Raw genomic sequence first — 72089 nt, 5'->3', positions numbered from 1 at the left:
TCATAGTAACCAGCTGGAAAAGGGCTCGTCCTTTGGCTTCTGTTCATGCCATATTTACAGAAGAGGGATCCTCCAGCAACCAAATCTAAAATCATTATACAGTGTGGGATGATACCCCGGATGGGGTAATTTGTAGACTTGCAGCCTTCCATGATGATTCACTGTTGCTGTCTTTCTGCCCAGTCAGAGGCACTAAAGGTGTATATCAGTGATGGAGGTATTGTGCTGGGGAGGGGAGGAATAGGGGGTTGCAGTCCAGTTACACCAAAGCCCAACCAATGAATGGGATCTTTTTCAAAACAGCTTGTCAGCTAGCCCTTCTCTGCCCCAGCTCTCTCACCTCTCAGCTCCCATGACCCTGCACTGCTGGACTTTGTGGACGTTGTGCTGGACCCCCCTGCACTGCTTTTCTGCCTGCCAGCACAACGTAAGCTTTTGCAAAAGTAAGTACAATTATGCCTGTCTTGGCCCTACCTAATTGTATTTCTGTGTGTGTGTGTGTGTGTGTGTGTGTGTGTGTGTGTGTGTGTGTGTGTGTGTGTGGACAGGGTGTCTTTCAGGGCACATCGTTACTAATGGCATGATTGCAAGCTCTAGCAGTATTATGTGCATGGATTGTTATCTTAAAGTCAGTCTGCATGCACAGAGATGGATTATATGGTGCAGTGAGGGAGTCATTGCAAGAAGTGAACATATACAGTGTAAGTAGTTTTCTGATGCAGAGCATATGCTCCACCTGCTGGAAATACATTGTTCTAACACACACCACTTTAATTGTGGGGGTATGATTTATCATCTTCAGTAAAGAAGTAATTGCGTCCCTGTGCATTGCTGTCAGATTATACACTGAATGGAGAGTAAAACATGGAAAATGAGCCTGGAATTATACCTGGGTCACTGGAAGATGTGCTAATTGGGTTATCAGCTGCATGGATAGGGCAATCAGAGTCTGTGAAGCTGATGTTGTTAATCAACCAGTGTAGAGTTCTAGGAATCATCTTGGTCTTGGAGAGCACTAGGATCTTTGCAGATAGTGAGACCTTTTATTGAACCAACATGAGAATTGTCGAAAGCTAGTGTAGCTCACGAGCTTTTGAGATACTTTCATTGGTCAGTGGCATATCCCATAGCTTGGATGACCTTACGCCCTGGCCATTACAAGCCTCCTTCCTAGCTTCTGCTTTCTTTATGTGTTACCTGCGGTTCACTTGCACTCATGCCGCCATCTGGTAATGCGATGTGGTATATCAAATACCACAGAATATCCAACTATTGGTCTGAGAGCTGAAACTTCATTTAAGATGGCTGTGGAATTCATTCACCCAGCACTTTTCGGATTTCTGTAAGATCCATGATCCATGTGGAACTCTGTGGCAGTAGCTGGACAAAATGATGCCCCAAACAAGGGTTGCTTTTGGTGCCTGCCTTCTCTTTCGAGCTTGCATACTCACAGACTCACAGGGGTAATGTGATGCGCCCCAAGTTTGGCAGTCATTTGTGCAACTTACCCCTAACAAGGACTCTGTATAATTCCCTACTGCTGGTATACTCATTTGCTCTGGTCACCTTATATTGAAGACATTGATCTAGCCAGATGTGCACTGAGCATGCCCTGTAGGTTGCAGTCTAGCCATTCTGTGATCTTGAAGAGCTGGACAGGTGCTGTAGTCATGCAGCTTGCTCAGAGATTCCAGCCCCCTGATGAGTGACTTTAAGCTCCAGGAAAGCTTGAGTCATCACCACCCCTAGTTGACCTCCAGTCCTGTGTGAGTACCGTAAGCCCTCCAGTGCAATACTGAGCAGTGGCGCAGTGCAAAGTTGAGCCAAGAAGGTTATGTGCCAGGGTGAGGTGTTGGAACAGTTCAAGAGCTAACATTTGTTAAAGAAATCATCAGTTCCCTTACCTGCTGCCTATTAATTATGTCCTGGTGCCTTGTGTGTGAATAAAGCAAGCGAGCTGGAGCTCAGGAAACACGTGGCACTGTGCGTGGTTACGGCATAGAAGGAAAGAGTTTCCATAAGAGAAAGAAAAGCGCCCAAGGATCAACCCAAGATCTAATTGATCAATCGAACCTCGTGGCCCTCCTGGCAATTAATTACCCGGGCAAGGGGCAAAACTTGCTATACTGTCCATTACTAGTAGGAACTGATTAATCCTGTGGTACTTCAGTTTACTTTCTTGTCTTGGAGAAGGAACTTGTGTTGACAGCAGATGGCAGCATGAACTCAATGGTCTTCTCTCCTGGACAGAAAATAGTTGAGAGATACTTTAAAAATGGGATCTAATGTCTCCTCCCTGGTAGCAGTCAAATGGATTTATACCATTGCTTCAGAAGCTCACACTGGGGTCCTAGTGATTCATGACCTTCACCAGCAACTATTATGGAGCTTGTAATGAACAACAATCAAAAAGAGCATAGAGGTCCTGGCTTGTTTTCTTTTAAATTCCATGCAATGGCTTCTTTTTCTCTGCTCGCCTAAACTCCGACCTACAATTAGACATTTACCATTGGGCTGGGCTCTCTGCCAGCAGTGGCCCCACATCAGCGATGCCGTTGCAGCTGAAGAAGGGAGCTCTTGCGCTCTCAGAAACTCAGGTGCTCCCACATCTTCAGATCACTCTTTGCTTAGCTCAGTGAAAGCTATGCCAGCCTGCAAAGCATCCAGTTTTATCCAGGACTACTAGAACTCTGGTACAATGGGTCCATAGCAGAAGACCTTTTATTAATAAGAGCACAAGCATGAAGTACTTGTGACATGTTAGGAGGTTTGGAATGACTATGTGACAAAGGCACAAGCATTTGAGATAACTAGCACCATGTACATTTGTGCTGAAATGATCAAAGTTAATAAAAGTACTATATTAACTACAGATTATATAAGAATTAGTGCATTAACAGACCACTATGATATACCTGTAGATTAGTTTCATTAAACTGTTTATCGCAGTATCGGAAGCTGGAAAAAAACCAGGATGCTATAAAGGTTATAATATCTTTCATTAGATTAGTAAAAGATGTCACAACCTGTACGATAGACTACCTGGAGTAAAGTCAGGGGCCATGGATGAGAGCATTCATATGTAAAGGCCAATGCACGGCTACATTTCAAATGGTGAGGACCATTTTGGGAAACAGAGTATGAGCCCAAGTACAGGCTACAAGGCCTGACTATTTCACCTATTCTTAGGGATGACTTTAGGCCACACAAGAACACCATCCTAATAGGGGCATTACTGCAAGATTAAAGGGGCACGACTGGGGTGTGTAAGGGGGTACCCTCTACTGCTCAAGCTCACCGGATCTCTGGATGCACAATTCTCCCTCCATCCAACTGAACATAGCACCACCAGGGTTAAAACCAATCCTGCCCATTTTCTGTTCCTGTTATAGTGCCACAGATGCTATTTGACCTTGGGCTTTACCCCTAACCACTACTTAAGATCCTCTGTGCTTATCTCAGACTTTCTTGAATTTTGTTAGTGTTTTGCTTCCATCACATTCCTTAGGAGGCCGTTGCATATCTTCGTGTACCTTTCTATTAAGAAATATTTCCTGATGTTAACCCAGAATCTACTTCATTTCAACCTCATATCTTGACCCCTGAGAGAGTGATTTGTTTAAGTAAAATAAAGGAATTTAGCTTCTGCTGTCATAGACAATAAAGTAAAGAAGCAGTTGAATGTGGAATTTGGTTTTCTTGTCCTTCACTTTTCCAACAGCAGATGGCACCAGATGAATCCAAAGGGAAGTAAAATAGGTAGTGTGGTCTCCTTTTATTAAAGCAGCATCACTCGTTTGGCTTATTTTGCTTTGTTTGAGTAAACGACCTGTATGAATTGCACTACAAATCCTTCTTTAGGAGAGAAGAAAGGGATAAAAGAAGGAACTCATGGGAGGAGGGAGAAGTGCGGCAGTGCTACAAGTTTCTGGGTTATTCCGGCAACACCGGAGCCCAGATCCTGACTTACTCAGGGCCAGAAAGCAGAGGAGATAGCAAAGTTTGAGGCAGAAGAGTTCCTCAGAGTTTCTCGCCCAGGCCCTGAGGAAACCTCCTGTGGGGATGCAGTTTTGGTGCAAGGAAACGGTTGCAGTCGTAGCATATTTGCTTCTGAGGTGTCGTGCATTCTGTTAGTCTGCAGGCTTAGAGCAGCAAAAGGCTTAGGGTAAGGAGGAAATGAAGGGAGGAACAGCTTCCAAATCCTCCCCCTCCAGGGTGCACTGTGCTACCCTCTGCTGCCTGTACCGGGCTCTCCTGTAGAAAGTTTACTTTCAGGGCAGTAACTCAGCAGGCTGCAGACCAGATACAATGATTTTTTTTTAGCAAAGTTATTGCAGAGTTTAATCAATTATTAACCCAATGTTAATGCGGGCCAGCAGGGAGAGATGTCAGGAAGAGGCTGGTTTGAAAACGAGGCGTGTGTGTGCATGTCCGTGCCCGAGACAGGCTTTTGATGGAGATATGTTTGTGTTGGGCATGAAGATCTCAGATTCCACTGACTCCCAGTTCCCCGCCCAGTGTCAGGGTTCAGGCAGAGCTAGTCACTACCCAGACACAGGGGAAGTCATAGAAAGTGCAGGTGATGTGCCCTGCATCCATTCAGCTGTTGATAAGTGCTTTCTGTAGCCAACCCTCAGGACATGTATTAGTAATGAAGCCCTCTGATCCCTGCCAGAGACAAGTGCTGGGGGACTGGATCGGATTTGGATTTCACTGACAAACAAGCTAAGAATGGGATATTGTAGCAGGGCAGAGGCTTGGCCAAGTCACTGGAAACAGAATACCAGGGCAGATAAAGACCACAAGGCCGGCCTCATTTATAGAGACCCTACTTGACCACTTCACATCCCTGCCGAGGATCCTTTATACTAATCTGAATTCTGATGCTGTTTTTGCCTCGGTCGCCTCCCCTGATTTAAGAGGTCCTGGGACATGAGTTCATGACTTTATCAATGCTCCAGGCAACCCTGGGCAAATGGCTCTATGTCTTCAGGATCTCGCTGAAAACAAGATGTTATTGTACATTTGGCTTTCCTGGTCAATACGATAATTTCATATTTCAAAAAAAATAAATGCAATCTGAAGGAAATCAGAAATTACCATGTGCTAGAGCTCAGGCAATGCAGCTCTTGCAGGAACCAATGAGTGCACTTGTGCATTATGGATTTTAAAGTCTTTATCATGAAATCAGCACCTTGCAAGGTTCCAGTCTAGTAAAAGAGACCGTGAGAGAGGATGGAGAAAACTCCCCAAATCATTCAAAATCCTGGCTGCCAGGGGAACCCCACCCGAGGACTCACATGCAGATAGATTAAGATTTTGGAAGAGGGACACAGACCTCAAAGCCACCTCCCCTTAGGACTGGGGTGACTCAATGGATAGGAACAGAGTTTTGTTTAATTAACTGCGAGGGTGGCAGGAACCAGATCAGGCAACCGCAAAACCCTTCTTCAGCAATCAGTTTAAACAATGCCGCAGGTTAAGTTTAGGGTAAATATGAGTGGCTAGGTGACATCTGCAAGTGAACAGGTAAACACTGCACAGCTCAGTCTGAAGTTAATTAAAAAGAAAATCTAATGAGAAAAAGGACTTTTTGTAAAAAAAAAAAAAAAAAAAAAAAAAGGTAGATGAATACACTAATACACTTGTTCATCTTTTTCTTGTGACCTGAAGTTTATGATGTTGGTAACTAGGGAGACAGGTTTTGTTTTTTTTAGCAGTGTTAAATGTCTTTTCCCCTTGGCAGGGTCACAGCCAGGTTTGGGTGGAGGTGAGTGAACAAGGCAAAGTTCCTGATGACAGATTAGCAGCAGCAGCCTCCAGCCTCCTCCTCTCTCACCTTTTTTTCCACCAGCCGTTGTCTCTCTTGTTCCCGCTCTTTTTCTCTGTGCCTGTCTTTGTAGGTGAGAGTGTATCCTCCTCCTCCCCTCAGTCACCCTCACTGCTTCTAGTTTCTCCTTTATTCACTCTCGCGCTCTTGGAGTTTAGTACACTGTATGCAATGCAGCAGGCTATAAAAAGAGCTGTGCACATACTTTTCTCAGGGCATTCTTATTACATTAACAGACTGATTTCACACAGGCCGATACAGTAAAGTCCGCGGGAGAGCGGGCAAACAGCCACTCGCCGGTGCGCACAATTCTGTATTTAAATTAGGCCCGGCGGTAAAAATGGTCAAAAGGAAGCGCTAAGGACACTAGCGCGTCCCTAGCGCCTCCTTTTTGATAGGAGCGGCGGCTGTCAGCGGGTTTGACAGCCGACGCTCAATTTTGCTGGCTTCGGTTTTCAAGCCCACTGACAGCCACGGGCTCAGAAACCGGACGCCGGCAAAATTGAGCGTCCGGTTTTAGGCCCGACAGCCGCGGGCCAAATTCACTTTTTTTTTTTTTAACTTTTTTTACTCTTCGGGACCTCCGACTTAATATCGCTATAATATTAAGTCGGAGGGTGCACAGAAAAGCAGTTTGTACTGCTTTTCTGTGCACTTTCCCGGTGCCGGAAGAAATTAGCGCCGACCTTTGGGTCGGCGCTAATTTCTGAAAGTAAAATGTGCGGCTTGGCTGCATATTTTACTTTCTGAATCGTGCGCAAATACCTAATAGGGCCATCAAAATGCATTTGCATGTTGCGGGCGCTATTAGGTGCCATGGGTTGGACGTGCGTTTTCCTCCCCTTACTGAATAAGGGGCAAGGGAAAACGCACGTCCAAGAGCAGGCTAACAGTGCGCTCCATCGGAGCGTACTGTACTGTATCGGCCTGACAATGAGGTGAAATGAAAACTGCAGTATGTGTGTATTGATACCCGGATGCTACCTCCAGCTGATGCTCCTGTTGGCTGGGTGGTCCTATGAATGGCCATCATGCGGACGTTCACTGTGGCTCTGCACACAGCAACTGCTTTGTGTCTTAAAATCTGCAAAATATGCCTTGCGATTATGCTCCTGCAAACTTCACAGTTCAGAGAAAGGTCTGGCTATGGCGTGCTATAATTTAAATTTACTGCTAATAGAAAGTGCATTTCACAGGCATGTAACAATAAGCTTTAAATTTTAAGACTTTGCTTTCAACCAGCCACACCCTATTAATATAAGATAACCAAGTGCCCTCTCCTGCAGATTTCTCTGTCAGGCCGATGCAATATCTGCACGTAGAAAGCAAGCGCTCAGTGCTGAGCATCCGCTTTCCTAACGCGCACCCAACCACCTCTCCTGGGCACCCAATGTCGCATTTAAATGAGCTGCCGTGCTAAAAAGGACACGCTAGAGAAAATTGTGCGTCCCTAGTGTGTCCTTGACATCAGGCGCATAGGAGACAAGGCTGGGTGCCCAGCGGCTGACCTGATCTAAACTCCCTCCCCCCCCCCCCCCCAAGGTTTGGTTCAATGGGCGAAGTGGTCCGGATCAGACCGGGGAATCCAGTATCTGAATTCGGAATCCAGGGTCCTTACGAAGACTGCAAATCTCCTCCCTCCTGGGCAGGAACCCCTGTTGGAAGCGTTAATATTGGAGAGTAAAAAATGTGCATTGGGTGCACATTTTTGTTTTGCATTGGGGGGAAGAGCTAATAGTGCTCATCAATATGAATTTACATGCGATGAACACTATTAGCTCCGCATGCGATTGGACGTGAGTTTTGGACACGCTAACCTGTTTTCCATCAGGGGTTATCGATGCGCGTCCTATCGCGCGTTGAGCTGTGCTGCAGCGGCCTGTGAGTAAGAAATCCAATAAAAGATTCCTGATATGGATCCGTGAGCGACTTCTTTTATCTTGGGAAGAGGGGGTGGTTGGGAGGAATTCTCTCGGCCATGTGCCTGGTATTTTAGGGAGAATGTGAAAGAGAAGTAATATCTGTTTTCCCAAAACAATCATTTTATGGATTCTATCAAATTCTTGCTGCCTTCACCAGGCATTAAAATGTCAGTAAGGGGAAGAGTTCTCCCAATGGAGCTAGGTAATGTAAGTCTTCTCAGTAGATGTCCCATTTCCTTCTCCTGGAAGAGTTATCAGAGCTCTGTCGGAGATTTTCAAGTATTTTGTTGGGGTCCTGGTAGTGTGCAAGTGGTAGGCCAATGGAAATGCCAAAGATGCCAGGAAAATGCAAAATGCACAAGCCAGCAATGCCTATGGCAGGATGTGAGGGTGGGCAAAGCATGAGGCAGTGCAGGTTCCAAAGCTGAATGATGGGGATGGAAACCAGCAAAATGCAGAATTCAAGTGCAACTTCAGCTTCAGGGGGTTGTCCTGAATGGTCAGTGGATTCTTTTATTTGTGGTCAGTTGGGGGTCATAGTCAACTCTGGGTGAAAATACTCAGTGTTCAGGATGATCAATCCTCTCAGAGACAGCACCTATTCTGATGGGATCGGAACTTGAAAATGTCTGCAACCAGCCTGCAAGATGTGGTTCCACCATTGGTTTGACTTTATTTACACAGGAAACAAATTTACATATTGCATTTCATAGGAGCCATTAGTGTACACAGGCCTTATTATTCTGTGCTGAGCATTTGGTTTAAACTTTACAGTTCTGACAAGAGATCCCTGGGTTCTTTGCTACATCCCTATAAGGGAGGGTAAGGATCTGAAAGCATATTGCTTCTTCTAGCCTTCTTGAGTTTATGGATCCCTTTTCTCCTATACGCTTGGATTCTCCCCTTTCTTGAATAAATTGCTATAGTAGCATAGTATTGGAGGCAGAAAAAGACCAAATGGTCCATCCAATCTGCCCAGCAAGCATCTTATGGTAGTAACTGCCGCTCCGTGCAAGTTACTCCCAAGCCTTATATTAAGGGTAGTAATATTTACAATCAAAACCAAGGAACTGTCAAACCCATAACACAATTACTGCTAGAAACATTTTCACAGTGTGAACAGCCTTCCTGATAATTCATACAACGCTGCTGCTGCTTTGTTTTTACTTCTCTCATTCTGTATGAGGAACCCTGAGCTGCTCACAGTTCCACGCTGTCTCCTGACTGGAAAATTCTTCCTAGATGAGGTCTATAGTCCTCCTAGGAGCCGGCGGTTTCGCCAGGAGCCTGACTTTTCTTCACTCTGCAATGTTCTCTCTCACTCAGCTCCTTCAGGCTCAACTATCTTCAGCACACACTGACTCAGTACCAAATACAATTCATAGTGAATATCAGTGACTAAAAAAGTAATGGGATAGGTGGCGATGTCCTTTCGTGGATTACAAACTGGTTAAAAGACAGGAAACAGAGTAGGATTAAATGGTCAATTTTCTCAGTGGAAAAGGGTAAACAGTGGAGTGCCTCAGGGATCTGTACTAGGGCCCATGCTTTTCAATATATTTATAAATGATCTGGAAAGGAATACGATGAGTGAGGTAATCAAATTTGCAGATGATACAAAATTATTCAGAGTAGTTAAATCTCAAGCGGATTGTGATAAATTGCAGGAGGAACTTGTGAGACTGGAAAATTGGACATCTAAATGGCAGATGAAATTTAATGTGGATAAGTGCAAGGTGATTCATATAGGGAAAAATAACCCTTGCTGAGGTTATATGATGTTAGATTCCATATTAGGAACTACCACCCAGGAAAAAGATCTAAGCATCATAGTGGATAATACATTGAAATCGTCGGTTCAGTGTGCTGCGGCAGTCAAAAAAGCAAACAGAATGTTGGGAATTATTAGAAAGGGAATGGTGAATAAAACAGAAGATGTCATAATGCCTCTGTATCACTCCATGGTGAGACCGCACCTTGAGTACTGTGTACAATTCTGGTCACCGCATCTCAAGAAAGATATAGTTGTGAAGGAGCAGATTCAGAGAAGGGCAACCAAAATGATAAAGGGGATGAGGAAAGACTAAAGAGGTTAGGACTGTTCAGCTTGGAGAAGAGATGGCTGAGGGGGGATATGATAGAAATCTATAAAATCATGAGAGGTCTAGAATGGGTAAATGTGAATCAGTTATTTACTCTTTCGGATAATAGAAGGACTAGGGGGACACTCCATGAAGTTAGCAAGTAGCACATTTAAAACTAATTGGAGAAAATTCTTTTTCACTCAATGCACACTTAAACTCTGGAATATGTTGCCAGAGGATATGGTTAGTGCAATTAGTGTAGCTAGGTTTAAAAAAGGTTTGGATAAGTTCTTGGAAGAGAAGTCCATTACCTGCTATTAATCAAGTTGACTTAGAAAATATTTGCTGCTATTAATTGCATCAGTAGCGTGGGATATACTTAGTTTTTGGGTACTTGCCAGGTTCTTATGGCCTGGATTGGCCACTGTTGTTGGAAACAGGATGCTGGGCTTGCTGGACCCTTGGTCTGACCCAGTATGGCATGTTCTTATGTTCTTATGACTAGAGCACACTCAAACATTAATTTGGGGTACTACCACTCTGGATCTAGCATATAGGAATTCACCATTTTCTGGTATATACCATTTGGCTCAGGAACTGCATGCCAGAGACTTTGGAAAAATGTAGAATATGCAGGCTGAAAATACTGAAGATTTGGTATAAAGATGTAGATATGCTATTATATGTGTATTTTCCCTTTTTCTATCCCTCTATCTTTGAACGCTCTGCTATCCATCCTCCAGATGGCAATGCCCAAGCAGCTCCGTCAGCACTCACCAGCCTTAGGACTTTCCTGGTGGCACTCATTGGCCAGCAGAGGCTGAGCACGCGTCCCTGCCTTACACCCAGACCAGATCAGTCCTCAGCAGCATGTGCTAGAGCACTAGCCCTCTGTTTTACACCTTTTTTGCCCATTTAAAATAGACTGAAAATCACCTTGATGAATGCAGGAATGACAGTGAATGATGGACTATGGTTCAAGAAAGAACTCTTTTATTCCTCTAAATATACATGCACCATGTCATACTCCCAGTACTATGAGTGAAATGAGAGAAAATAGTTGGTAATAAGAAGAAGGACCTTTAGGGCAGCAACATCATTGATGGTAACATTAGCTGGAAAAGCTCAGACAACACAAGGTTGTTGTGTTGAATATATTTAATAGACTCTTCACTATATCATTAAAGCACAACTGAAAATAATTTTTATGCTATTAAAGTATCCCTCAGGTATTTTATATGGCATGGTGCCAAAGGTTGCATGATAATAGACACCGAGCAGTGCTGTACTTTCCCGATAAAACATTCTTTAATATGCCTTGATATTATAGCAAAGACCATTTTAACATGTTTTCCTATTCTTTTTTTCAATTTAAAGTGTTTGTAAATGCCAAATTAGAACAGCATCATAAAAAAAACCTCATAAAATAATCCAGCTTGATCAGCCAGTGCTGCAGCTCTCCTCAATCCATACGTACGTGGCCTCTTGTACTACAGTAGCCTCCTCCTGTTTGGAACCGGATTACACATGCACCAGCCCTTTTCTTGGGGATATAGCAGGAGAGTTCTTTGTGCCAGACAGACAGCACAGAGAGCCATGGTACTGACAGTGAGTCGTACCGAGATGCCCTGTCCCTGTGATAGTCCATTATCATCATGCCTTGTCTGAAGACCCCCAAAGTGCCTTCTGTTTTGGCAAAGAGATGTAGAGTAGAATCGCCACAGTGTAAGTAAGAGATCCCAAGCCTTCTGGGAGAATGCATCCCTTACATCGTCTTGTTGGCTTGCGGGGGTGACAAGGACAGTGTCTGAATTAAAGAAAGCATGGGACAAGCAGAGGGGATCTCTGAGGGAGTGCTAGGAACAGTAGGATTGAGCAGTTGGGGTAGATGGGCAGACTGGATAGGCCATACAGTCTTTTTCTGCCATCGTGTTTATGTCTTTTTATTTTTGTGTTGTGATTTATTTTAACTTATGCTTGTTACCACGCCTTGAACTATGGCTGAGAGCTGGATGTACATTTTTTTAAATCAAATAAATAAAAGCCATTCAACTGTCATCTTATGCTTGAGAAGTGATCGGATGAGGCACTCGACGATACTGTATACAAGAGATTGATGTAAAACGCCATGGATCTGTGCAAGCATTTTTTCAAGCTAGTTCCTTTATCGTGCCACAAGGAAACACCAAATGTGGGGAAAAAAACTGGGAAAAGGGGGATTGTGAAGAGAAGGCTAATGTTTGTTTTGGCTGTCAAAAGTATTGAGAGCTATAGTTAATCACTGCTATCTCCTTTTCAGGGACATCACTTATGTGTCCCATAATCCAAAACATATTCTAAAATGAAAGGCCGATAGGTCACTCACTCTGAAGAATCTTCCTGCTGGACACAGCTAATTGCAAAACACATTCTCTTCTGCTCAGCAGTGTGATCAACCGAGAATGTGCCTGGTGATGTCATGCCCCAATACCCAGGAAACTGGCACCTGCCACCAGGAGATAGAGGCCATCCCAATGATCACGGAGAGGAGGCTGAGTTAGTGACAGAATTACCCCCTTTCTTTTACTTTTGGGTCCTGGAAGAATCTCTTGAGTTAAAAGACAATGCCTAATGGTAGTTTTATAAAAGATTTTTCCCAAATTTACTCTGTTTCAATAAGGATAGCCTTTTACACAGAACCCCAGTTTACTGGTATAACATTTCTGTATTGGGGTAACCTGCATAGAGCAGCAATTAGTACCCTTAACAGAACACATGGGAGTAACCTGCATAGAGCAGCAATTAGTACCCTTAACAGAACACATGGGAGTAACCTGCATAAAGTAGCAATTAGTACCCTTAACAGAACACATGGGAGTAACCTGCATAAAGTAGCAATTAGTACCCGTAACAGAACACATGGGAGTAGCCTGCATAGAGCAGCAATTAGTACCCTTAACAGAACACATGGGAGTAACCTGCATAGAGCAGCAATTAGTACCCTTAACAGAACACATGGGAGTAACCTGCAAAGAGCAGCAATTAGTACCCTTAACAGAACACATGGGAGTAACCTGCATAGAGCAGCAATTAGTACCCTTAACAGAACACATGGGAGTAACCTGCATAAAGTAGCAATTAGTACCCTTAACAGAACACATGGGAGTAACCTGCATAGAGCAGCAATTACTACTATCCTCAACAGAAACATGGGATAACCTGCATGCAGCAGCAGTTAGTACCCTTAACAGAACACATGGGGGTAACCTGCATAGAGCGGCAGTTACTACTATCCTCAACAGAAACATGGGATAACCTGCATGCAGCAGCAGTTAGTACCCTTAACAGAACACATGGGGGTAACCTGCATAGAGCGGCAGTTACTACTATCCTCAACAGAAACATGGGATAACCTGCATGCAGCAGCAGTTAGTACCCTTAACAGAATGCATGGGAGTAACCTGCATGGAGTGGCAGTTACCATCCTTAACAGAATGCATGGGAGTAACCTGCATGGAGCAGCCGTTAGTACCCTTAATACAACATAGGGGGTTAACCTGCATGGAGCGATAGTAACTACCCTTAATAGAATGCATGGTATTAACTTGAATGGAGCAGCAGTTACTACCCTTAACAGAATGAATGGGAGTAAACTGCATGGAGTGGCAGTTACCATCCTTAACAGAATGAATGGGAGTAACCTGCATGGAGTGGCAGTTACCATCCTTAACAGAATGAATGGGAGTAAACTGCATGGAGTGGCAGTTAACCATCCGTAACAGAGCGCATGGGATTACCTGCATGGAACAGCACGGGGTGCCCAGGGTAATGTGGGTGCCAGGTATGATTTGCGCCGGCACCAGGAAAGGGGGGAGGGTGGGCCGCTGGCTGCAAAAGGGGGCTTTTGTGCTTGGCGTGCCAGCCCATTGGCTGGCTTGAAGTTGGTGAGGTTTGAATTTCAAACCTCAGAGGGAGCCGGGAACCTATTGGTTCCCTTGGGCCCAGGTCCTCAGTCGGGGAGGAGCCAAGTGGGGGGGGGGGTTACTGTGTTGTCACAGCTGGAGGGCAGGTTGCCCGAGACAATCGACATTCAGCGTGCTGTTGAATGGGGTGACAATCCGACAGGTGTCAGGTCTGAACTACGGGCGGGACAATTGGGTGCATTTGTCCTGCGTGAAGGTACTTGCTGGTTGGTGGCGGGGGCTTATGTTCACGACTCCTTACTGGGTAGTGCCGGGGTTTGTGGGTGCGAATCTTGCAAATGTTAGTGGCATAAGGTTGGCTGGCCAGGATCTGGGCCTCTTGCTGGTGAGTGGCGGGTGCATAGTGCGGCCTACGTAACTTACTTGTGCTCGGGCACCTGATTGTTATGCAATAAAGCTGCGGCCTCTTGGATCCACAATTGCTGTATGTGTTTTATTGCTATTGATTGTGAGAGGGTGGGTGCTGGTGGAAGACTTGGTCCTGGCTACCCATATTATAAATGGACCATTGGTCTTTTTCTGCCGTCAGTACTATGTTACTTGATCCAAAGCAAAAGCTTCATTAGACACTGAATGAGGAAAAGCATTGAATGCAACCCATAGTACATGAGGAAAGAAGTAACCCTTCAGAATGTGAGGCACAGTATGTAATGATTTATGTACCCATAATCTATCTAGACTAGTGGCCACCGCTGGCCCCTCTGACATCTAATCCTGCTGGTACTCATGTGATGGCCGCCATTATGAAGTGGAATACGAGGCTGAACGCATGACATTTAAAAGGAAATTGGACTTGCGGCTGAATTGAATACAAGCAGATCGAGTTTATACTGTAGTCCCTGAGGAAGGATGTGCTCCGAAACTTGGTCAGGTTGGGATTATTAAGCAGCGGGGAGAACATCGAGCAGCAACGGTGAAGATGAAAAGAGTCAACATCTACGGTCGGAATGGCAGCTAAGAATTAAACAAGAGAGAGAACAAAAAAGGTGTTTGGCGGTGTTGAATAAAGACAATGAAGTAAAATAATAAAAAGCAGTGATTTTGAAAAACAAACACAGACATAGGGATTGCATTAAAAAAATGTTATTGTTGGTGGCACGGTCATACAGAAATACAAGAGGTGGTGGTGCGTTTATGATTATACCCAAATAACTAAGGGGTATCCGGGATGGTCCCTTTAAGAGCATTATATGGAACTACCATTGCTCACTTCAACAAATTTAGAGATTTGAGCAGGGTTGTGTCCACTACAATAAAATTAAATGTAGGACTCTACATGAGTACCAAACCCGCATTTTAGGTGCGGGTTTGGTACTCATGTAGAGTCATGGACTTGGTGATTATTCTTGTTGTGATGATGGCTTTACATTGCCCGTACAGTCAAATGATACCACATCTTGCTCATTTTCACTACCACCAATGCTACAATATGGACTGCATAAAAATAATTATGGCCTCACTTTCAGGCCGATACAGTACAGTGCGCTCCGGCGAAGCGCACTGTTAACCCGCGTTTTCGACGCGCTAGCTTTACTCCTTATTCAGTAAGGGGTAATAGAACGTTGAAAACGCACGTCCAACCCCTCCGAAACTAATAGCGCCTGCAACATGCAAATGCATTTTGATGGTCCTATTAGTTATTCCCGCGCGATTCAGTAAGTAAAATGCACAGTCAAGCCTCCGACTTAATATCATGGCGATATTAAGTCGGAGGTGCCAAAAGTTAAAAATAACCAAAACTTAAAAAAAAATAAATTTTAAATCGGCCCGCAGCTTGAAAACCGGATGCTCAATTTTGCCGGCGTCTGGTTTCCGAATCCATGGCTGTCAGCGGGTTTGAGAACCGACGCCAGCAAAATTGAGCGTCAGCTGTCAAACTCGCTGATAGCCGCCGCTCCTGTACAAAAAGAGGCACTAGGGACGCGCTAGTGTCCCTAGCGCCTCTTTTTACCGCGGGCCCTAATTTGAATAATTTTTTTTTCTGAATCGCACCCTCAGGAGAGTGGCCTGTGCACGCACCGGGAGAGCAGGCGCTCGCCCGCTCTCCCATGATTTTTACTGTATCAGCCTGTAAATAGGCCAAACCTTGCTTATCCCTGTGAAAGCCTGGAGCACCATAGAATCAGATGGCACAACCCGCCATGCAGAAAGAAGTTATAAAGGAAAATGCAGCGAAAACAGCTGAGAAAGAGAAATGCAAGCTGAATGCCACCAGGAGCATCACAGGAAGTACAATCTTGGTGAAGGAACGCTGTTCCGAAGAAGTTTCTTTGCCTTGTTGACGATGGCCTGACAAAGGAAGATATGGGCCATGCTGTGTGCCCTTTAATAAATTTGTTAGTCTGCTACTCTCAGGAAATAAAATGACTTTTCTGCTTTCAACGGCTGTGCTGCTGCTCTGAGATCTTCATGCAATGAATGAGGAAAGAGCTCCTGATGACTAATTATTTATTTTATTTATTTAAGGTTTTTTTATACCGGCATTCATGATAGCGTTCACATCATGTCTGTTTACATGAAAACAGGGGTGTGATGAAAACAACCAAGAACATAAATAAACATGATGAAGAGATGCAGTTACAATTAACAAGGGCTGATGAACTGGGGTGGAGGAAATAAAAGAGAGATAGATGAGGTTAATTATATACAAGACTACAGTATATATACATAGTCCAATATATACAGCTGCTGTGTAGAGTAGTTATTGGTGAGGCGTGTTAGGTGGAGTTCGGGAAAGCTTGCCTGAACAGCCATGTCTTAAGTCTTTTCCTAAAGGTTAGGAGGCATGGCTCGTTTCTGAGATCTGGAGGGATGGTGTTACATAACTGTGGGCCTGCTGTGGGAAAGGCTCGGTCTCTTAAGGTGCTGTGATTAGTGGTTTTGGTAGGAGGAACAAGAAGGCATCCTTTGTAGGCTTCTCTGGTCGGTCTTGTGGATTTGTGTAAACGGATAGGAATTTGTAGGTCAATTGTGGTATGTTGGTGAATAATTTTGTATATTAAGGTGATGGATTTGTAAATTATTCTGAAATGAATTGGTAACCAGTGGAGGTCTTTTAGGACTGGGGAGATGTGGTCTCTATACCTGGTGTTAGTTAGTAGTCGGGCTGCTGCATTTTGAACTATTTGGAGCGGTTTGGTGTAGGAGGAGGGGAGGCCAAGTAAGGTAGAGTTACAGTAGTCTAATTTAGAGAATATGAGAGCTTGGAGGATGGTTCTGAAGTCTTTGGCATGGAAGAGGGGTCTTATCCTTTTTAAAACTTGCAGCTTGTAGAAGCATTCTTTGGTAGTTTTATTGATGTGGGCTTTGAAGTTTAGTTTATTGTCGATTAGCACACCTAGATCCCTCACTTGAGTGGTTTGTAGGTTGGTTGGAGGACAAGTCGAGAGATTGTTGTTCTCAGGAGAAATGAGTAAAAGTTCTGTTTTAGAGGAGTTAAGTACCAGATTTAGGCTGTTGAGGAGGCTTTTGATTTCTTGATGACAGGACTCCCAGAATTCGAGGGTTTTTGAGTATGATTCTTTAATGGGGATCAGGATTTGGATGTTGTCTGCATAAAGAAAGTGTTTTAAGTTGAGGTTGGTGAGGAGTTGGCAGAGAGGTAGGAGGTAAATATTAAAGAGTGTGGGGGATAAAGAGGAGCCTTGAGGGACTCCAATGGCCGAGTCGAAGCGTGATGATTCTTTGTTCTGGATTTTAACCTTATAACCTCTATTGGTGAGAAACGATTTGAACCAGGAGAGCGCCAATCCAGAATTTCCTATCGCCGCTAATTGGTTTATGAGGATAGAGTGAATGACGGTATCAAAGGCTGATGAAAGATCCAGAAGGACCAATAGAAAGGATTGGCCTTTGTCTATGCCAAGAATAAGGAGGTCCGTAAGGGAGGTAAGGAGGGATTCTGTGCCCAGATTTTTGCGGAATCCATGTTGCGAGGCGGATAGATAATGTGGTTATCTTACAGTTAGATAATTCGGATATTGCGCTTGGTCATGTCAGGTGTGCATCAATAATGCAGGGGCAGAGAAAATGATTAATATTCAGGCACAGCTTTACTCGACTGTAGGGAAGAAACCGCACTGAGCAAAATGATCTACTAAAACAAACTATTCCACAACTTTCTGAGGTCAAACTATGATATGGAGAAGCAAAAGAGTAAATCGTTTAATTCAGAGAGTGATGCCTTACTATCTTTGCCACGAAGAAAATAAGGCCCAGGAACACTGTGGAGAAACAAAAAGAAACCTTTTTAGAATCAAAATACCCAAATTATTTTCCATCTAAGCTATTATTAAAGAGAGTGCTTTTAAAGAGGAGTCAAAATATTGCTTATCACTTACTACTTTTCTTCTGCATGGCAATCGCCAGCTTTAGGTGGGCCTTCACATCCATCAGCACCTTGTACTCATAACTCTTCAGTCAGATCCATTAGCCGCGCCTCCACATGGGAGATTAAAGATTGTAACTAGGAGACCTTCGGTGCCTGCCAGAAGCCAAACAATGTTAGGAAGGATGTGTTGCCCTAGATCAGGGGCTTTATCTGCTTCCCGAGCCTGTAACATTTTTATATGCTTGAGGACCAATTTTTTACTCTGCAGGAACTACCTCTGAGGGCAAGGGATGGCAGAGGGGGGGAGGGGGTGTTATCCTATCCTCTATTTTCATTTGATCCATGGCCTTGTTGCTCGGGCTAGCCATTAATGGCAGTTGCCATGGGTATTTTTCTTGGTAATGTGAACTGGCCACTGGGAAATGAGCTGAGACTCCCAACTCATTAAACTTATAACAAGTCACCAAGTGGCCAGCAGACCCTTATGACTTTTGCTCAGTGTCCCTCCGAGACTCTGTTTATGTGTGACTGCACAGTATTATGCTGAGCTGGGTCTGTAGATCGATCTCCAAGCTTTGCAATAACTGCCGTAACTGTGGATGATCTCCGTGTGGAAGGTCTGGAGCTGCTAATTCAATTCTTCACTCTGAAGCGTACATGAGAAAAAATAGAGAGAAAGCAGGATAAGCGCGCAGAGTTTTAAGGAGGTGTGTGATGGAACAGCACTCGAATCCTGAAGATCGGAGGGCATTTCTACAACGCACCGCAGGCCCGAGAGTAAAAGATCACACCGGGACCCCCGCTCTGGACCCCAGGTAATTTAAGGCATTTTGGGGGGGTTCGGGAGGCTGGGGGATTTATTTTAAAGGGTCGGGGTGGGTTTTAGGGATGTTTTAGTGTGCCGGTTTTCCCGCCCTCCCCCGATTTACGATTTACACGACATTTACAAAAACAAAACCACGACGATCCGATTCCCTCCCCCCCCAGCCGAAATCGATCGTTAAAACGATCGATCACACGATTCACATCTCTAATCGTCAGTGGCTAGGACAATGTCCTCCGAGCTGAGTGTCCAGCATGCTGACTTCCTGTAGAGGCCAACACCAAAGATGAGGAACCTGGCAACCTCAGCTGGACCATCACCATCTGTAAAGGACTCCCTGGCACAGCTGCCAGTTCTGTGGGTGCAGTGGATGCTGGAGCACCCCCAATATTGAGCAGACTCCTTCCCTGTGTCCAGACAGGGCTCATTTGTGTTGAGTGTGGCACCCCTAATCATTTTGAAAAGTTAGCTCCTATGCTCCCTGAAACCATATTTTTTGCGTGTCTTTGTGTGTCCATTATCCAATGGCAAGACATAGAAGCATGACGGTTGAAAAAGACCGTATGGCTCATGCAGTCTGCCTATCCCTCCAATTAATTTAGCATTATAATTCTCATCACTTCCTTAGAGATCCCCTGTATTTATCCCATGCTTTCTTGAATTCAGATTCTGTTTCTCCACCACCTCCACAGGGAGGCCGTTCCACACATCTACCACCCTCTCTGATTAGAAATATTTCCTAGGATTACTCCTGAATCTACCCCCTTTCACCCTCATCTCATGACCCCTCATTGTAGAGCCTCCTTTCTGTTGAAAAAGGCTCACCTTCTGTGTATGGAAACTTTTGAGACATTTGAAGGTCTCTACCTCCCCTATCTTGCCTTTCCTCCAATGTGTATATGTTTAGATCTTTAAGTCTATCCCCATATGCTTTAGAACGAAGACCACTGACCATTTTAGCCTCCACCCTCTGGACCAACTCCATCCTGTTTATATCCTTTTGAAGGTGCGGTCTCCAGAATTATACACAATATTGAGGTCTCACCAGGGAACTATACAGGGGCAATATCACCTCCCTTTTTCTGCTGACCATCCCTCTCCCTGTGCACCCAAACATCTTTCTGGCTTTTACTGTCACTTTATCCACCATCTGGCCACCTTAAGATCATCAGATATAATTATCCTCAGATCCCGTTCTTTGTGTTTAGAAGAATTTCATCTCCAACACTGTAGCTTTCCCTTGGGTTTTTGCATCCTAAATGCATTTCTCCCATTTTTTAGCATTAAATCTTAGCTGCCAGACCTTAGACCATTCCTTGAGCTTCGCTAGATCCCCTCCTTATGTTTTCCACCCCTTCCTGGCTGTCCACCCTGTTACAGATTTTGGTATCATTGGCAAAAAGACAAACTTTTCCCAACAAACGTTCCATTATGTCGCTCACAAAAATGTTGAAAAGAACTGGTCCAAGGACCAATCCCTGAGACACACAGTTAGTAACAACCCCCTCCTCAGAGAACACGTCATTTACCACTACTCTGCTGCCTCTCACTCAGCCAGTTTCTAATCCAGCAAGTCACTCTAAGATCCATACCAAGGCGGAACTGTGTCAAAGGCCTTGCTGAAATCCAAGTACATTATGTCTAGCGCTCTCCATTGATCCAACTCTCTGGTCACCCAATCAAAGAAATTGATCAGATTCATCTGACAAGATTTATCTCTGGTAAAACCATGCTGCCTCGGATCTTGCAATCCATTGCAAGACAGCTCATAAGGTACAGTACTCAGTTTGGGAGGAAGTGAGCCAATGATCCCCTGTTTTATTAGGGCTTGCATAGAGATGCAAAGTATGCATTTTCCTTGCAGAATAAAGTAGAGAAAGGTCTGTCCTAGCACTGCCTAATGGCTCGATAGCTAGGGACATGGCCTTCTCTCTACATAGACCCTGGCTCAAGCCCTACTGATGACATGTCCTTAGAAGACACAAGTAAATAATCACTTTAATTGCGGAATGTCCAAGCAGTCTAAAGTGCTGCATTCAGGCCATGGTCTCCCCTAGACGTGGAGGTTCATATCCCACCTAACAATAAAAAAATCTATCTGTGGAGAGGGGGATGGGAGTTTGAATTAGTTATGGAATCTTCTACCCTCTTCTATCCAAGATGGTAAATAAACAATGAGGAAGACTTAGCAAAGGAGTGATATCCTACAAGTGGTCAAACTTCTACACTGGTAGCTGGAATATATCCTTGCAGCATGGACAGGAATGAATGAGCAGTCTGAGTAGGTCAATTGGTCTTTTTCTGCCATCTTACACTATGTTAATATATTTCTGCACCATCCTCCAAAGGATCTGAGTCATGCTTAAGTACTTTAGATTTATGAATATACTACATTTCAGGAAAATAAATCTCACAAGATACAAATTAGAAGAAAATGAATGCATATACTCCAATAAGAAATGGTAGACAAATAAGTGCTGAACTGCACTTGCATTTAAATGCACAGGGCTAACTGTGTCCCCCATCCTCAGACAGCAGGCGTTTTATACTGAATTTTCTATGGCACCTCTTCATGGTTTTTGTTAAGGCTAAGCAGCTCCTCCTTCAGGTTTTCAATTTGTAGGTCCAGGCCAACTTAGGAGAGGGTCAGCTCGTACCTCCGTACGAGCTGACCCTCTCCTAAGTTGGCCTGGACCTACAAATGATATGAATGACCTGTGCAGGTCATTCATATCATCTTCCCTTCTCTGGCGCAGTGCCAGCTCGTTCTCAAATCTGGAGACACAAGGACAAAGGTGGAAAAGACAGGCCTTAATGTGCCTGTTACGAAAGGACCCAGCATTCTCTCTGCTTTCTTATTTCACCAATCCTTATCTTTTGGCTCTAAGTTCAGTGTAAGGATGTTTAAGTTTTGTTACCCTCTATTAAAATCAATTGATTGTAAAAAAAAAAAAGCAACAAATAGTTGGGTAGAGGTGATACTTTTCGAAGGCTAAGGAATGGTTACAGGTGCAAGCTTTCAGGACTAGCACATCCCTTCGGATAATATCAGCATCACTTCGAGACCCATGTGGAAAGCTATTTCAGAGAGTTGGCTTATTTGCTTTCAAAGTCATCCACTGCCAGCTTGGCATTGCTGATCTGCCCTGGCAACCAAGATCTGGAAGAAAGAGGGACTTTACCCACAGAACAAAATTCAGTAACCAAACAGAAAGATCGGTGATTTTAATCCAAGAACTGCAGGGCAGAGCGCTGGATTATTCTAAACATCTTTTGCATAGTGTATAGAATTGTCTTATGTTCTTGTGATAGTTTAGATTCTCACTTATCCGTGTTCCTGAAAGAGAGAGGGACTTCAATGGATGGAATCTGGGTAGGTTAGTAACATTTAGAGTTAATTTTTTTCCAAGCAGGATGCCCCAGGGTCTTTTTATCAGAAACAGTGAATCTGGTCCTTCCCTACAGCAAGTAATTGCACTAAGGCACATACAGTAAATGTTCTTGTGAGCCAAGAAAGGGGATTAAGAGAAAAAAATGCATTCCTACACATTAAAAATAATTTATAGACTCCAAGCTCCAGCGACTAAATATCTTCTTCAGCAACATTGCAACCACCTTGCAACAGAAAAAAATGTGCTCCCAAGTGCACCTTCTTGATGGCTGTGTCACCATATACACGTTTGAAATCAAAAGCATTTGATTCCCTGTTGCACCCTGGAATTTGCAAGTGCTCCATTTTGTAAGGCTTGCAATGCACAGCAGAGCCATGGATCACATACCCCCTGCAGTTTTAAAGACATGCTATTTTTCTCAATCTCTGCTCATAATTTTGAAACCAAAATGTGACCATCGCTCCTGAAACAAACTAATGAAGTAGAATTTTCTTAAAGTATTGAAGATGACATTTCATGCAGTGGGTCAAGATTAGGAAACTGAGATCCGAAGGTACCAGCAAATCTTTGATCAACAAAATAGATAAAAATATAATTTTCAACCTTGTATAGCAAGTTATTATAAACCACGATCCTGCCCCCACAATCTTATGATGTGTTGAGCCTTACTATGTGGACTGAAGCCAAATGGCCTCTTGCTGAGGCAAGGCTGGAAGATCTGAAGAGCCCCTTTTATAGGGTAAGAAGCAGAGATGTCATCCAAGGATACCGTGATCTTTTCCCACTGTTGGCCCTTTAAATGGAACCATAATGCACACGCATGCCTAGGATGGAGCAATAATATTCCGTTATGGCTGTTTATTAAATTCTAACGTTAATTGAATCTGTGAGCTATTTCTCTATTTTTTTCTTTAAATCCATTGATTAAAATTCAAAAAATATTGTTAAGGAGAGGTGGAATGTTTCATAAAATTTCTTGAACACTACTACAGTGTAATGTATCTGATTTTTTAATCACAAACTCTCCACCTCCGTCCTTATAATTTTTGTACTATTTTTTTAGTGTGCATATGTGAATTAAAATGAATATTTTTCATTGCCAATTATTATAGCTATCATTGTCCAAATTCTCAATATTAAACCGGTTTGTTTAAACTCAATGTCAATGTTTAAACCTAGAATGAAACAAAACCGACTTATCTTAGACGGGTGTCGTCATCCACCCATAATTGTGCTCCCCGACAAGGCCTTGTTTCAGACCAGGCAGGGTCTTTCTTCAAGAGGTGTATATTCCTGCTAGATGGTTGGTGAATATTTTAAATGCCGCAAACCGGTCAACTTCTTAGATCCATGTTTGTATTGGACGACGTGCTATACTTTTCCTTCAAGGTGGTCTTCCAATCAGATTTTTGAAGATGATGGCAAGCTGTTAATGTTTCTCTATCTTTTTGAGCCGTGGTTTCTTGTGCTTCTCAAACGCTCGCTGATTGTTCTATACAGCTGGGTAGATTAAATGCTGTATTCCTTCATTCAAATCTAACCAATCACCATTTACGTAAGTTGTCCCGCTGCCGACGTGCAATTAAATCAATGAATTCCAGTCCAATTCTTCATTGAGACCTGCCGGTGTCTGGGACTTTAAAGTGAAAATCCAATAAGATTCCCTGTGGTTCAGAACCTGCATATGATCACCACCCCGTGGTGCCTCTTTCACATGATCTATAATGGTCCACTGTAAATCACTAAAGGTATGATTAGCCTGTAGGCAATGGGATACCATTGGAGCCTTGATGGTCCGAGTGTTTATTCTCGATTTGTGCTCATTTAAACGTGTTTTAATGCTTCGAGTGGTTCTGCCTATATATATCATCGGGCAGGGGCAAATGATGGCATATACATAAGAACATAAGAAATTGCCATGCTGGGTCAGATCATGGTGGAATAGAAGTGGTTTGAGTTTTTTGAGGACTTGGAGTTTGTAATAGCCCTCTTTGATTGTTAGGTTGATGTGTTTTTTCATGTTGAGTTCGGAGTCGAGGGTAATACCAAGATCTCTGACTTCATTGGTGAGGATGGAGTTAGGTTGACTGGTGGTGAAGTCTTGGATGGTTTTTGTTGAGGGTTTGTTTGAAATGTGTAGGATTTCTGTTTTTTTGTGGTTGAGGGTGAGCGATAGCTGAGTGAGGAGGTTATTTATTTGGATGGAGAGGGAATCCCAAAATGAGATGGTGTCTGGTATGTTTTCTTTGATGGGGAGAAGAATCTGGACGTCATCTGCGTAGATGTAAAATGAGAAGTCCAGGCTGGAGAGGAGTTTACAGAGGGGGAGCATATATATATATTGAACAGGGTGGAGGAGAGGGATGATCCTTGAGGTACTCCGTGGGGGAGTGGGAATTGTTCTGATTCACAGTTGTTGAGGCAAACTTTGTAGGATCTGTTGGATAGGTAGGATTGAAACCATTTGAGGGTGTTTTCTCTTAGCCCAATCTCCGTTAGTCGTGTAATTAGTATGTCATGGTTTACGGTATCAAAGGCGGCAGAGATGTCTAGTAGGATGAGAAGGTAGGAATGGCCGGCGTTGATGCCTCGTAGAGTTGTGTCTGTTAGCGAAAAGAGGAGGTTCTCAGTGCTGAGCGATTTTCTGAAGCCATGTAATAATAACTGATTGTTTAAAAATTGATATGATGATTATAATATTTCTCCTGCAACTAAAGTATGAGATATGAATCAGTTATTATGATATTACAAATTGTAAAGTGATATTTGTTGTGACTATTTGTAAAGCAATAAATAAAGAATTTAAAAAAAGAAAAGAAAAGAAAAGAACCAGAGGTTGTAATATGGGATTCTAAGGGGGTAGAAGCAGGAGTAACATTAGAAAATATTTCTTCACAGAGTCGGTGGTAAATGCTTGGAACAGCCTTCCACTGGAGGTGGAAGAGACAAAATCAGTATTTACAAAAATTCAAGAAGGATTGAGATAAGCACAAAGGATCCTTAGCTAGGAAGGTGAGAAAGGGAAGACCAACATGAAGGGGCTTAATCATTTGTTTTATATTCTACTTTTTTCAGGCACTTCAAAGTGGATTACATTTAGGTACTGTATTTCCCTGTCCCTAGAGGTCTCACAATCTAAGGCCCTCATTAATTAAGCATTTTTCTCATAGACACAGAATGGGAGAAAAGCCTTAGTAAATCAGGCCCTAAATTTGTACCTGAACCTGTGAAGGGTGAAGTGACTTGCAGTGGCAGTGGGATTTGAACCCTGGTTTACCACCCACCTGCTGCTCTAACCACTAGGCTACTCCTTCACGCCACTTATTGCAATGCAACAGGATTTACATTGGGCAGAGACTAGATGGGCCTTATCTGCCGCCATGGTCTATGTTCTATGCTTCTCTGATGCCTATGATGAACAGCAAGATGGTATAGAAATTACTCCTTTCTTTGTTCTGAAGCTTTTCAATGGTTCTGAAGTATAGATGGAAGTCTGGAAATGTGTAAGGGACTTGTTTGTCATTCCACTCTTGGATCTTATGCCCAAGCTGGTTGTTTTCCTGATCCAGGGAGTTCACCTTGCTCAGATAAGATACCAAGTGGTCATTCAACGTCTGCATGGCTTCCTTTTCATCAAGATTGTACAAGCTATCATTCTGCCAGCCACCCTGTCTCCCATCATAGCCACTGATAAAGCTGCCAACAAAGCTACCATCATGGCCTATACCTTGACCAGGAATGCCCCCACTAAGGGCAAGTGTAGAGATTGAGATGCCCCTGCCACCAGATCCACTGTGGATACTTGGAGCTCGGTAGGAGTTTCCCCATACAAATTGAAGAAACCCGTGTAGAAAACAGCCAACAAGCCACCCAATCCAGAAGAGGAGGTGAAGATCTTGTTAACATTGCCAGCAGGCAATCTGCTACCTTGGAAAGACCCAGAGGTGAAAGCTGCATTGATGGTCTTGCTCATGGTGACAGAGAATGAAAGACTCGGCCAAAACTCCAGCTACAATCTTCCTGGATCAGGGATTGGAATGCAAGCTTCCTGTCTCCAGTGGTCTCCTTTGAATAATCACCTCTGTGGGTGTTACTGTTGTAAGAGTTTTTAGGGGGATTGTGAATGTTTACAAATTTATGTCAAAATGTCTTTGAAACTGTGCTTAAACAGTAGAGTAGCCAAGGTAAAAAATAAACACAAATGTACATATAGACCTCAAAGAAAGAGCAATAAATACATACATATAAGCAGCAGGGATGGGAATCACCATCTGTAAACAATAAATACTAACAAGAGAGAGAATAAAACTGAACCTGAAAATTGTAGCTCTGCAGGGGTTGTGTACGTGATTGTGTGCCCATGCAGATTTCTCTCTTTAGGCAAGACCTTTTGTGCAATCAGCATACACATTGTGGAACATTGTAGGAGCATCCACCAACTTAGCATGAATGCACCACACATTGACAGCCAGCACAAGATGAGACAAAATTACACTTTCATATCCCACAGAGAACAGCCAGATCAGGAAATAATGGAACTCTACCAATCCCTTCACCAAAATCCGCACACAAACACAGTGGGCTCTGCGGAGCGCAAGCCCCGGGACGCTCATAAGTCCCGGGGCTTGCAAAAAGGAGCGGTCGGGGGCGTGGCCAGGGGGCATGGTTTCGGATCGGGGGCATGTTCAGAAGCGTGTGGGCGGTCGGGGGCGTGGCCGAGTGCCCCGACCTGCCACGCCGGCGCAAGTTACTACTGCCCAGAGGCAGTAGTAACTTTTCAGATAAAGGTAGGGGGGGTCTAGATAGGGCCGGGAGAAGAGGAATGCAGTGATGAGCAGAGCCCCAGCACACAGTGATACCTTCTCCAGCATTTGTGTTGAGGCTATAACATTTCTCTGTTCAGAACTAATTTTACTAGTTTAACAATGCTTATCTTTAATTGTGGGTGTAACCACCAGCACATCTGAACAGAATGCAGCAGGAGTACAGACAATCGGGCCGATACAGTAAAGCGCGGCCGCAGTTACCCCGTTTCTAACCCGCTGTGTACTCACAATTGCGCCGCGTAAGTCTAACCCACGATTCACTATCTGTTTTACCGATCCTTACCGCTTCTTTAACTCGACGCGCATCCCTTTGAAATTTCATCTTTCTCTGCTGGGGCTTGGATTGGGTTGGTTTGGGACTGTGAAATTTCGTCTTTCTCTGCTGGGGCTTGGATTGGGTTGGTTTGGGACTGTGAAATTTCGTCTCTCTCTGCTGGGGCTTGGATTGGGTTGGTTTGGTTTGGGACTGGGCGGCTAAATTTTGTCTCTCTTTGCTGGGGCTTGGCTTGGATTGGGTTGGTTTGGTTTGGGACTGTGAAATTTCGTCTGGGGACACAAATATGTTTGCCTGCCCCAGATACTAAAATGCCCAGTTAAAACTCTACAACTTAGGCCTGGATTTTCCATTCTCACAGAGAATGGTGAATCCAGTGGTAACGGGGGGCGGGGGGGGTGAAAAGGGGGGGGGGGGCGGGCCTGCAAAAGCCGGCAGCGATCGCACCACTGTGAAAGGTGGTGTTATTGGGCATGCTACTGGTGACGATAATGATCCTTACCTTATTGCCGCCAGTGAAGATAACGCCACGTCCGCCTCCTCGCTGCCCCGCCCCGACTCCGCCTCCGGCAAGCTATCGCATGCGAAAGGTGCAAAAAGTCCCTTTTCACGTGTGATAGGACTGTGAAATTTCGTCTCTCTCTGCTGGGACTTGGATTGGGTTGGTTTGGTTTGGGACTGGGCGGCTAAGTGCGAGAAGCATTTTTTTTCTGTGGATTGGGTTGGGACTGGGCGGCTAAATTTTGTCTCTCTCTGCTGGGGCTTGGCTTGGATTGGGTTGGTTTGGTTTGGTTTGGGACTGTGAAATTTCGTCTCTCTTGTCCGTCCGAAGGAGGGTGCTTTGTGGCGCTCCCTGCCTCCGATCGCCGGCTGCTGGGGCTTGCTGGCGCCGGGCGCTCAAGGCAGCGGGGTCTGTAGGAGACCCATCCACTTCCTGGTATCTGTCATTTCAAATGACATTTGAAATGACAGGTACCAGCGCACCCAGGATACTGTATAGGCGCTGTATAGCGCCTATACAGTAAAATGGATTGCGCTTCTTGGACGCGGCTTGCATTTGCAGGATAATAATACAAGAGGTGCATAATAATTTTTTAAAAATAAGGCTGTATACTAGCAAGAATATAAATCAAGAAAATTCTTGTTGGCCTTTCCATCTTTAAAATGCTATTTCCCATCCCAGTTCAATTAACAATTTTTTTCTAGCTCATAATTTTACTTTAAAGTTCTCTTCTTTTACATGCAGTGCATGGTTGCGACATACAGATCCCTTATAGACTGAACAGCATCAACAGTTAACCTGGTTGTGACAACACAGGGTGGTAACCAGGGGCGGGCAAGAGGGGCAGCCACCCCAGGGCAGAAAGTCTCATTGAGGACTGAAAAAATGACTGAAATACAAGTATGGGTTGGCAGCAAAAGAAAAGACAGGAAGCCCATCCCTCTACTACTACCATCCAGGCTGGAAGAGAGGGAAAAAGGATTGGGGATCAGAATAGAAGGGGTGGAGGGAGGAGTGGGTACCTGTGTCAGGAAGGAGGATTATGAATGCCCGTTTAGAGAGGATTTCAGATTGGCTGTCTTCACATATTGCTATGTCTGAATCCCCAGTATCTAGATAGGATAGAGTCCTAAAAATGTAATCACTTAAAGGGGACAAGATTACCACCTAAGGAGGTTATTAGTAATCTCGGAGTCAGCTTACACCTCAAGTGGGCATTGGTTCTTCAAGTTTCAGCTGTTGTGAAATCCTCCTTTATGGCTCTGCAGGTCACTGGGAAGCCTCACCCTCTTTTTTCCAAGTTTGATTTGGACTTGGTGATCCATGTGCTGCTTACAAGGAGACTGGATTATTGCAATTCAGTCTGTCTAAGGTTGCCTCAGAAGGTGTTCAGAAAATTGGTTTTTACAGAATATGGCAGCCAGAATTTTGATGGGAGTGGGGGCGAGAGATCACATCATACCTCTCTTGATGAAAGCTGCCAATTCAGTGGTGAGTCAAGTTTTAAATTTTGACCTTGGTTTATAAATATGTGAATGAGAGAGGTTCTGAGTATTTGAAGGACCTTCTATAGTTGCTTATTCTTACTAGAAACCTACGTTCTTACCAACAGGATCAGTTGAGGGGGTTCCATCAGCATTGAGGACAAAACTACATGAAGTCGTAAATCAGCATTTAGTGTGGCTGGACCTATGTTATGGCATACTGTCTTATGGGATATTCGCACTGAAGGAAACAATCTGACATTTAGGAAAGATTTATAAGCCTGGCTCTTTATCCAGGCCATCGCTTCTGTTGGAAGCACTTAGGGATTTTGATGTTGTTCTCTGCAGATTGAATTCCGGGGAGTAGTTGTGTTATCTGAATTAGTGAGTCTCTAGAAGGTAACGCCTATACCAGGATAACTTCTTGTTGGTATTTAAATAGTGGTCAGTCCTTGGTTTTCTGGAAACTTGTTTGTCTGGTTTTTGTTTTCATGGTTTTAGTATTGTTCCTCATCTTGAGGTTTTTCAATGGTCTGGCGGGACATCAAATATGATGAAATAAATAATAAATAGATAAATTCTTACTTGCTCTGGCTATCAGTTGTCTCAGATTGAGATCCTAGTAATTTTTTCAGGTTGGGAATAACGGTAACGTTTCTCTTACCATGCCCAGATGTGGCAGGTGTATTATTCCAGCTTTGTTTTGCTTTCTCGCCTTACCCACTATCTGGAATCTGATGTCTGCCTGGCAGAGGAGAGTGCATTGCTACGGTACCAGAGTGACTTTGTTTCACGAGCAGCACATTCCTTGGATTGGTTACTGAGGACATGGATTTATCCCCTCATGTAGCCTCAAGCCTCTGATATACCAGGAGTTAACCAAGACCTTTAACTCTGGGCAGGGCTTCACATTGTTGACTTGATAATCAAAACAGGAAACCAGATTTTATTTTGCAAAAAGTGGAAAGGCAAGCTTTATTAGTCAGGTAAAATGTGTTCCAAAGCAACATCCAACATCCAACATCCATTTCCATTATAGTAGGAAATCAAACCCCAGAACTTATAGGAGGAAACAGATTGAGAAATACTAAACCAGTGGACTCTTTATTTCTTGTACTCCTGCGACCTTAGTAATTGTTATGCAGACATACTTTGTTTTTTTTATTAAAAGGGGAGAAACCCTTTGGGGAGTTTGGCGCTCACTGATATTCCGCAAACCGCTGTGAGCACGTGCAGTGGGACGCGGCTGCCACCAGGCATAGATGACAAATAAATCAGGAACCTTTCAGCTTCCTTGAAGATTAGGATAATATTTGCATTTGTTTCAACTCTTTTCATTAAGACATTAGGAGTTCAATTTTTTTTTCTTTTATCTAATTCAGTATCTGCTAGGAACAGTACAAGTAGGAAATGAGATGGCTAAACAAGAAGACAGCCTTGCTTGTGTATAGTTTTTGGTGTACAGCGATGTCTGTTTCAATGAAATCAGGCTTGTAGATGTCAATGGGGATGTCATACAAGGTTTTGGGAATGACAGCTCCCCAATGAATGTCACCGTCTAGACATCTTTGCTGGGGCATCAGTCCCTGCTGAGTGGTAAAGATAGTGAAATACACATAGCAGCTCATCTTCGCTGGCTTCCCTTCGATGGCTGGAGTACAAAAAATTGGGTCTCACTGTGGAACTGCTCAGATCCCCTTTCCAGAGATCCACCTTTCCTTTCACTTCCTGCTTCACTATGTGCGGACTTTGCTGCTGCTGCTGCTGCTGCTGCCCCCTGGGAGGGAGAAAAAGGACAAGAGCATTGTTAGGCCCGGAAGCCTGACTCATTGTGTTCTCACCAGGTATCTCGGTTTGGCAATGTCCTTTGCTCTCCAGGTCGATCAACTTTCAAATGCTGATCTGTGTGATATTTTGCAAGCCAGGAGGTAAGGAAGACAACATCTATGGATAAGCAGTGGATCCATTTAAAATTTGTTGATGAAGATGGTGAAAAAAGTTGGTTATGTTATAATCAAAATAGGGGACCGTCATTCCAAATGCTAGCCAGTGACCACCCTACTGCACACAAGCACACATACCACAGCAGAACTGTTATTAACTTGACAGGGAAGTTAGGGGAACACAGTTCTCTTTCATTAGTTAACTAAACAGCCATCCAGTCAGCTCAAGATAATCGTCCATGATGGTACCAGCTAGAAATTTAAATGAAATTTTTTTATGGAATTGCTAATTTGTATGTAATAAAAAGAATCGACCAGTTATATCTGTAAGGTGACAAAGTGACCGAGGGGCAGTGCTTGGAAGAGTTGTGGAGGGTGCTGCTGGTTGTGGCAGCAGGGTTGAGAAGTTGGGTTTGGGACATGGTGGGGATGGAGCCTAAGTTGTTTTGAGCAATGGGATTCTGCAGTCATCTACCCAAGGTGGCTGGGAAGACTGGACAGGCCAATTGATCATCTCTGTCTTCGTGCAGTGTGTTGCCGGGTGTTATATGTTTCAGAGTATCTAAAACCACTTTTGCTTCTGGGAAACCAGGTGGGCGCTAAGAGATAATGCCTAGGGCGCAGCAGTGCAAGCTACATACACACACACCACCCCTTTTTAGTGAGATGGACATGGGGGGGCGAGGTACTGGGGTGAAGTAAAAAACGAGGATCCAAGAGGGTGGCATAGAAAGGAGAAAGTTGACAGCAGCTGCACTGGATGAGGCGGTCACACTGGGATGCATCCTGGACAGGAGTAATCGGGCTGACCACATTTTTTCTGCCATCAACTCCTATGTTAGGAACTGGATTACAGCCAAGTTAAAAGCCTTACCTCCTTTTCCTCCACTGCCTCCCACAGAGATTCTGTAAGACAAAATATATTTTTTAATAAGTTTCACATTGGGGGTGAGCATAATTCCAACCCTTTCATCCAAACAGTAATTCCCTCTATGCTGGAAGCTATTTCCATTATTACAGCACTATTATGATTACACAATGTGTCTAGAGGGAAAAAATATCTCCTGCCGCCTGTACAAAAAAAGAAAACAAACCACCCAGCAGCCCCACAGCATTATCTCAGGCTGGCTGCACAGAGCGTGTGGGGAGGCATCGCGATGGCACTCACTGAGCGTCGTGTCCCTCCAGCAGCTGGCGGTACGTGGCGATCTCCATCTCCAGCCGCGACTTGATGTCCATCAGGATCTTGTACTCATGGTTCTGGTTCTCCATGTCAGCTCGCAGGTCTGTCAGCTGCGCCTCCACGCTGCTGATTATATTCTGGATCTGGGCGAGCTGGGATCCGAAGCGGCATTCTATGTCCGCCAGCGCGGCTTCCAGGCCTGCTTTCTAATGTGGAGGGGAAAGGAACCCATTTAAGGCTGGCTTGGTTTTTCAGAAGGGTGGATGACTGCTGCTGCATAGTTTCTTTTACTATCAGTACCAGTGATAAGAGCCATGCTTTTGTCTGTATTCTCCCTGTGCAACAGCTCCTGAGAACGTACCATGCTGAGCTGAGACTGCAGCTCAATTTCCAAGCCCTGCAGAGTGCGCCTCAGGTCGGTGATTTCTGTCTTGCTCGTCTGCACTTGTTCCACATTGGTGGAAACTTCCTTTTGAAGTTGTTCACTCTAAAAAGTTAAAGAAAATAGAAAAGAAATAGCATTTGGTGCTGAATTAAGTTAAATGCAATACAGGAATAGACTTGAGGTCTCTGTCGCATCCTTGCCTTGTTGACAAACCAGGCTTCAGCATCTCGACGGTTCTTTTCGGCCAAGTTCTCATACTGGTCTCTCATGTCAGCCAAGATCTTGGTCAGATCAGTGCCAGGAGCGGCATCCATCTCCACGCTGACCTGGCCTGTCATCTGTTTTCCCAGTTCACCCATTTCCTATAGACGGCATATGCAAAGAAACACAAAAATTAGATCCTGCCCTATGGATCCCAGAAGAGGCTTATTAACAATTGCCTTTATGATTCCTGATTCTATGCAGTGCAAACGTCCTTCCCAGAAAAGCTCTGGAAATGGCATCAACTTTTGTATCATCCACCAGTGTTACATGGGTTTCCCTATTTTCTTCCTGGCTCCTCGTCTTGACTTTAGAGGGCTTTTGAGGCCTACTGTAAGATTTGTATCCCATTCTCTGTCTGTGGGAAATGTCCTTGATGAAACCGACTCTTAACAGGTGCGCCTGGATACCACTTTTCAACCTCCACATTTACAGCTCCACAGTGAGATGACTACACAAAAAGAGACATTGCTTGACCAGTTACCTTTAAACTAAAAACTTGGGAAAAAGTGTTTCCAAAACTAATGTATAGATCAAATCATCTCTTTACTGAGAATGGACTTGAACTAAATACAGCTGTTGTGTGGTGTGCAACCACTGAGTTACAGAACCAACCACACAACAGCTGTATTTAGTTGGGGAACCAAACCCTGTTCTGGGTTTGGTTCCCCAGAACAGGTCTTTTGCTTCCTGGCTTGACTGGGGCTGGGGATGCTGGGGTTGGAAGTCATAGCCATCATGCAATTATATTAGCTGGATTTAGGGCTCTTCCAGAATCCTGATGCTTGGTCCCTGGTTGAGGACTGTCACTGCAGTGATTCAGCTAAGTGATTTGGGAAGGGATATAAAATAGGGGGAGGGGAAGTCCACAGGTAGTTGCATATGAGGGCTCAAGGAACCATATCCCAGCCCTGGTTCTGATTGTGCTGGAGGCCCAAAAGGAGTAGGAGAAAACTGCTGGATCAAACCCCCCTCCCCCTGCAAATAAAAAACACCCATCAACTGTGCTTCCAGCATGGTGGCAACTGTACAGTAATGCTGAAAAATGATCTGACTTTAACAAAATAGCTCGCACAATGAATGGCAGGAAAGGGTGCTGGCTGCATGGAATGCCCTCCCAGTGGAGATAGCAAAGATGAGAACTGTAATGGAACTCAGAAGACCTTGGGATAAACACAGAGGATCCATAGTGGCTGAAGGGTGGACGTGAAGAAATGGGGTAACTGCACAGAGCAGCAGTTACGACTCCTAAAAAGAAATCTTGGTGGGCAGATTGGATGGACTACTTGGGTCTTCTTCTGCCATCATGTACTATATTACTATGGCACGCCGAAGGGGTCATGGGATGTCTACGTTACTATGTATGCTGCGTCCTTCTTTTGGGAAAAATATGGCTTTGTCAAACTGAATGGATTTTGTTCATGAAGTCAACGGGAAGGGAACCCTCATTGAATAACTCACTCCAGATCAGTGAAAATGGTGACCAGTGGCATCAAAAGGACATCCTTTGATGAGAAATGCTGACATGGCAAAGCATTAAATGGACAGGACATGACACAACTCTCATTTTCCAGACTTGCTGGATAATGGGGGGGAGGGGCGGGGGGGGGGAGCCAGTGAAAAAAAAGGTGTCTCCCTCTTCCCAGCACAGCATGGAACAGGAAGAAGCCTCCAAAGATTAAAATTGATCTCTAGGATTTGTTATAAAGCTGGGGAGACTATGGGGGGGGGGGGGGGCGGGCGAGGAACAATTAGTTTGAACGGCAATTGTCTGGTGTCACCTGCAGACCCCTTACCTCCTGATGGTTCTTCTTGAGGTACTCCAGCTCTTCCTTCAAGGATTCAATCTGCATCTCCAGGTCAGTTCTGCACATTGTCAGATCGTCCAAGACCTTGCGCAGACCGTTAATGTCTGCCTCCACGCTGTGGCGCAAGGCCAACTCATTCTCATACCTACAGGAATGACAGAACCCCTTACTGTATGGAGCCGTGTGCTGATCATTATTTGTATCCACCCATTGCAAAGATTAAATGCATGAAAAGGAAGGCGAGCCCTTTCAAATTAGCGCCATCCAAGCACTAGGCTGTCTAGTGGGAATTTGTCTGCCTCAATCCAGGTGTATTTGTTTGCAAAGTGGTATTGGTGGGCATGCATAACTTGCTCAGGGATCAATATGAAAAATCGACTTACTTCATTCTGAAATCATCAGCTGCCAGCCTGGAATTGTCAATCTCCAGAAGAATCTTGGCATTCTCAATCGTTCCAGCATGAATCTGCAAAGTAAAAAAAAGAACCAACAATTCTTGACTTTCAGTGTGCTGCATTTGTATTGTGTCATGCTGCATTACTGGGGAGGTGCCTTCAACGTGCTGACCATGTTACAGAAGAATTCAAGTAACATTAACCAGGTTCCTATATTATTTCTCTATGTAATCATCAATTTAATAGCATAACAGTCTGGCAAGGGGGATAGGTATAGGAACAACAATCTTTGCAGTATAAGGACAGGGGATTAGGTTACAGGTCTCTCTCCTCATCAATCGGCTGAAGCCTGCCTCAGCCTGCTAAGGAGCTGCTAGCTCATCTCCTAAAAAGGGATTTCCACTTTCTGTAGCTCACAAAACAAGTTGACCATTTTTAATTTTCTCTCTCCTTGAAGCTCCTTCCTCCGGAGCATTCCAGTAGGAGGTTAAACCATCTCTTAAGAGAGATCAAAAGTTTCATCTATTTAACAGACAAACACCCCGTAACGTTTGATCTTAATTAGAAATCCAGGCTCATCCCAACTGCATCCATGCCTTGTATTTACAGGTGCAATGGATGGGTTCCCATATTTAATCTACTTTCAGAAAAACAACACACAATCAGCTTCTCAGTAGCTGGATCTGAGAGGGTTTAAACAATCTCTAGAGGCACTTGACTTTCACTTATGCTTCCTAAATCGACAGGGCAAGTTTCTGTTTCAAGATCCAATGCCATAGATCCATAGAGCTATCAGGAATATTAAGCATAGGCAATCCTTAGCCAACATGGAAATGGTGCCAAAAATGCAAGTGACATATTTCTATTATAATTGCAAACCTGAACGTTAGGTACTTGGGGGGAGATTGCAGGAATCCACTACAAGAGGATAGTCAGCCTAAAACCTCAGGAATGTGCATGTGATTTCCACACGTGAAAACCCAACTTGTTTAACTAGTGTTGTATCTTTCTAATGCCCTTCAGCTGAAGGTCCTCCCCACCCTCCTACGTCCTCTCAGGTTTCTGCCTCCCATCCTGCACGCACCATGGTCAATGAAGCATAAACAGCCATTAGCATTGCTTGGGATTTGTGATGGTAACAATGTGCAGAAGCAGGATCCTCAGACATGCACGAAAAAAAGAGAAATGTGAAATGAGTGTGGTTGACTCGGTCTCTCATCAGGCTCTCATTTTTGCCAGGGCTTTAAGTGTAATATTACAAACTATGGAACACATTCACTCATGCTAATACACTCGAGATTGTACCAGAATATTAAAATGTTCTGTACGTGGGGTGGCCAGATAGGCTAACTCACACGCTGCGGTTACTACAAAATATGGCAGCAGCAATGATTTGGGGAAAATCTCTGTTTGCAAGGACTTCTCCCTTGCTTCAGTTGCTCTACTGGCTACCAGCTGTGGAGTGGGTTACATTTAAGCTACTGACCATTGATTTTTGATATATGAGGAGAAATGGCCTCAAATATGTTTGGGGAAAACTTATGTGGTATAGGCCAGGACAGGAATGATTGTCACAGGATTGTTTTTCATAAAGCTGTCTGCGGCCTGTGCTTTTCCACAGGCAGCCCTCAGATTTGGAATGCATTGCCAGTAGAATCAATTAGAGGAGAATTAAATCTCCTGAAAGTTGATAAGCAAATTAAGACAGCTCTGTTTCCAAAGGTGAGGAGAATCATTTGTGCTCTCTTACAGGTTCTAACAGCAGATTCATTTTGCAGACTAAGGGCTGGATTTTCTAAGGCTTTTTCTCCCATTCTGTGCCTATGGGAAAATGCTTAGGAAATGAGACCCTAAGTTTGAAGTGTTGTTATTGTTTTATCTTTGTTTGTATTTTGGTTTTATTTTGAATTATGGATGTTGTGCTGTGAACCGCCTCTATTGCTTTCATGGTATATAAGTTTATTAAATAAAGAAATTCATAAGAACACTGAAGAATGTGTTTGGATAATAATGTAGGGTACCAGAAAGTGCAGCTCAGTGGACAAATGCATCTTTCCACCAAATTATAAATATTGATAAATAAGATATTGAAATTATTAATCCTTATCGGCACGGATGCTTTCTCAGAACTGGCTCACAATAGTCATGTCTTGGAGTTCTAAGCCAATGAGCCAGTGGCCTAAGTAAAGTTTAGTGGCCCTGAACTGGCACAGTGGGAAGTGCCCCCCGCCCCTTCATCACGTGAGTGGCAGTAACAGGCCTGCTCCCCTATACCATCTCTGACAGCTCGATGCACGCCCTGCTTAAAGGTACATCCTGTGCCGCTGCGCCGTCTGCATCTCCCTAGCTAGGGCCCCACAGTAAAGTGTAGCACGGAGGTTTTAAATAACGTCTTGAAAGCTAAGACAGACATTTTCCTAGAGCCATGAAACTAACAAGTAACAGGTTTAAAGCACATTGGGCAAGGTATTTTTTGCCCAGGGCGCAAGCAAGCTATTGAATTTGTTGATGGAGGATGTGGTCAAGGCAACCAAGCACAGCAGGGTTTAAAAGGGGTTTGGACAGGTTCCTGCAGGGGAAAAAGTCCATAAAACAGTATTATTTATTTTTTAATTTAGCTCAAGCTTTTTCATTGGTAGCTCAAGGCGAGTTAAACTCAGGTCCAGCAGGAACTACCCTGTCCCCAGAGAGTTTACAATCTAAGGGCTCAGTTTACTAAACATTTTTCCCACAGACAAAAAATGGAAGGAAACCCAAATTAGAGGGTGAAGTAATTTGCCTCAAGTCACAAGAATTTGAACCCTGCCTTCCTTGCTTTACAGGTTACTCCTCCACTCCAGTCTATAGAGGCAGACTTCAGAAAGCCACTGCTTACCCCTGGGAGTGAGCAACAAGGCAATGGAGCTGCTCTTTGGGATCCGCCGGGTACTTCTTAGAAATCCAGACTGGCTACTGTCAGAGGCAAGATTCTGGGCTGGATGGACCTTTGGGCTGGCCCATCATGACACATTTTATGTTCTTGTGCTCTAATAGCCCTCTGAGGTAGGTACCTGGGTTTTCATGCTCTGATCCATACTGGTGCACAGCACCAGCAGGTGCTGCACGTTTCTCTGTGCTATTTGGGAATCCCAGAAAGTGAACCTGGAACTTGCAAGCTCCACTGATCTGGAGCTGTAGTTTCCCTGGCGTATACTGTATGAAATCACTAGCTACCAGTCGCTTTTTTTCCCCTCCTTTTCTCATGCCATCCTATCAAAATCCGCTCTACAGGTTCCATGTGATCGAGAAGTCAGGGAGCAAGCACACATAGGGCTCAAGGGATCCTTCCACCTGATGATTTTAGCAGTGGAAAAAATATCTCGCCAACTGATTTATCTTTATTCACAGCCTACTCCAGTGAAGTTATTCTCAATGGGTGCCACGCAGGCATAAGTACGTATTGGACGGACAAGCAATAAAAGACCTGCTGGTTACAAAGCCTTTTGGTTAATGGTATCATACCTTATCTCGGAGGTCTTCAATTATTTTGTAGAAGTGGCTGTAGTCCCGGCCAGCGGTAGAACCACCTGACTGTGGGATTTGCTTCTCATACCACTCACGGATTTTGTGTTCCAGTTCAGTGTTTGCCTCTTCCAAGCTGCGCACCTTATCCAGGTAATTGGCCAAACGGTCATTCAGGTTCTGCATGGTTTGCTTTTCATTGCCTGAGAGGAGGGCATCGCTGCCACCTGAGCTGTCACCAAAGCCACCACCAAAGCCGCCACCATACCCACCTCCAGAGGAAAAGCCCCCACCAGAGGAAAAGCCCCCACCAGAGGAAAAGCCCCCACCAGAGGAAAAGCCAGAAGAGACCATTCTAGCAGAAGAAGCCGAGATGCCTGAGCCTCCATACCCTCCATGTACACTTGCGGATCTGAAAGAGGGTTGGGATCCACCTCCGGACATCCGAGAGGAAACGCCACTACTCCCTCTGGAGGAGGAGGCCACAAAGCCGTAGCTCATGGCGACAGTAAGGTAGGAAGCAGTGCAAGAACAAGAGGTAACTAATGCAGGCTAGCCTGGAAACCAGAGCACAGAAATCCACGACGCCGTGCTGCTCCATTTATATCTTTCATAGTGGGTGTTACTACTAGAACGGGTTTTGCCCCCTAAATGGATTTCCCTCCCTTCAGGAGGAAATTCAGGTGCACAGTTGCTTTTCATTGGTCCTTCACACATTCCTGAGAGACACAGTTGCTCATCCAGCTTCTCTTTTTTTTTTTTCCAACAAAAGACATGAATTAAGTTGGATTGATCTACGCCCGAGGCTGCGGTTTTATCACATGGCTTACAGTTGAGTGATTTCCAGTTTTAACAAAAAATTTTTACCACACCCCATTTGCAGTGGACTAAGAAAAAGAGGGAGCGATCAACCCCCTAGAAAAGCAGCTTTGTTTGCTTTTCATTTCCAAATTGTTGCGAGGCCAATGCTGCCGGAAAGTGCCAGATTGTCAGCGCTGGGTAGGGAGGTGTTGCAAGACCTGAACAGAAGAGGTGTAGCTGTGCAGCCTTTGCCAACAGAGCAACTGAAACTGCCAGACCCCAGCCAGAGTTTGTCCTTCTCCCTTCCTGTTGCAATACCGCAGACCCCCACTCATTCTGCTGCTTTGCCGGTAACCACCACGCCTATGGTGTGAGTTCCGTTTTCTTTCCGGTTCATATTCCTGGCCTCTCCACCAGGGTCTGGGCCTTGCATTGAAAGCGGACTGCAGCCATGACCAGCTTGTACTGCCCAGGCTGCCAGGGTGTCAGCCGGTTCCACCAACAGGAGCCTGGTCCAGTTCTCAGCCACTGAATTGTATCAAGTACTGGCAGGATGCCATAGTGCCAAGGCAAGCAGAGTAAACTAGCTGTGAATATCAAACCAACATGCAACCTTTCAAAAAAAATATCTCAGCTTCTTTTTCAGCACATTATCTGGAAATGAAAGTGCACTTGTGTTTTTGGTTTGTCCCATCCATCAGTCTGTCTGTAACATCTGACTTCACAGGCAGGGAGAGTCCAGCAGCACAGGTGCACAAAGTGAAAACATAGGTGGAGTGGCCCAACAGAACCATTTCTACAGACTAAATATCATCACCAGAGTGGCCCAACACAGCCCATCCTGTTAGGCTGGGAAATGTAGGGAGATCAACTGGAGATGTGGCTATGTATACAAAAGTGTTCTTTTGTGCAAATATTTTATGCGCCGAGTTCAAATTTGAGTGCTAGAAGCCAGTATAGCCCAAATAATATTGGGATTTCTTGTGTGCACTGTTTTGCCATGTGCATGGGGTTCATGATCAATGTGCACATGTGAACAATGGCGGGAGGGATGAGGGGACAGAGAGCATGGACAAAAAGACTTTTTAAGAAAACAAAAAGAAAAAAATTGTAATCTAAACAAAAAAGTTTCAAATTGTATGGATACAACATGTGGTCCTCTACAATGTGATCTTTTAAATTGCCCACAATTCTAGATCTTTTTTCATGTTGACATAAAAACACAGCTTTAGTCTACTCGGCTGGAGTGGAGAAGCAGCATAGTAGTTAGCAGAGTGGGTTCAAATCCCACTTTTCCCATGGATGCTCCTTATGCAAGTCACTTCACCCTCCATTACCTTACATATTAGCTTAGATTGCAAGTGTGTAGTGGTAGGGTCCTAAGAGCATAAGACATGCCATACTGGGTGAGACCAAGGGTCCATCAAGCCCAGCATCCTGTTTCCAACAGAGGCCAATCCAAGTCACACGTACCTGGCAGGTACCCAAACATTAGATAAATCACACAACCTACTATTTCTTATTAATTACCATCATAGCAGTTTATGGATTTTTCCTCAAGGAACTTATCCAAACCTTTTTTAAACCCAGTTACACTCTCTGCTGTAACCACATCCTCTGGCATTGAATTCCAGAGCTTAACTATGCGCTGAGTGAAAAATAATTTTCTTCAATTTGTTTTAAATGAGCTCCTTGCTAACTTCATGAAGTGCCCTTTGGTCCTTCTAACATCTGAGAGAGTAAATAACCGATTTACATTAACTTGTTCAAATTCTTTCATGATTTTGTAGACCTCTATCACACCCTCCCTCAGTCGTCTCTTCTCCAAACTGAACAGCCCTTTAGTCTTTCCTCATAGGGGAGCTGGTTCCATTCCCTTTATCATTTTGGATGCCCTTCTCTGCACTTTCTCCAGTGCAGCTATATCATTTTTTAGATGTGGCAACCAGAATTGTACACAGTATTCAAGGTGCGGTCTCACCATGGAGCGATACAGAGACATTATGACATTTTCCGTTTTATTCACCATTCCCTATCTAATAATTCCCAGCATTCTGTTTGCTTTTTTGATCGCCACAACACACTGGGCCGACGATTTCAATGTATTATCCACTATGACGCCTAGATCTCTTTCCTGGGTGGTAGCTCCTAAGATAGAACCTAACATCGTGTAACTACAGCAAAGGTTATTTTTCCCTTGCACTTGACTACGTTAAATTTCATCTGCCATTTGCAAGCCCTGAATTGTAACTTGATTTGGGAAGATGAGAAGTAAAATCCAGCTCGTCTGTGATATAGCATTATTCTCTTAAAAGCTTCTTGGCAAGCTGAAATAGTTTCCTGTCTCTGCTCCCCCCCCCCCCCTCCCCCCCACCTTTCCCTTGACTCCTAGAGGGCACCTCCATCCCACCGCTGCCAGCATGTGTACTCCTGGTACCCGGGGAAGAAGGCAGCAGCTACCAGACAATCCTTGCAAGGAACTAGGGACTGCCTGATCAGATGAAAGATGGTAAATACATTTCCCACCAGAGTCTCCCTGCATTTTGGAAAAGCTGACCAAGAGTGGAGCTTAATTTATTTGAGGATTACAGCAGACTCTTTATGTTCCCAAGACAAAAGGAGAGGATGAGACCTGGGTCCTGATAGGCCAATCAGAGTAAAGCCACTCTCCCTTTCTTCCCTCCCCCAAGTTTGGCCAAACCAGACTGACCTGGCAAACGACAATCCCGTTCTTGTGTAATTGTATCCTCTTGCTTGACGAGGGGGTGTGTGCCATACTTTGTTCAGACCTTTTAGCCTGAGAGTCACACTGGGGGCTCTTATTTTGGAGGTGGTCAGGGGACCTGGAAGTCTGATGTGGAAGTGAAATGTGATGGCTATTGATGGCTGGGACCCAATTAAAAGCTCTTGAGGGCCATCGTTTGCTCACCTCTGCCCCAGATGAATCCCTGCTTTGGTTTCCAGTGGATTCTGGCCTCTTTAGCACTGTGGTAACTGCTGGAAACAGCAGGTCTGGTGCCAGAATCTGCCTCATGGGTCTGGGAGCCAGGCGACCCCTTTGTGAAGGTTTCACAAACACTGGACGCATTGTTGCTCCCTCTCCTCCTGGTATGTTACCTCTCCCATGTCAAGGCTTGCTGGCTTCCATAATCCTGCCCTTTGTGAAACCACTGTCCTCTGCCTAAGTGTGCAGTGGGAGGAAAAGTAGAAAATCAGGGGTCAACTGACAAGGAGGTCAGGGGCCACCAGCTCTCATGGTTATTTACTCTTTCAGATAGTAGAAAGACTAGGGGGCACTCCATGAAGTTAGCATGGGGCACATTTAAAACTAATCGGAGAAAGTTCTTTTTTACTCAACGCACAATTAAACTCTGGAATTTGTTGCCAGAGGATGTGGTTAGTGCAGTTAGTATAGCTGTGTTTAAAAAAGGATTGGATAAGTTCTTGGAGGAGAAGTCCATTACCTGCTATTAAGTTCACTTAGAGAATAGCCACTGCCATTAGCAATGGTAACATGGAATAGACTTAGTTTTTGGGTACTTGCCAGGTTCTTATGGCCTGGATTGGCCACTGTTGGAAACAGGATGCTGGGCTTGATGGACCCTTGGTCTGACCCAGTATGGCATGTCCTTATGTTTCTTATGTTGGCCAGTCCACATAGCTGCCAGAGTTTTCACATTTTTACATCAAATCTTTTTAACCAAAAAAATTCCAGTCATTTTTAAAGCCGTAACTTTAGACACACTCTGCATTATAAGAAAAAGAAAGCCATAAAGCGAGCAGAACATTTATCAATAGTGCCTTTTGTGCGGAGATTAACTTTGGCCCACCCTCTCTCCTCTGTGTCTTAGTCACTTTTCTTTCCCTTTGTCTGCAAAGTGCAAAAGGTTTCCAAGTTTAAAATATGATTCAGGCTGAGGATAGCAAGGGGACTTAACAGTACAGACCTGAGATTGTCAGGACCCAGATTGATGACTGATTTGCTTGAACAGGCTGCCAGATCTGTATCAGCCCGGCAGGCTTTTATTTCTCCAGAGGTGCAGGTCCTGACAGGAGGAAGGCTAAAGAATTAATGCCGTGCAGGCTTAGCATTATTGAGTGCTCGGCTCAGGTATACGGGGGGAGTGTCGTCTGTCCATGCCTTCAGCTGGAAATCCCTTGCGAAAAGAGATGTGGCTACTGTCTTCATGCAGGCCAAGATCTGGGTGGCCAGGAATTCACAGGCTGCAGTCACTTGTACCAGAGCAGGATCCTTCTCGACATGACCACACCTGAGGCCAGATGGCTAAACACAAGGAGTCAGTCATTTCACCGAGCAGATGTGAATTTACAGAACACAGATCTAAAACGCTGGCATGCTGTTCAAGCATATTTCCTTGCAGGCAAGCTTGCATAGGATGTTTTCTTAAACAACTGTTTTATATCACTGATATTTCTAACCAGATTCCCCTTCCCTGTGAATCCCTGCCCCACAGCTTCTTTCTATGCCAAGGCCTGATCCACAGGGAGCTGGAAGGAGGCATTTTTCTTAAAGCCACAGAGAGTTTGCAGAGGTGAACCTCCCACACAGCGATTCCCTTCACAAATTCAGGGCTGGTGGGGGCACTGCAGGAACTTTGCGGCAGGGCCTACTGGTGGCTGCTGAGGGGAGGGGTAACTTGCAGCTCAGTAACCCGGGCAAATTCCTTGGGAAACTCTCAAAGTGATTTGTTCAAGATTACAAAAAGTGTCTGTGGAAGAGGCAGGACCCAATCCCGGGTTTCCTGATGCTAATGGCTTGGCCGTGCCCATATCTTAACTCTTTTCTTGCAGGATAGGGGCTTCCGTCTCTTGAAGGCAGGCTGGGGTAGACTGGCAATGGCTGAGGACGTTCTGTGAGGGTCTTTACTGGGGTCATCAGTGTCACCTATCCCACGGGGCACGCATCAGGATGAGCGCGGGATGGAAATAGGAAGATGCAGGTCTCTTTCCTCTTCTTTTCTTTGCACTGGACAATCTTCACGTAGGGGCCGATGCAAAAAATCAGCACGGAAAACAGGCGCTCTCCTGGGCCCGAGGTTGAATATTTAAATGAGGGGGGTTGCGCTGCCAAGGAGGCGCTAGGGACAAACCTGTGCCCCTAACGCCTCCTTGGCAGCGGGCGCCCAGGAGATGTGGCTGGCAGGCGGCTGTCAGCGGGTTAGGAAAACGGATGCTCGATTTTACCAGCAACTGTTTTCCTAACCTGGCCGCCAGCACAGTACAGAGAAGCAGTATTTTCTGCTCTTCTGTACACTTTTTTGGGCTGAGCGCACTGTTTTGCATCGGCCCCTATGCATTTTCCAAAGCTACACCTATTCATTCAGACAGAATGGAAATGCTAATTTTGCCCCAGCTTCAAGTGATTTAAGGAATAACCTAATTTGAATAGGTATGATGAAGCCTGATGCACGAAGAAGGCATTTCATAAATGCTTGTGTGCATATGGATAGCATCTGACTGCTCTCTAGATACACGGAGGGAAATCTTGCGGCCAACTTAGGTGGCAATCTAGAGCATCTAGGTTTAGCCACCTCCTCTCCCCAGGCAGCTTGAAATGCAGCTGCTCCCAGGGGTGTAGCTTGCAGATATTTCTTGAACATGTTAATTGACAAACCTCCTTTCCCCAGCCTAAACCCAGCTGCAGAAATAGCAGAGGCCAAATGTGTGTTAAAAAAGTACAGTGCCAAAGGGGCAGTGCACTGTGCTGCTGGGTGGCTTAGAGCAAACTCTAGCTCTGTATGCAATGCATAGGAGCAATGGGAGCCTCTCCTGCACAAAGGAAAGGCTGCCTCAGGCCTGCCCATATGAATAATGGGGCACAGGATGCATTTTTATGGCCTCTGCATGGATTTGATGCTGAAAGGTAAAGCAGGCAACTTTTCTTTGTGGTTTGTTTCAACCCTCCTCATCAGCTATCAACTACCCAAGGCTGTGCAGAGTCTGCTTTCAGTTCTAAGCAGGCTTCTTATACTGAGGAAGTGAGCAAGGCTGGAGCAGTTCATATGTGTTCTGACATTCTTGTTTTGCAAGCTCCAGTTCCTTGGTCGGTTCAGTGATAAAGATTAACAGAGTAAAGGAAGCTCTTTCCCAGCACACGACCTGCATGCTCACATTCAGCACGTCCACACATCCAAACACAGCACCCCACAAACATACAAACCTATACCCCCTTTAAGACACACAAATTCACACGCACCCACATATACTCCCTAAAACACAAAAACCACCCACACACAAGCACCTACCCTTCAATATTTCTATCCAGCCTGAGTGTGCATGAGGTGCTTCTAATCAGCATTTTTGTCAGACACCTCATGCTCTCCTCATGCTCAGCATTTCACATACCAAGTCAGAAAATGACTCAGAAATAAACAGCATAGGAGCTGACCAGGAAGTGACTGGTAATCTCAGCAGTTTGTTAACTCAGTATTAAAACAAAAAAATCTGACACCAGGAAAGGAACCTAAGGCCCATCCAGCCTCTGCCCAATATCATTCCTGGTACAATGCCACACACCTCAGCTGATCTCTAACTTTCTCCTTTCTACAATGAAGGATCCCCTATGTTTATCCCAGGGTTTACCATCCCCCCCCCCCCCTCCCTCGAACACACACACAAAACACAGTCTTCCCTCCACAGCTAAGGATCCTCTGTGCTTATCCCAGGCTTTACCCCTCACAGCTAAGGATCCTCTGTGCTTATACCAGGCTTTACCCCCCACAGCTAAGGATCCTCTGTGCTTATCCCTGGCTTTACCCCTCACTCCCCCACAGCTAAGGATCCTCTGTGCTTATCCCTGGCTTTACCCCTCACTCCCCCACAGCTAAGGATCCTCTGTGCTCATCTCAGTCTTTATCCCTCACTCCCCCACAGCTAAGGATCCTCTGTGCTTATCCCACGCTTTACCCCTCACTCCCCCACAGCTAAGGATCCTCTGTGCTTATCCCTGGCTTTACCCCTCACTCCCCCACAGCTAAGGATCCTCTGTGCTTATCCCAGGCTTTACCTCTCACTCCCCCACAGCTAAGGATCCTCTGTGCTTATCCCAGGCTTTACCTCTCACTCCCTCACAGCTAAGGATCCTCTGTGCTTATCCCAGGCTTTACCCCTCACTCCCCCCACAGCTAAGGATCCTCTGTGCTTATCCCAGGCTTTACCTCTCACTCCCCCACAGCTAAGAATCCTCTGTGCTTATCCCAGGCTTTACCTCTCACTCCCCCACAGCTAAGGATCCTCTGTGCTTATCCCAGGCATTACCCCTCACTCCCCCACAGCTAAGGATCCTCTGTGCTTATCCCAGGCTTTACCTCTCACTCCCCCACAGCTAAGGATCCTCTGTGCTTATCCCAGGCTTTACCTCTCACTCCCCCACAGCTAAGGATCCTCTGTGCTTATCCCAGGCTTTACCCCTCACTCCCCCACAGCTAAGGATCCTCTGTGCTTATCCCAGGCTTTACCTCTCACTCCCCCACAGCTAAGGATCCTCTGTGCTTATCCCAGGCTTTACCTCTCACTCCCCCACAGCTAAGGATCCTCTGTGCTTATCCCAGGCTTTACCCCTCACTCCCCCACAGCTAAGGATCCTCTGTGCTTATCCCAGGCTTTACCCCTCACTCCCCCACAGCTAAGGATCCTCTGTGCTTATCCCAGGCTTTATCTCTCACTCCCCCACAGCTAAGGATCCTCTGTGCTTATCCCAGGATTTACCCCTCACTCCCCCACAGCTAAGGATCCTCTGTGCTTATCCCAGGCTTTACCCCTCACTCCCTCACAGCTAAGGATCCTCTGTGCTTATCCCAGGCTTTACCCCTCACTCCCTCACAGCTAAGGATCCTCTGTGCTTATCCCAGGCTTTACCTCTCACTCCCCCACAGCTAAGGATCCTCTGTGCTTATCCCAGGCTTTACCTCTCACTCCCTCACAGCTAAGGATCCTCTGTGCTAATCCCAGGCTTTACCCCTCACTCCCCACAGCTAAGGATCCTCTGTGCTTATCCCAGGCTTTACCCCTCACTCCCCCCACAGCTAAGGATCCTCTGTGCTTTGTCCCAGGCTTTTCCCCTCACTCCCTCACAGCTAAGGATCCTCTGTGCTTATCCCAGGCTTTACCCCTCACTCCCTCACAGCTAAGGATCCTCTGTGCTTATACCAGGCTTTACCCCTCACTCCCCCCACAGCTAAGGATCCTCTGTGCTATCCCAGGCTTTACCCCTCACTCCCCCCACAGCTAAGGATCCTCTGTGCTTATCCCAGGCTTTACCCCTCACTCCCCACAGCTAAGGATCCTCTGTGCTTATCCCAGGCTTTACCCCTCATGACCCCACAGCTAAGGATCCTCTGTGCTTATCCCAGGCTTTACCCCTCACTCCCCACAGCTAAGGATCCTCTGTGCTTATCCCAGGCTTTACCTCTCACTCCCCCACAGCTAAGGATCCTCTGTGCTTATCCCAGGCTTTACCTCTCACTCCCCCACAGCTAAAGATCCTCTGTGCTTATCCCAGGCTTTACCTCTCACTCCCCCACAGCTAAGGATCCTCTGTGCTTATCCCAGGCTTTACCTCTCACTCCCCCACAGCTAAGGATCCTCTGTGCTTATCCCAGGCTTTACCCCTCACTCCCCACAGCTAAGGATCCTCTGTGCTTATCTCAGGCTTTACCCCTCATGACCCCACAGCTAAGGATCCTCTATGCTTATCTCAGGCTTTACCCCTCATTACCCCACAGCTAAGGATCCTCTGTGCTTATCCCAGGCTTTACCCCTCACTCCCCACAGCTAAGGATCCTCTGTGCTTATCCCAGGCTTTACCCCTCACTCCCCATAGCCAAGGATCCTCTGTGCTTATTTCAGGCTTTACCTCTCACTCCCCCACAGCTAAAGACCCTATGTGTTTATTCCAGGCTTTACCCCTCACTCCCTCACAGCTAAAATTCCTCTCTGCTTATCCCAGGCTTTACCCCTCACTCCCCACAGCTAAGGATCCTCTGTGCTTATTCCAGGCTTTACCCCTCACTCCCCCACAGCTAAGGATCCTCTGTGCTCATCTCAGGCTTTACCACTCACTCCTCACAGCTAAGGATCCTCTGTGCTTATCCCAGGCTTTACCTCTCACTCCCCACAGCTAAGGATCATCTGTGCTCATCTCAGGCTTTACCCCTCACTCCCCACAGCTAAGGATCCTCTGTGCTTATTCCAGGCTTTACCCCTCACTCCCCCACAGCTAAGGATCCTCTGTGCTCATCTCAGGCTTTACCACTCACTCCTCACAGCTAAGGATCCTCTGTGCTTATCCCAGGCTTTACCTCTCACTCCCCACAGCTAAGGATCCTCTGTGCTCATCTCAGGCTTTACCCCTCACTCCCCCACAGCTAAGGATCCTCTGTGCTTATCCCAGGCTTTACCCCTCACTCCCTCTCAGCTAAGGATCCTCTGTGCTTATCCCAGGCTTTACCCCTCACTCCCCCACAGCTAAGGATCCTCTGTGCTTATCCCAGGCTTTACCCCTCACTCCCTCTCAGCTTAGGATCCTCTGTGCTTATCCCAGGCTTTACCTCTTCACTCCCCCACAGCTAAGGATCCTCTGTGCTTATCCCAGGGTTTGCCCCCTATGCCCACAGGAAAGGAACCCCTGTGCTACTCCCAGGCTTCCTTGTATTTTCATACTGTTTTTCTCTCTATTCTACCTTGTGGAACAGGAGAACAGTACAAGGTCAATTGTTTTCAGGCCCAGATTTAGGAATATACAAAAAAGGCAACCAACTCTGGCACCAAATTTTCATAGGCACTTGAACATTGCCATCTCTGTCATGCCTCTATCTAGCCACACCACTATCCTGCCAATGGTGACAATAGCTGCAACTTCAGTAAAGGAAGTTTATCATGAGGCCTGTTAGCCCTCGCACACTCAGAGCACCTGTTGTAATCTTATAATGGATGCCTGTGCGATGAGGGGACCAGCAGAGGGCCTTCAGCACGTGGCTTGCCAGTTCTCGCACACTCACATTTCCTTCTACAAAGTTGCTGCTGTTGTGGGTCCAGTGTGGAGGAGGGACACTGGGAGAGGGGGACCTCCTTCCCCCCAATATTGCCTATGGGCACCCACAAATTAAAGGTATCCCTGATTGTTTTCTTAACTTGGAGTGCAGTTTATTCAGAGCTCAAGTAGGGTCTGTGATATTTTAACAGGGAAGGGACTGGCTGAACTGGATGGGCCTTGTGCTCTTTATCTGCCATCATACTCTATATTTCTATAATTCTGAATTAAGAAAATAAAGCTCAAGAAATTTTTAAAAATTACATAAAATGATCCCTTTATCTTGGCTAACTTTGGGGAACCAACACTCCCGTCACCAGGTCAAAACAGAGTGAGCAGGCAAAGGCGGAATATGATGTTTGCATATACAATGTATTTAGTTATTTTTATTTACTTAAAAGCATTTATAAAGCAAATGAAGTGGAGGTGCAGCCTTATGGTTAGAGCAGGGGGCTGAGAAGCAGGGTACAAATCCCACTGCTGCTCCTTGTGACCTTAGGCAAGTCACTCCAACCTTTGTTGCCTCAGGTACAAATTTAGATTATGAGCCCTTTCGGGACAGGGAAATACCTGCACTACCTGAATGTGATCCGCTCTGACGTGCCAAAACATAGAATATAAATCAAATAAACAAATTATCCCAGCTCCTAAGTGATGTACCAAATCGCATTCATGATCTGGAAAGTTGAATAATTGCATTAGATTTTGCAGAATTCAAGATGAAATAAACATGCACATAATGGAGGAGCGATGACATTACACGAGTGGCATGAAGAGGAAGGAGGAGTGTTTGTGGGGGGGGGGGGGTGATGTGTTAGCAGCGGGATGAGAAGGGGGACACAGACGCAGCGGGATTATTTCCAGGGGCGATCCTGGAAACTACAGACCAGTTAGCCTGACTTCAGTGCCAGGAAAAATCACAGAACATATAGAAAGACATGGTTTAATGGAACAAAGTCAGCATGGCTTTACCCAAGGGAAGTCTTGCCTCATAAATCTGCTTCACTTTTTTGAAGGGGTTAATAAACATGTAGATAAAGCTGAACCAGTAGATGTGGTGTATTTGGATTTTCAGAAGGCGTTTGACAAAATTCCTCATGAGAGGCTTCTAGGAAAAGTAAAAATCATGGGATAGGTGGCGATGTCCTTTCATGGATTACAAACTGGTTAAAAGACAGGAAACAGAGAGTAGGATTAAATGGGCAATTTTCTCAGTGGAAGGGAGTGGACAGTGGAATGCCTCAAGGATCTGTATTGGGACCCTTACTGTTCAATATATTTATAAATGATCTGGAAAGGAATACGACAAGTAAGATAATCAAATTTGCAGATGATACAAAATTATTCAGAGTAGTTAAATCACAAGTGGATTGTTATAAATTGCAGGAGGACCTTGTGAGACTGGAAAATTGGGCATCCAAATAGCAGATGAAATTTAATGCGGATAAGTGCAAGGTGATGCATATAGGGAAAAATAACCCATGCTGTAATTACAAGATGTTAGGTTCCATATTAGGTGCTACCGCCCGGGAAAGAGATCTAGGTGTCAAAGTGGACAATACTTTGAAATCGTCGGCTCAGTGTACTGTGGCAGTCAAAAAAGCAAACAATGTTAGGAATTATTAGGAAAGGAATGGTGAAGAAAACAGAGGATGTCATTATGCCTCTGTATCGCTCTATGGCGAGACTGCACCTTGAATACTGTGTACAATTCTGTCGCCACATCTCAAGAAAGATATAGTTGCGATGGAGAAGGTACAGAGAAGGTGAACCAAAATGATAAAGGGGATGGAACAGCTCCCCTATGAGGAAAGACTAAAGAGTTTAGGACTGTTCAGCTTAGAGAAGAGACAGCTGAGGAGGGATATGAAAGATGTCTTTAAAATCATGAGAGGTCTAGAACGGGTAAATGTGAATGATTTATTTACTCTTTCAGATAATAGAAGGACTAGGGGGCACTCCATGAAGTTAACATGTAGCACATTTATAACTAAACGGAGAAAGTTCTTTTTCACTCTGTTGCCAAAGGATGTGGTTAGTGCAGTTAGTGTAGCTGAGTTTTAAAAAGGTTTGGATAAGTTCTTGGAGAAGTCCATTAACTGCTATCAATCAAGTTGACTTAGAAAATAGCCACTATTACTGGCTTCAGTAGCATGGGATATATTTACTTTTTGGGCACTTGCCAGGTTCTTGTGGCCTGGTTTGGCCACTGTTGGAGAAAGGATGCTGGGCTTGATGGACCTTGGTCTGACCCAGTATGGCAATTTCTTATGTTCTTACAAAGCCCAGGTCTCTGTTCTGTTTCTTCTAATCACTTTAATTTCGAAGGCTTGGTAGCTCTGAATTTCCTTCTTTCTTTCTTTATTTATTTAACATTTTTATATAGGGGGATTCATGCGAATTCGCATATCGTCTCGGTTTACATTGTAACTGAAAAACAAGCATGAGAGAATGCTAATTACATAGAACAGGGAATAAAACTTGGTACAGTATACGTGGGGGAAAAAACATGGAACATAATAGGAAAAAAAAAAAACTGAAAAAAAATTACCATATTGATCATTAGGGAGACGCAGGCTTAAAATGGTGGTTGCCGTTTTAGTTTGTGTGCCAAAAATGAAATAAAACAAAAAGAAATGCTCAGCCTTTGCTTCCCTGCTGCCCCCAAATCTCTTGGCTCCTACTTGCCCCATGCGGGGCAGGTTTCAAAGGGTGAAAGAGGCAGGAGGAGGCCCAGGCGCTCCTGCCCCACCAGCTTTGTTTTACAAATGGCAGCCAGGGTAGGAAACGGCAAGCGAGTGCTCTATGAATTCCGTTTCATATGACAGAATAAGCACAATGAGAGCAATAGCCAGAGGGCAACTGAGCGGGTAACAGGCTCATTGTAATTTTCTGGGGAAGGACTTCCAGCCACAACGGCTAGATTTAAACTGAAAATTCACCCGGAATTACACTGTGACGCAGGACTTCTGTTTATGAGGCGGAAAAGCAGGGCTAGCTGTGTAAATGACCAGCCCGCCCCCTTCTCGGCCGCCGGGTGAGTTTAGGCGGCTCAATGTAACCGGATGGCGGGAGAAAAGGTTCTAAAGCTGAGGTGCAAGTCAGCTGCTGAGAGGGACAATGTTCAAAGGCTTTCACGGGGTAAACGTACGTTGAAACGCGTGCAAAATTGCCTTCCATCTTCGCTAGGAGTGAGCATGCAAAAACAAACCCCCAAAAACCGTTGTTTGGGATTTATTTTTTTTGTCATTTTAGATAGAAAATGACAGAAAAACAATTTCAGATGACTGCACGTCCCTAACGTAGGCGGCGAGCAGCACTGTGAAAAGGGGCGGGGCAGCTGGAGGCGGGCATTTCCTGTGGCTCCCGCGCACACTGCTTGTCATTTGGGATTCAGAAAACTCAGGTTCTTGGGGAGCTTGATAACCAAAGGATACCGTTTGATCCTCTTTACGATCGTGACTGAGTGGCAGGAGGGGGGGTTAGGGAAGATTAGCAACTTGTTAAAATCTGGCTGTGTCATAAGATCGAAAGATATGCCATACTGGGTCAGACCAAGGGTCCGTCAAGCCCAACATCCTGTTTCTAACCATGGTCAATCCTAATTACAAATACCTGGCAAATAACCACACATTAAATAGATCACATAAGAAGATGCCATACTGGGTCAGACCAAGGGTCTATCAAGCCCATCATCCTGTTTCCAACAATGGCCAATCCAGGCCATCAGAACCTGGCAAGTACCCAAAAACTAAGTCTATTCCATGTTACAAACTAGTATTGCTTATTACTTAATAGTAGTTTATGGATTTTTTCCTCCTGGTACTTATCCAAACCTTTTTTACACCAAGTTACACTAACTGTTGAAACCACATCCTCTGGCAATGAATTCCAGAGCTTAACTATGCACTGAGTGAAAAATAATTTCTTTGATTTGTTTTAAATGAACTACTTGCTAACTTCATGCAGTGCTTCCTGGTCCTTCTATTATCTGAGAGAGTAAATAAGTGATTTTCATTAACTTGTTCAAGTCCTTTCATGATTTTGTAGACTTCTATCATATCCCCCCTCAGTCTCTTCTCCAAACTGAACAACCCTAACTTCCTTAGCCTTTCCTCATAGGGCAGCCATTCCATGCCCCTTACATTTTGGTCGCCCTTCTCTGCCCTTTCTCCAGTGCAGCTATATCCGTTTTGAGATGCGGTGACCAAAACTTCAGACAGTATTCAAGGTGCAGTCTCACCATGAAGCGATACAGAGGCATTATGACATGTCTGCACGGTTTGTCTTGTTAACTAAGCGAATACAAAGCTGTCTTTATGTGCTATTATTTATGGTGGATAAACTGCATTTCTTTTGCCTCCTGTGTTGTAGGCGTATCAGGATGTGTGCTGAGCACTTGTTCCGTGCATTGATTTCCTATCCCCTAATATGAGCAAGTTGGTTAACTGTATTTCTTTAAATGTCCAGGGGATTTCTTCGCCCATAAAAAGGAAGCATATTTTGCAATATACGCACAGAGACAATTCTCAAATCCTCTTCTTACAAGAGACACACTTGACAAAGCGGGAGTATGAGAAGTTAAGAACAGGTTGAGTCAGAGCAGTCTATTCTTCCTTCTACTGTTCCCGAGCTAGGCAAGTCTATATACTAATTGATAAAAATTTGAACCCTGCAAGTACACAGAACATAGATGGACCCTGAGGGGAAATACATTATTCATGATTGTAATCCGTATTCTACTGGATTTACACTTGTAAATGAATATGGTCTGAATGAGGATCAACAGACCTATTATCATAACCTGATGGATGTTTCTGCCCTCTTTGGCTTTGACCTTTATGTATTGGTGGTGACTGGAATGATTGCCCCAACCCAACTCTGGACAAGACTTGAGGGGTTACGGCTGGAGCAGTCCAAGGATCTTACTCATGCTTTCCACTTGCTAGATATCTGGAGATGTCATCAACCAAAGTACAGGGATTATTCTATTATTCACCTAGGCATGCTACGTATAGTAGGATTGACTATGTGCACCCCAAATGTGTTCTTCTCTAGGATCGCTGCTAGTGAAATAACGACTTGTGGTGATCAGAAATCGCAAATAGGCATTAATATGGTCCCTCCAGGCCCACCGGCCTTTACATGAAAGTTAATTCATCTCTCCTTGGGGACAAACATTTTCCAGAGTTGTTAAATGATTCCATCTTAGAATTTAGCAAATTTAATAAACATGTGAATAAAGGTGAACCAGTAGATGTAGGGTACTTGGATTTTCAAAAGGCATTTGACAAAGTTCCTCATGAGAAGCTTCTAGGAAAAGTAAAAAGTCATGGGATAGGTGGCAATGTCCTTTCGTGGATTAGAAACTGGCTAAAAGATAAGAAACAGAGAGTAGGATTAAATGGACAATTTTCTCAGTGGAAGGGAGTGCGCAGTGGAGTGCCTCAGGGATCTGTATTGGCACCCTTACTTTTCAATATATTTATAAATGATCTGGAAAGAAATACGACGAGTGAGGTAATCAAATTTGCAGATGATACAAAATTGTTCAGTGTAGATAAATCACAAGGAGATTGTGATAAATTGCAGGAAGACCTTGTGAGACTGGAAAATTGGGCATCGAAATGGCAAATGAAATTTAATGTGGATAAGTGCAAGGTGATGCATATAGGGAACAATAACCCAAGCTATAGTTACACAATGTTAGGTTCCATATTAGGTGCTACCACCCAAGAAAGAGATCTAGGCGTCATAGTGGATAACACGTTGAAATCGGCTCACTGTGCTGTGGCAGTCAAAAAAGCAAATAGAATGTTGGGAATTATTAGAAAGGGAATGGTGAATAAAACAGAAAATGTCATAATGCCTCTGTATCGCTCCATGGTGAGACCGCACTTGAATACTGTGTACAATTCTGGTCGCCACATCTCAGAAACGATATGACTGCGATGGAGAAGGTACAGAGAAGGGTGACCAAAATAATAAGGGGAATGGAACAGCTCCCCTATGAGGAAAGACTAAAGAGGTTAGGACTTTTTAGCTTGGAGAAGAGATGGCTGAGGGGGGATATGATAGAAGTGTTTAAAATCATGAGAGGTCTAGAACGGGTAGATGTGAATCGGTCATTTACTCTTTCAGATAATAGAAAGACCAGGGGCACTCCATGAAGTCAGCATGGGGCACATTTAAAAATAATCGGAGAAAGTTCTTTTTCACTCAATGCACAATTAAACTCTGGAATTTGTTCCCAGAAGATGTGGTTAGTGCAGTTAGTATAGCTGTGTTTAAAAAAGGATTGGATACGTTCTTGGAGGAGAAGTCCATTACCTGCTATTATTTAAGTTGACTTAGAAAATAGCCACTGCTATTACCAGCAACAGTAACATGGAATAGACTTAGTTTTCGGGTACTTGCCAGGTTCTTATGGCCTGGACTGGCCACTGTTGGAAACAGGATGCTGGGCTTGATGGACCCTTGGTCTGACCCAGTATGGCATGTTCTTATGTTCTTAATTCTGTAGGTAATTATACACCATATCTAAGATGGGATACTTTTAAGGCCTTTTAGCATAGCAAAATCATAAATTATGCCAGTTATCTCCAGAAAAAAGGCAGATCACCTGATTAGTAAAATACAGGAGTTAGAGGGAAGGCATACAAAGGATTGCTCTAATCACACCTACAAGTTGCTGGAAGCTGCCTGGAGGGAATTAAAAATATTGGAGATTGGGAAAATTGGAAAGGCTTTAAAATTTACTATGGGGAATCCAAGATGGCAGCGTGAGCGGACGCGTTTTCTTCCTGCTCCGACACTAACTTGTTTCTTCTTCGCTGTTTCCTTGAATTATGTCGCATAAGAGAAAGGGGAGAGTGAGGATTTTTCCTTCTGAATCCTCATGCCCGTTGGACCAGCGTTTGAGCTCAGATTTTGCTGTCCCTTCCCTGGATTTGTGGGCCTCAAGCCCTTTTGGTAGAGCAGAGAGAGGAGCGCTGCTCTCGCCTGGGGAAATTCCCCTCAGCAGTCTGGATCTCAGAACCCCATTACTTGCTTTCACCCAGCATAGTGCAGTTACGCTGAGGTTCTGGATGATGACCTCATCCCACAGACCCACCCCGAGGGAGTTATTGGCGTTCCATCTGGTAGAGGGCCAAGTTATTCTGATCCTCCACGTTTTGATCATTCTGTGGAGGAGCGTGCCGTCGGTGGCGTTTTGTATCTGGAGTTCCTAGTGGGGAGTGTATCCAAGACTGGGACCATCTCAGAAGGTGAGCATTTGGCTCCTTGGCCCTCCTTTGGGATAATAAACCAGCGGTGGTCACCTTGGATTCCCTCTGGGATTTAATTGTAGGTTTGTCCCAGGCATTTAATGACCAGGCCTGGCGACTGGAGACTGTTTCCCAGAAACTGGATTCTGTTGCTCACGATCATCAGCAAATTCTTCAGGAACATTCAACCTGTATTCAAGTTTTGGGGAATGATATTAAAGGTTTATAGGCGGCTAATGCATCTGTGAACGTTTATCATCCCTTAGAAGGGATGATAAACGTTTTACATAGGCCTACCGGCGCGCGCAGAGCCCCGGGACTCGCGTAAGTCCCGGGGTTCTCCGAGGGGGGCGTGTCGGGGGCGGGCCCGGTCGTCGCGGCGTTTCGGGGGCGTGTCGGCAGCGTTTCGGGGGCGGGTACGGGGCGTGGCTACGGCCCGGGGCGGTCCAGGGGCGTGGCCGCGCCCTCCGTATCCGCCCCCAGGTCGCGGCCCGGCGCGCAGGAGGCCCGCTCGCGCGCGGGGATTTACTTCTCCCTCCGGGAGGCGTAAATCCCCGGAGAAAGGTAAGGGGGGGGTATAGACAGGGCCGGGCGGGTGGGTTAGGTAGAGGAAGGGAGGGGAAGGTGAGGGGAGGGCGTTAGAGGATTCCCTCCAAGGCCGCTCCGATTTCAGAGCGGCCTTGGAGGGAACGGGGGTAGGCTGCGCGGCTTGGCGCGCGCCGGCTATACAAAATCGATAGCCTTGCGCGCGCCGATCCAGGTTTTTAGCAGATACGCGCGGCTCCGCGCGTATCTACTAAAATCCAGCGTACTTTTGTTTGCGCCTGGAGCGCAAACAAAAGTAGGCCTATTCGCGGAGTCTGAAAATCCGCCCCAATGGAAAATAATTTAAGGCATTTAAATTTGAGATTTACAAATTTTCCCAAAGTTCTCAGTGAACTGCCTTATGCTACACCCAAGAGATATCTTCTTGAAATTTTGAAAATGCCACCTGAAAAGATTCCTGTCTTTAATAAATATTTGTTTCTTCCTTATAAGCAGAATTCTAATCAGTTAGGACCTTCTTAAAATGCGGTGGATTTTTCAAATCTATTTGCATATTTGGAAAATTCAGCCTGGAAGTGACAGAGGGTACAGTGTTAGTTCTTTTTTTTCTGAGCAGGATCTAAGCCTGGTGATGAAGTCATATTTCAAAAATTTCAATATTTCCTTTCATGGTGGGTTAGTCAGGAAATATCCTGACTCCGCCAGAGCTACTCAAGTACGGCGCAAAGCGTTTCTGAGTATGCACCTTGAAGCCCAGGCGCAAGCTTTTTGCTACGTTACCCTTGTAAATGTTTAATTAAGTTGAATGGTAACACATTTATTTTTTTCTAGTCCAGAGCAGTTGTGGGACTTCTTAAATGCCAGAGTGACTATTTGTGCATCGAACTCGGAGACTCCTTAAGGCTATCCGAAGTATTCTGATTGGGGAATTTTAACATGCCGTCTCTAGTTTTTCATGCATTTTTATGCTGTTTGTTTTTTATTATTCTCTTTTTCCTTTCCCCCTCACTTATTTCTTTTGTTGTATTTGAGAGAGAACGATTCTCCATATATTTTTTTTTCTTTAATGTTTTATTGATGTCTTTTATGTTGCTTATGATATCTCTCTCAGTTGCTGTGCAAAGTTAATACCTTGTATATTAAAAAAATTAATAAACAAAGTTAAAAACAAATTTGCTAGACTAAAATTCTGAGAGCGCAGCAATAGACCAGGAGCTATGTTAGCTACAGCAGAGAAAGGCAGGCAAATCTGGTATATTCACAATAGAGATGTGAATCGTTTGCCAGATCGTCTTAACGATCAGATTCGGCTGGGGGGGGGAAAAATCTGATCGTTACGATATGTGAATTGGAATCGGAAACGATTCCAATTCACATATCGTAACGTAATTCACATACCGCTAAAAAACAAAACCCACCCAACCCTTTAAATCGACCCCCCCCCCCACCCTCCCGACCCTTTTTTTTTAAGGGAGGCCCGTGCCGCTAAAAAAACCCCCACCCGACCCTTTAAATCGACCCCCCCCTCCCGACCCCCCCAAAACCTTTTAAAATTACCTGGTGGTCCAGGGGGGTCTCGGGGAGAGATCCAGGTGGGCCTCGGGGAGAGGAGAGATCCAGGGGCGCCTCGGGAAGAGATTTCCTGTTCCCAGGCATCAGCTGTTCTAAAAAAAAAATGGCACCAATGCCCCTTTGCCCTTACCATGTGACAGGGTATCCGTGCCATTGGCCGGCCCTTGTCACATGGTAGGAGCACTGGATGGCCGGCGCCATCTTTACTCATCAGCCCCTATTATAGAGTATAGTATAATTTTACTATACTCTACTCTACTCATCAGCCCCTATTATAGAGTATAGTATAATAGGGGCTGATGTGACAGGGGCCGGCCAATGGCACGGATACCCTGTCACATGGTAAGGGCAAAGGGGCATCGGTGCCATTTTTTTTTTTTTTAGAACAGCTGATGCCTGGGAACGGGAAATCTCTTCCTGAGGCCCCCCTGGATCTCTCCTCTCCCCGAGGCCCCCCTGGATCTCTCCCCAAGGCCCCCCTGGACCACCAGGTAATTTTAAAAGGTTTTGGGAGGGTCAATTTAAAGGGTCGGGTGGGGGTTTTTTTTAGCGGCGCGGGCCTCCCTTAAAAAAAAGGGTCGGGAGGGTGGGGGGTCGATTTAAAAGGTCGGGTGGGTTGTTTTTTTTGTCGGGCCATCGGCGCCATTTTAATTAGTGGCAGCCAAAATGGCGCCGATGGCCCGAGAGTGGGATATCACGCCGGGACCCCCCCCCCCCGGACCACCAGGTAACTTAACATTTTGGGGGGGTTCGGGAGGGTAAGGAATTGGTTTTAAAGGGTCGGGGTGGGTTTAGGGGTTGTTTTGGTGTGCTGGTTTTCCCGCCCTCCCCTAAATAATTCCTGTGCCCTATTTAACGATACAATACAAATGCCCCTGACGATAAATCGGGGGCATTTGTATTGTATCGTGCACTCTAACGATTTAATCGTTCAAAAACGATTCACATCCCTAATTCACAATGAAGAGCCAATCTGGTGTTCCCCGGGACCTACAAAACATAATGGCTATAAGAAGCTTAATAATAACAATAATAAGCTCTTTAACATCTATCTCTTACCGCTATGCCAGCTCCTCTCCAGCCTCAATCTAAAACATTTTCTATATGCGGACGATATTCAGATAATAATCCCTGTTAAAGACACATACTTGAAAACACTAGATCACTGGGAAAACTGCCACCAACAAATCAAACTCCTCCTCACTTGTCTAAACTTAGTATTAAATTCCTCCAAAACCGAACTCCTGCTCATCTCTCCCGAGAACAGTAACATCACTTCCACTCACCCTGGCATCCCACAATCCACGCAACTGAGAGACCTTGGAGTTTTAATTGACAATCGGATGAATTTGAAAGCTTCTATCAACAAAACTACCAAAGACTGTTTTCACAAACTCCAAGTCTTGAAAAGGATAAGACCTCTCTTTCACTTGCAGGACTTTAGAACAATCCTTCAGGCATTAGTTTTCTCAAAGTTAGACTATTGCAATTCTATCCTACTAGATCTCCCTTCCTCCTATACCAAACCGCTTCAGATGGTACAAAATGCGGCAGCACAAATATTAACAAACACCAGAAGAAGAGATCACATCTCCCCTATCCTAAAAAGCCTTCATTGGCTGCCAGTGCACTTCAGAATTCTCTACAAATCCATCTCTGTTATCTACAAAATCATTCATCAACATACTTCTATCGACCTGCATATTCCTCTCCTCTTACACAATTCTTCAAGACCTACCAGAGACGCATATAGAGGTTCACTCCAGGTTCTTCCAACCAAAGCCACTAGACATATTACCTTGAGAGATCGGGCCCTCTCTACCGCTGGTCCCCCTTTATGGAATTCCATCCCCCCAGACCTAAGACAGGAACCCTGCCTCCCAACCTTCAGGAAGAGACTTAAGACTTGGCTCTTCAAACAAGCTTTCCCGGACTCCAGCTAATGTCCTTCAACTTCAAGTTCTATAACACAGCCAGCTCATTTAACTGTTCGTTGTAAATATTTAAAATGCTATTAACCTTTTCTTTTTCCTTCCTCTCCCAGTTTAAGCATCCCTGTTTTTTGTAACTGCTTTCTTCTGCACTACAGTTTGTTTTTTCTTTCTATGCACCACTGTTTTAATGTAAACCAGCATGATGTGATTTTATCATGAATGCCGGTATATAAAAACCTTAAATAAATAAATAAATAAATAAATAAAATATGAAAGTTAGCCTTCCTCCCTTTCACAAAACCCACTTGATTAGAGGAGCTCAGTGTAGGGAGAAGAAGATTAAGTCTCTCTGCCAATACTTTAGCAAGTAGCTTCAAATCACAGTTTAAAAGGGAGATTGGACGATAGGAGAAAGGGAGTAACTGATCCTTTCCAGGCTTTGGTATAACAATTATATGAGCCTGATTAAAAGTATCCGGGAAAGCTTTCTTATGGAGCCCATCTAGGTAAAAGTTGATCAGAGGAACCAGAATCTGTGAGCATAAAATTTTATAAAAATCATAGGAAAACCCATCCAGGCCAGGGGGATTTCCCTGATTTGCTAGAGTTAATAGCATGTAAAAGCTCAAAAGTTTGGATCGATCAATTAAGATAGTCCAGCCTCAGATAGTTGAAGAAGTGAGATGTTAGCGAAAAATGCATCTTCCTCTTCATTCCCACCCAAGGTATATGCTGTGTACAAAGTCTCATAAAAAACTCTGAAGGCTTCGCATATAGCAGCCTTTTCTGAAACTGCCTTCCCTTAAGACTTCTGCATGCGATCTATAAATGTATTTCCTTTCGCAGAGCGCACAAGATTAGCCAAACGTTTCCCAGTTTTGTTCCCATATTTTAAAAAATTGTGACTCGCTACTTGTAATGAACGCTGAGCTTGAGCTTGCAACAAACATTTAGATGTTCTAGAATGCTGTGGTAGCTAGCCCTATGTTTCTCCGTAGGCTCCCTAACCAGATCCGCCTTAGCCAATTTAGTTGGGCCTCCATCTGCAGTAATCTCTTATTCAAACGTTTAGACCTAGCAATTAAGTAAGAAATAATTTCTCCCCGTAAAACTGCCTTTCCTGTTTCCCAAAACAACTGGGGGTTGATGACGTGCTGTTGATTATGGGTCGCAAAAGCTTGCCATTTCTCCTGGATACAGTTTTGGAAATCTAAATGTCCCGGTAAAATTATGATGATCCCAGAAGGTATTTGATAATGCTTAATGCAATCTGACTCATGTTTGAGATCTCATAGAAAATCTTCAGGCAATTATTTCAACACCGACCGAGGATTAAAGGAGGACGAATTCCCTGATGAAAGGTCCCTGGATGGACTTGAAACGTAGCTGCGTCGGTCATCCATAGATTACACCAGATAAGTCGGGATGTTGAAGGAGCTTTGCATTTAAGCCGGTTTTTAAAATACTTTATGCCTAGCGGGGTCGTTCAGAAGTGATTTAAGCATTATCAAATACCTTCTGGGATCATCATAATTTTACAGAGACATTTAGACTTGTTGTTGTATGATTGAAGGAGTGATTTGGTTCACCGTTATTAATAATGAAAATTTCATAAGAAAATACTAGAAACGTTCACACTTGGTGTTATTACATCTTTTTCAAAATATCGGATGGGGGAGGTCCGTTCATGATTATAATTTTAATCATATTACCCCTTTTGGGGATTTATGACAACGATATATGAAACGTTCCTCTCTTTTCCAAAAAAAAATTATTTTTTTTCACACATTCATATGTAAATTGCTTAAATTGGGTTATCCATTTTTGGAACCAGGAAAACCATACACTTGCTTTAGAAAATTGATTGAAGGGTTTAAATTGTGGTTCATTTAATCCTTATAGGAATCCTCCTTAAGCAATTTGGTGCTCGTTGTTAGTTTTGGTATCTCACATTATTCACTGCTATACATTCTAATTCTCCCATCTTACTTCTTAGACTTCTGGCATTAGCATACAAACATTTCAAAGTTTGATTTTTGTTTGTATTTTCATTCTGCTTTTTAATTGATAGGGATAAGTTAGAATTTTTTAGCTCAGGTGAGTTTTTAGTTACAGGCACTTGGACTACTTTTCTTATTATTGGAACTCACTGTCAGGATGTCCTAATTCTAATGCATCATTAGTATCCTTTGAAGATACATCTCTCCGAACCATGCACTGCTGAGTGACTTTCGGCTTTCCTCTTTGTTCTAGTTTAAAAGCTGCTCTAACTCCTTTTTAAAGGTTAGCGCCAGCAGTCTGGTTCCACCTTGGTTAAGGTGGAGCCCATCCCTTTGGAAGAGACTCCCCCTTCCCCAAAAGGTTCCCCAGTTCCTAACAAAACTGAATCCCTCTTCTTTGCACCATCGTCTCATCCACACCTTGAGACTCCGGAGCTCTGCCTGTCTTTGGTGACCTGCACGTGAAACAGGGAGCATTTCAGAGAATGCTACCCTGGAGATTCTGGATTTAAGCTTTCTACCTAAGAGCCTAAATTTGGCTTCCAGAACCTCCCTCCCACATTTTCCTATGTCGTTGGTGCCCACATTTACCACGAAAGCCGGCTCCTCCCCAGCACTGTCTAACTTCTGCTTACTAGCTGCCGTACAGACTTTTAAAAGTAAACACACTAACTACTGCTTACTTAGCTGCCTTACTGACTATTTAAAAATACAGTCTAACTTCTGTTTATTTGCTGCCTTACTGACTATTAAAAGCACAAACACACTAAATAATATTCCCAAATAGTTAACTTTGCCCCAATACTTTAAAAAAAAGACAATGTAAGAACATAAGAACATAAGAAAATGCCATACTGGGTCAGACCAAGGGTCCATCAAGCCCAGCATCCTGTTTCCAACAGTGGCCAATCCAGGCCATAAGAACCTGGCAAGTACCCAAAAGCTAAGTCTATTCCATGTTACCATTGCTAATGGCAGTGGCTATTCTCTAAGTGAACTTAATAGCAGGTAATGGACTTCTCCTCCAAGAACTTATCCAATCCTTTTTTAAACACAGCTATACTAACTGCACTAACCACATCCTCTGGCAACAAATTCCAGAGTTTAATTGTGCGTTGAGTACATAAGAACATAAGAAAATGCCATACTGGGTCAGACCAAGGGTCCATCAAGCCCAGCATCCTGTTTCCAACAGTGGCCAATCCAGGCCACAAGAACCTGGCAAGTACCCAAAAAAAGTCTATTCCATGTTACCATTGCTAATGGCAGTGGCTATTCTCTAAGTGAACTTAATAGCAGGTAATGGACTTCTCCTCCAAGAACTTATCCAATCCTTTTTTAAACACAGCTATACTAACTGCACTAACCACATCCTCTGGCAACAAATTCCAGAGTTTAATTGTACGTTGAGTAAAAAAGAACTTTCTCCGATTAGTTTTAAATGTGCCCCATGCTAGCTTCATGGAGTGCCCCCTAGTCTTTCTACTATCCGAAAGAGTAAATAACCGATTCATATCTACCCGTTCTAGACCTCTCATGATTTTAAACACCTCTATCATATCCCCCCTCAGTCGTCTCTTCTCCAAGCTGAAAAGTCCTAACCTCTTTAGTCTTTCCTCATAGGGGAGTTGTTCCATTCCCCTTATCATTTTGGTAGCCCTTCTCTGTACCTTCTCCATCGCAATTAAAACTTTCTCCAATTAGTTTTAAATGTGCCGCATGCTAACTTCATGGAGTGCCCCCTAGTCTTTCTACTATCCGAAAGAGTAAATAACCAATTCACATCTACCTGTTCTAGACCTCTCATGATTTTAAACATCTCTATCATATCCCCCCTCAGCCGTCTCTTCTCCAAGCTGAAAAGTCTTAACCTCTTTAGTCTTTCCTCATAGGGGAGCTGTTCCATTCCCCTTATCATTTTGGTAGGCCTTCTCTGTACCTTCTCCATTGCAATTATATCTTTTTTGAGATGCGGCAACCAGAATTGTACACAGTATTCAAGGTGCGGTCTCACCATGGAGCGATACAGAGGCATTATGACATTTTCCGTTTTACTCACCATTCCTTATCTAATAATTCCCAACATTCTGTTTGCTTTTTTGACTGCCACAGCACACTGAACCGACAATTTCAATGTGTTATCCACTATGACACCTAGATCTCTTTCTTGGATTGTAGCACCTAATATGGAAACCAACATTGTGTAATTATAGCATGGGTTATTTTTCCCTATATGCATCACCTTGCACTTATCCACATTACATTTCATCTGCCATTTGGATGCCCAATTTTCCAGTCTCACAAGGTCTTCCTGCAATTTATCACAATCTGCTTGTGATTTAACTACTCTGAAAAATTTGTGTCCCAAGCAAAAACTGTGACATTGGGGACACTGAGGAGGAGCCGGCTGTCGTGGTACATTGGGAAGCACTGGGGAGGAGCCGGCTGTCGTGGTACATGTGGGCACCAACGATATAGGAAAATATGGGAGAGAGGTTCTGGAAGCCAATTGTAGGATTTTAGGTAGGAAGCTGAAATCCAGAACCTCCAGGGTGGCATTCTCTGAAATGCTTCCTGTTCCACGTGCAGGTCCCCAGAGGCAGGCAGAGCACCAGAGTTTCAATGCATGGATGAGACGATGGTGCAGCGAAGAGGGTGTTTCGTTCGTGCCTGTTCTCACCTTCGCTCCACCCTCTCTACCTTTGTGGCGACTCCCTTCGTGTCTGACGGACAGATGCTGCCGCGGCTTCTCCTCGCCACTTCTCCCTGGAATCTCCGGGCTGGCCTGACGCTGCAGATCCGCCATGTTCCTGATGATGTATAGGTGCGTGCGTGCGCTCCAGAGTTTGTACCAGCAAGGGCACGAACCTCGGGGGCGTCCCCCGTAGTGACGTCATCCGCTTCCTACTTAAAAGGTCTTTGCTTGCAACTACGAATCGAGTTAGCAAGGGGTTTGATTGCGGGTATCATTCCGACCCGCTTCATCTTCCGCTGCTCTGCCTCCTCAACTTACCAAGGGGTACCCGCTCCTTGGGGGCCCCACTCTCTCTTCTTGATTTCAGATTGCTAAAACGGGGGCCTACATCCCTGAATGCTCAGAAGACTCCTTACTGCCTGGAAGCAATCGCAGAGGTGAACACTGTGAGTTCTATTACAGATAGGAACCAGTACTCGCTCCACGAGGGCCTATGTTCCTAATCTCTGAAGACTCCCTTCTGTCTAATACATTATCACTGGTACAGAGATCGTGAGTTATTATTGCAGATTGCAGATAGGAACCGGTACTCGCTCCACGAGGGCCCATGTTCCTAAAATCCTTCAAAAACTCTCTTCTATCTCAGAAGCTATCGCATACCTATATCCGGTACATTACTATTTCATATTGCAGATAGGAACCGGTACTCGCTCCACGAGGGCCTATGTTCCTAAATCCCTCCAAAGACTCTCTTCTATTCCAGAAGCCATCTCATACATAGATATTGTGAGTTCTTATTCCAGACTGCATATAGGAACCAGTACTCGCCTACGGCTCCTGGTCCTGAATATACTGAAGACTCTCTGTTGCATAGAAGCCATTACTGATATCTACAATTGTGAGTGTATTATCTGCTACTGGTTATGTATCCTGCATATCCTGTCTATCACTACCTATAGTCTCTCTCTACAGCTCAGCAACCCAGAGACCGCAATTCCAGTACCTGAGGGACTTCAGCCCTGCCGGGCACATCAGCTCACTACTGCCACCTCTGGTGGTTCTATTTCCTGTCTAATAAAGAACTATCTGTGTTTGTCTCCATACTCCAGCCTAGCCAGTGGTCTCTCTCAAGATATCCTCCTGAGGGCGCTGTCATCTGCCATCGACCCAGGGATTCACCAATTTACATCAAGTGTTTATTCCTTACACTGCTGAGCAGTATCATACAGACTGCCACTCTGTGGGAGCCAACCCACAATAGATCATTAACTCCGCCTATGGAGTATTACAAATTGATAGCTCCTCCCCTTAGGGGAGCAGCACTGAACAGAGCGATTCAGTTTTGTAAGGAACTGTTGAAAGTTTTGGGGAAAGGGGAGACATTTCCGAAAGGATGGGCTCCTCCTTAACCAGAGAGGAACCAAGCTGCTGGCACTAACTTTCAAAAAGGAGATAGAGCAGCTTTTAAACTAGAACAAGGGGGAAAGCCGACAGTCACTCAGCAGTGCATGGTTCGGAGAAATGTATCCTTGAAGGATACTAATGAAACAGGAGAGTTAGGGCATCCTAACAGAGAGGTTCCATTAAAAGCAAACATAGTCCATGTGCCTATGTGTAAAAAATCACCAAAGCTAATGATTTTCGAATTATCCCTAACAACTGAAAAACAGATTATTAATACAAACAAAAAACACACTTTGAAATGTCTGTATGCCAGTGCCAGAAGTCTAAGAAGTAAGATGGGAGAGTTAGAGTGTATAGCAGCAAATGATGAGATTGACATAATTAGCATCACAGAGACTTGGTGGAAGGAGGATAACCAATGGAACAGTGCTATATCAGGGTACAAACTGCATCTCAATTATAGGGAGGATCAACTTGGTTGGGGTGTGGCTCTTTATGTCCGGGAGGGTATAGAGTCCAACAGGATAAAGATCATACAAGAGAGTAAATGCTCAGTAGAATCTATATGGGTAGAAATCCATTGTGTGTTGGGTAAGAGTATAGTGATAGGAGTATACTACCGTCCACCTGGACAAAATGGTCAGACAGATGATGAAATGCTAAGAGAAATCAGGGAAGCTAACCAATTTGGCAGTGCAATAATAATGGGAGATTTCAATTACCCAAAACGCTGGTGCAGGATCAATATTCAATCACCAATCAGTGGTAAACTTTAATAATTTCCAGAAAAGCAGAATACGAAGATTCATACGGCAACTCCATGAATTCAAAAACAATGTGTAATAAATGGTCCCCCGACACGGACCCGTGTTTCGCCAGGCTGCGTCGGGGGGGACCAAAGGTACAGTCAAATCTAAAAAGATAAACAGAGTATATTATTAGAATGGTGAACAAGGAAGGCTACATAATACAATCGTAACAGAGATTTACATACCTTAAAATGAGTACCTGGAGCGCGCAGGCTCGCACAGGTGACAGCTATTTAAACGTGCAAAAAGGGCGCGAACGCGGCAACTCACGCGAGAGCTGTCAAATTAGCAAAAATGGGCGGATCCGTCCCGGCCCCATGACAAGCTAATAGAACAGATTCCATTCAATCTCTCTATTCAGGCCTTGGGGGACCACAGTATTAAGGGTGAAAATCCACTTCTGCTCACGACGCCCCAGGAGCATAGAGAAATCACCACCCCGGACAGGGCGGGGAACCACTTCAATGACCGTAAAGCTAAAGTCAGAGATAGAATGGCCACAGTCAGACCAATGAGAAACCAAAGGTTCATCTACTCTATGCAGGCGGATATTAGAACAATGTTCAATCATGCGTGTCTTTAACATGCGTGTTGTTTTGCCTACATAGAGTAGAGGACACGGGCATCTCACTACATAAACCACGCCTTTAGTGAGACAGTCAGAAGAAGAACGTAGTTTGAAAACTCGCTCAGTAATAGGGTGTGTGAATACAGTCATTTGCTCAGTATGGCTGCACATAGTGCAATGTCCACATGGGCCATGTAACCCCAGACTATCAGGCAAAACGGGAAGTTAGGCAGAATGTACTAGTTTGTCCCTTAAGTTTCTACCACGCTTATAGGTGAAGCGGAGGGGGCTGTGCAGAAGATCTGTGAGTGCTAAAGCAGCCCAATGGCGTCTAATCATGGATGCAATCACATTCCCCATAATGGAGAAAGGAAGTATACAATTATTAGTCTCCTCTTGAGAGCTGGCCCCCGAGCTGAATAGCCAATCGCGATCAGCATATAGAGCCCGTTTGTAGGCCCTCTTGATCACCCTATGCGGGTAGCCCCGTTCCAAAAACCGACTAAACATGGTGTGGGCTTGTATCATATATTCAGACCGAGTAGAACACACACGGCGAAGCCGTAAAAACTGTCCCGTCGGGATATTATCACGCAAGGGACGGGGGTGACAGCTCTGATATTGTAAGAGTGTGTTACGGTCAGTATCCTTGCGATATAATGTAGTCACAAAACCATGTGCTTCTACAGTAATCATAATGTCCAGAAACGCTATAGAGCTCGGGTGTATGTTAAAATTAAACTGGATGTGTGGACTTAAAGAATTTAACCAATCAAGGAAACCAAAGAACTGAACATCAGTGCCCCTCCAGATGAGTAGGACATCGTCTATATATCGGCGCCACATGAAAATGAAAGAAAACCACTGTGAGGGATAGATGTGCTGACATTCAAACTGGTCCATATAGAGACAAGCCAAACTGGGGGCCATGGTGGCCCCCATGGCTGTCCCTTTTATCTGTTGAAAAAATGTGTCCTGAAACTGAAAGAAGTTTTTTGTGAGGGCCAATTCAGATAGCTCAACTAAAAACTGAGTGGAAATGCGATGAGGACGTGGCCGTTTTTCCAAGGTGTCAAAGACCACTTGAAGAGCCTCCCGTTGCGGAATGTTGGAATACAGGGATACCACGTCTAAGGTGATCAAGAAAAAAGGTTCTGTAGGTGGGACCAGCTCAGATAGAATAGTAATCAAATGCATCGAGTCCCGTATGTATGATTGAATTAGTGGAACAAATGGTTTAAGGAAAAGGTCAACAAACTGTGAGAGCGGTTCAAGAAGCGAGCCAATGCCTGCAACGATGGGCCGGCCGGGAGGGTGGTCAAGGGTCTTATGGATCTTTGGTAAAGTATAGAATTGAGGCATAATGGGATATGGTGTAGTAAGAAATTTGACTTCTTTTGTAGTAATCATGTGCCTATCGGCTGCCTCCTGAACCACTTGTCCAATCAGATCCTGCAACTGAGCCGTGGGATCATTGGATAAGGGTGTATAAAATTCCCGATCGTGTAGTTGTCGAAGTACTTCATGATTATATGCTGAACGGTCCTGAACAACAATACCTCCCCCCTTATCAGCCGGTTTTATGGTGATAGATGAGTCCCTCGCTAACCCAGATAATGCTAATGATTCCACTCTAGATAGATTGAATCGTACAAACTTCTTCCGAGAAAAGATTTCCACTACATCCTTACACACTAGTCGTTCAAACGCCCCCAGGGATACATCAATGGGGCCAGGAGGAATCCACCGCGACTTAGGACGGACCACAGACATATCAACAGAAGGTAGAGAATCTTTAAAGAACAATTTCAATCGAAGTGTTCTAAAAAACCGGTGAAGGTGTGTGAAAACATCAAATACATCTCCCTTGACCGTGGGAACAAATGATAACCCCCTACGTAAAAGCTGGAGTTCAGTCTCAGAAAGAGTGCGGGAAGATAAATTAAAGACAGTTTCATGGTTGCTGTCTGTAAGACTCCTAGTAAGCGAAGGATTTATTGCCACGGATCCACTTGCGGTTGCGTTGCTCGCGTCTGTCTCTGTACTCGTTGCGGGACCGGGGCGCCCCTCGGACGCGTACTGCGAGTGTTCCGTTGGTTGTGGCCCGAGTCTAAAAAAGACGCGGCAATAGATGAATACCGTGAAGATACAAACTGTCCAGAAGAGGCTGTGTCCAGGGGAGCAATAGGACCGTGATCCTGAGGTGGAGGAGCTGAAATATTTTCGTGGGCTTGCGGGCCCCGGTTGCGACGGGAAGGTCCCCGATGTGGTTGAGACCTTGATTCTTCCGCAGAGGAATCCCCAGAGGAAGTATCCTCGGCGAATGTCACCTTCTTTGAGGGCTTCTGATTCATCCATTTATAGACGTATCCCGTGTGGTAGTCCGTGGCGTCTCGTTGGAATTTACTGAATTTAACCGCCTTAAGGTCGGTACAAAATTTAGACAGGTTCTCTTGAAACTCCTGTAATTGCTGATCAAATGTTTCTACTGCTGTTGAAAGTTTAATACTGTCCAATTTTTGTGATACTTCTTCTTTGAGCTGCTCAATCAGCTCCTTATTAGTTTCAATAATAAGAACCATAAGGTCCAGGGAGCACTTATTCAAAATCTTATTCCAGCATGCTAGAAAACTGGAATTATCCGTATGAAGGCGTGGTGCTTTTTGCATTCGTAGCCCCCGAGGGATCCTCCGAGTACGGCAGTACTCGATAAGAGTAGAAGAGTGAAGTTCCGCTCTAGTCAGGCGCTTCTGCGCGTTTATAAGTTCCGTCCAGGAGGCAGGGGAGACGGAATCCGAGGCAGCGTCTTCAAAGAATAAACTCGTAGTGAGAACCGCGTTAACTGCCGCTTCAGAGTAGCTGAACGTGTAATCATCGGTAGCCATTAATTGCTTCAATCTTATGGCACAAATCCAAAGTACAAAGGGGAAGCAAAACCATGCACGTAAGTGAGATACACAAAACGCTGGTGCAGGATCAATATTCAATCACCAATCAGTGGTAAACTTTAATAATTTCCAGAAAAGCAGAATACGAAGATTCATACGGCAACTCCATGAATTCAAAAACAATGTGTCCCCCAAGGCCTGAATAGAGAGATTGAATGGAATCTGTTCTATTAGCTTGTCATGGGGCCGGGACGGATCCGCCCATTTTTGCTAATTTGACAGCTCTCGCGTGAGTTGCCGCGTTCGCGCCCTTTTTGCACGTTTAAATAGCTGTCACCTGTGCGAGCCTGCGCGCTCCAGGTACTCATTTTAAGGTATGTAAATCTCTGTTACGATTGTATTATGTAGCCTTCCTTGTTCACCATTCTAATAATATACTCTGTTTATCTTTTTAGATTTGACTGTACCTTTGGTCCCCCCCGACGCAGCCTGGCGAAACACGGGTCCGTGTCGGGGGACCATTTATTACACATTGTTTTTGAATTCATGGAGTTGCCGTATGAATCTTCGTATTCTGCTTTTCTGGAAATTATTAAAGTTTACCACTGATTGGTGATTGAATATTGATCCTGCACCAGCGTTTTGTGT

General features: G+C 44.7%; 1 protein-coding gene across 1 annotated transcript; it reads right to left on the bottom strand.

The window, feature by feature from the left end:
* Positions 1–30373: 30373 nt before the first annotated feature.
* On the bottom strand, positions 30374–39490 carry LOC115073770 (keratin, type I cytoskeletal 15-like). Its single transcript, XM_029572527.1, has 8 exons — positions 38906–39490; positions 35393–35475; positions 34998–35154; positions 33141–33302; positions 32917–33042; positions 32541–32761; positions 32247–32278; positions 30374–31206 (listed from the first exon to the last, which is right to left on the bottom strand). Exons 1-8 carry the CDS (start codon positions 39404–39406, stop codon positions 31166–31168), a joined length of 1323 nt encoding a protein of 440 aa, XP_029428387.1. The 5' UTR covers positions 39407–39490; the 3' UTR covers positions 30374–31165.
* Positions 39491–72089: the final 32599 nt, after the last annotated feature.

Source organism: Rhinatrema bivittatum, chromosome 12 (assembly GCF_901001135.1).
Source record: "Rhinatrema bivittatum chromosome 12, aRhiBiv1.1, whole genome shotgun sequence".
NCBI lineage: Eukaryota > Metazoa > Chordata > Amphibia > Gymnophiona > Rhinatrematidae > Rhinatrema > Rhinatrema bivittatum.
The sequence above is the reverse complement of the archived record's forward strand: the minus strand, read 5'-3'. Positions and strand labels throughout refer to the sequence as shown.

Excerpts from the sequence above, each read along its gene's own strand:
- LOC115073770 (XM_029572527.1), bottom strand. The coding sequence starts at position 39,406 with ATGAGCTACGGCTTTGTGGCCTCCTCCTCCAGAGGGAGTAGTGGCGTT. Across the intron at positions 32,762-32,916 it reads TGCAGTCTCAGCTCAGCATG|AAAGCAGGCCTGGAAGCCGC; the intron begins GTACGTTCTCAG and ends CCTCCACATTAG. Across the intron at positions 32,279-32,540 it reads CTGGAGGGACACGACGCTCA|AATCTCTGTGGGAGGCAGTG; the intron begins GTGAGTGCCATC and ends TTTGTCTTACAG.